General features: G+C 38.1%; 3 protein-coding genes across 6 annotated transcripts; 2 read left to right on the top strand and 1 right to left on the bottom strand.

Annotated features, from left to right (window-relative positions):
- Positions 1 to 1,596: 1,596 nt before the first annotated feature.
- On the top strand, positions 1,597 to 4,795 carry LOC133857885 (actin-related protein 6). Of its 4 annotated transcripts, none has more exons than XR_009898395.1 (9): positions 1,597 to 2,379; positions 2,453 to 2,669; positions 2,757 to 2,820; positions 3,300 to 3,384; positions 3,492 to 3,542; positions 3,643 to 3,705; positions 3,797 to 3,943; positions 4,095 to 4,214; positions 4,319 to 4,795. XR_009898395.1 is itself a non-coding variant. In XM_062293257.1 (9 exons), exons 1-7 carry the CDS (start codon positions 1,676 to 1,678, stop codon positions 3,924 to 3,926), a joined length of 1,314 nt encoding a protein of 437 aa, XP_062149241.1. In that variant the 5' UTR covers positions 1,597 to 1,675; the 3' UTR covers positions 3,927 to 3,943; positions 4,197 to 4,214; positions 4,319 to 4,795. The 4 variants fall into 4 exon arrangements, 3 of the variants coding, with proteins under 3 accessions (XP_062149241.1, XP_062149240.1, XP_062149239.1); XM_062293257.1 differs by having other exon boundaries at positions 4,197 to 4,214; XM_062293256.1 differs by having other exon boundaries at positions 4,197 to 4,795.
- A 2,082-nt stretch (positions 4,796 to 6,877) lies between these two features.
- On the bottom strand, positions 6,878 to 43,219 carry LOC133856903 (uncharacterized). The gene is made up of 20 exons (XM_062291950.1): positions 42,063 to 43,219; positions 40,428 to 40,878; positions 39,626 to 39,713; positions 38,453 to 38,634; positions 35,358 to 35,494; positions 31,824 to 31,890; positions 30,072 to 30,240; positions 29,808 to 29,922; positions 26,056 to 26,131; positions 25,768 to 25,950; positions 24,959 to 25,119; positions 21,706 to 21,811; positions 21,060 to 21,264; positions 20,661 to 20,947; positions 20,317 to 20,438; positions 10,436 to 10,580; positions 10,232 to 10,324; positions 9,153 to 9,226; positions 7,733 to 7,786; positions 6,878 to 7,648 (listed from the first exon to the last, which is right to left on the bottom strand). The coding sequence occupies exons 1-20, from the start codon at positions 43,058 to 43,060 to the stop codon at positions 7,348 to 7,350; spliced, it is 4,014 nt and encodes a 1,337-aa protein (XP_062147934.1). The 5' UTR covers positions 43,061 to 43,219; the 3' UTR covers positions 6,878 to 7,347.
- A 4,063-nt stretch (positions 43,220 to 47,282) lies between these two features.
- Positions 47,283 to 49,983, top strand: LOC133857383 (protein LURP-one-related 12-like). The gene is made up of 2 exons (XM_062292638.1): positions 47,283 to 47,655; positions 49,436 to 49,983. Exons 1-2 carry the CDS (start codon positions 47,425 to 47,427, stop codon positions 49,835 to 49,837), a joined length of 633 nt encoding a protein of 210 aa, XP_062148622.1. The 5' UTR covers positions 47,283 to 47,424; the 3' UTR covers positions 49,838 to 49,983.
- Positions 49,984 to 61,621: the final 11,638 nt, after the last annotated feature.

Raw genomic sequence — 61,621 nt, 5'->3', positions numbered from 1 at the left:
TGGAGAGTGCTGAGGATCCCGAATTTTTCGGGATCCACGATCTCCTCTCCAAATCTCTCGAGATTCTTTCATTCTTATCCTCCAAGCGAGATCTCTTCTTGAATATCCGAAAATTATCTTCAATCCCGAATTTTCAGGGGCTGGGCATGATCTCTGAGTTATAATGTCTACCTTAGTTCGTGGGATTCACATCTAGAATATCTAGGATGCGGTTTGAAAAATAATAATTGAACCCTAATTTAAGTGTGTGTGTGTGATCAACAATTCACCAAAATATAAATGTGGAAAAGTAAATAAGAGAGATATTTTGGTGACGAAGTGAAAACTCTTATCTAAGAGAAAAACCGCTCTGGGGCAGCCAAACCTAAGAAACTCACTATTTAAAAGACAAAGCTAGTTATAAGGCAGTAATATTCACATAACCTGATGCAGTAGTCGTACCTCTAATTTTGACACGTACCTATACATGAACGCTCCCCAACTAGACCTCTTGTCTAAAAGGGTCTTTAATGGACTCTTTTAACTTAGGGCTCCTCCCTAAACTAGATTTCAATGGGTTGATCAAATCACATGAATAAAACTCTAAGAGAGTTAATTGATTTCACAATCTCTGCCTAAACACCATCTCTTAACACAATGAATTCAGTACCGAATTCTTACAAAATGGTAGCCTAGAAGTAAATAGACTTTGGAAAACCTAATTTGACACAAACTCGAATTTCACTAGGCGGCGTCCAGACTAGGACAGAGGACGTCCAGACGTCAAGCAACAACCGACTTCAAATAACACGCTTTTCTTTAGAAGTCTTTAGTAGCGTATTCAGACGACGTAGCCTTAGCATTCGGATGGTTGCATGCTGTCTTCACTGTTCATAGCCTTCAGTTTGTTGTCCGGACACCTGTGCGAACAGGTGCTCTTGGGAGTTGATGTCAGCTGGGTTGTCCGGACATCTGTGCGAACATATGCTCTCTTTGATTGGTGTTTGCTGAGGTGTTTGAACACTTCTTCGAACATTGATGGGTGTTCGGATGCTTCCTTTGGCCATCCGGATGGTCACAATGAAAATCGCCTTTCTTGATATTTGTGACACTGAACTTGTCATATTAAGCATTTTCCATATTGGAGAAAATATTCTAAATTAACTCGGAAAAATTCTTTGAATTACGTCTTTCTTGTTTCAGTAGTACCTTAATATGGTAGTGATTATGTCAACATAATGTAGCCAATAAACTAACATGGTTGATGCCTGATTTTCCGAGACTGGCCTGTCTCAGGCCTTGGCTGGCTAACTCGAATCTCGGTCTCGGGATGTCTGTATTCCCAGGACCCAATCTGATCATACCTCTTTCCTTATATTCTCAGGAATATCTGCTCGATGTCTACCTTTTCGGATTGGACTATCCCGAGAGTCTTGCTATCTTTGCTGCTTAGTACCTGTCTCTTGAGATGGGATGAGACTTTCCCAAAAGTTCTGTTGTTTCTCAATTTTTTAGGTGGGTATTGACCCGAAGGCTAATCTGAACAAAATCATTCTCAACAAAATATAAACTCCTCTCTTTCTTATTTTCTTATTTATTTATTTTTGGTAAGTAACGTAAACCTTTCTCGTTCGACCGAAAAAGAAAGAAAAAAGCAAACCCATTTCATCCCAAAATCCCTCTCCCTCGTCAGGCCATGTGGAACCCTGTGGTGGTCCTGGACAACGGAGGGGGCCTCATCAAGGCCGGCCTGGGCGGCGAGCGTGACCCCACCGCCGTCCTCCCCAACTGCCTCCTCCGCCCCGTCTCCTCCAAGAAATGGCTCGTTCCCCCCTCCACTTCCTCCTCCCACGACGACTCCTTCGACTTCACCTCCGCCGCCGTCCGCCGCCCCCTCGACCGCGGCTACCTCATCAACCCGGACCTCCAGCGAGAAATCTGGGCTCACCTCTTCTCCTCCCTCCTCCACGTCAACCCCTCCCAGTCCTCCCTATTACTGACCGAGCCCCTCTTCGCCCTCCCCTCCGTCCAACGCGCCACCGACGAGCTCGTCTTCGAGGATTTCAACTTCAAAGCCCTCTACGTCGCCGACTCGCCTTCCCTCGCCCATCTCTACGAGGCGAGCCGCCGCCCCCATGTCGGCTCCCGGGCCGCCCAGTGCAGCCTGGTGGTGGACTGCGGGTTCTCCTTCACCCACGCCGCCCCCGTGTTCCAGAACTTCACGCTCAACTACGCCGTCAAGCGCATTGACCTCGGCGGCAAGGCCCTAACCAACTACCTCAAGGAGCTCGTCTCCTATCGCGCCGTCAACGTCATGGACGAGACCTTCCTGATGGACGACGTCAAAGAGAAGCTCTGCTCCGTCTCCCTCGACGTCGCGCGTGACCTCCACATGGCCAGGTTCGTATGTTTTTTTGATTTGCCGTGAAACATTTGCGGTGGCTCGGAGTAGTTGAAATTTCGTTCTGTGTAGGAAGTCTGGGAAGGAAAACTTGTTGAGGTGCACGTATGTGCTTCCAGATGGTGTTACGCACACCAAGGGCTTTGTTAAGGATCCCGACCAAGCACGGAGGTACTTGTCTGTGACGGACGGCGACCCACCTTCAGAATTCGGAACTAAGGGGGACATGGATCACTTGGAGGTTACAGAGAGGCCTGAGGACCGAAAGAGAGTTGATTTAACAAAAAATGTACCAGTGTTTCCCATTTCCTTGGACAAAGTCATTTCCTGTCTCTTTTTTTTCCTAATTTTGTTTTTATTTTTTGATTGTGTGCAGGAGTTTGAATTGACAAATGAACGCTTCCTTGTCCCGGAGATGCTCTTCCGTCCTTTGGATCTGGGTCTGTATCATGTTCCAATCTCTGTAATGGTAGACTATATTTTCAGGTTCTTTATGTGAAAGCAAATTGTAGAAACTTTGTTGGTGGTGAGATTGCTGGATGGTTAGATTTCTGTCTGTTTTACTAATTATAGTCTAGGGTAGTGACTATCTTGATTGTTCAACTTTCTTTTACATGCTTCCTTGAAGGCGTAGAATTGGAAAGAAATTGATTGGGCAAATTTTATTGTAGAAAATTTGTTGGTGGGATGGTTATGAATGATTAGATTTCTGTCTGTTTTAGTGTTTATAGTCTAGGGCAGGGACTATCTTGATTGTTCAACTTTCTTTAAGTTACTGTTACGTGCTTCCGTGAAGGCATAGAATTGGAAAGAAATTGATTGGAAATGTTGTGAGAAACAAAATCTTAATCGCCTTGGAGGTTTGCCTGGTCTTTTTGATGTTGTTTTAAGAGTTGCTGACTTGAACCTGTTTATGCAGGAATGAACCAAGCTGGACTAGCTGAGTGCATTGTTCGGGCTGTCAATTCTTGTCATCCTCATCTTCACCCTGTACTCTATGAAAGGTGTTCTTACAAAGTCTTGGGAGCTCTTAAACATCTCAATATTTCCTCCCCTTTCTTTAATTTCATGTTCAAATACCAATGTCTGTTTGAATTTCGTGTTTGGGCAGCATTATTTTAACTGGTGGAAGCACATTATTTCCTCGATTTGCTGAGAGACTGTAACTTCTAAAACTGTGTCATTTCTTTATAGCCAGAATTAATTATTTAAAGCATCATTCAGATTTTAGTCTTTAATATTATTGATTTACTGAATTTCAGAGAGAGGGAGCTCCGGCCTCTTGTCCCTGATGACTATCAAGTGAAGATAACAACTCAAGAAGAGTAAATTTCCATCCTTAAGAAGTATATAGTATTTTGATTTCAGAGGTTCTACTGTATCCCATTGGCTTAAAACTCTCCATTGCTTGTTCAGTCCCATACTAGGTGTCTGGCGAGGGGGATCGCTTTTGGTATCTAGTCCTGATTTCGAAGCAATGTGTGTCACTAAATCCGAATACGAGGAGCTCGGATCTGCTCGATGTCGGAGGAGATTCTTCCATTGAGTAGTTGATATCTGAAGGTTTGTGGTCTCGGTGACTATATTTTTTATGCATGTGAATTAAAATATGTGCATGTGAATTAAAATATGTGCTGTTTGGTCGATTATGGGGGGTTAGAGATGAAGTCTTGTTCAAAGCTTTTTCAAATTTCAGATTGTTTTCAATTGGCAGAGTTAGAAATTTTGTTGATTTTCCTATGCACTTCTTGGCAAGCAAATGATGCATGACAAAAATTTCAGCCGAGTGTCTGACCATCTTATTGGCATCTCTCAGTACCACTGAACCAAAGAGGTAGAAGTTTCTTTAGTGGCTTATTTGCAAAGAAAGCAATCTGAATGAAGTTGTTCAATTCATTGGCACAAATCCATGATATTTTGGCTTCTTGGATCTGTCAGCTCAAGGATGCCCTGGGGTGATTTGAGCAGCTATCCCTCTGATACAGAGTCAGTTAATGCATGCAAATCCAGGGGAGCCATAAATTGTGTGAAAAAGGTTTAGCTCAAGTAGAAACTGCAGGTTGTAAATGCAGGATAGCAAATTCTTATTTTTGATTAGAGAAATGATACACATATATCTTTTACACATTTCCATACAACCAAGTTTTAAATCCATAATTGAATTTGTGAGACTCAATGTGGGTCTATAAATCCAATGATGAACTTGAAAATAAGATGTGTAAGAGACGTATTTATATCATTTCTCTTGTGATTAAGAAGATCCTGCGGAGATGGTGATATGCTCCTTAATGTTCTTAGAAGTGCTACCTGATATAGGCTTGCTGCTGCAGAAATTCCAAACGATGAATCATGTGTTTCTAAATCAAGGATGTTACGTTAAGAAATGTTCATTCAACTTCAGTTTCTGGTCTCCAACTGTTTGTTGTTTTACATTTGTTCGTTTGCCTAAACAAGTTATGTCTGTTTTTTTGGGCTAAGCTCCCACTGCCAGTGAACAAAGGCAGTTTTGGGTTGGAGGTGAAAACCGAGAGAGACCAATTGATACATAACCTTTTTAGCTTAGAGCATTCTTAGTAGTCTCATCAAAATAGCTTTTTAGTTATTTTGGTGAGCTAATTTGATGAAAATACTAAAAAACCACTCCCACCAGCCTCACTATTTTAACCGAAAAGTTTTAATGGGTGAAATTACTCACCAATTCTGATGAGTAATATTCACTCACCAACCCACTCACCAAATTTTGTTTCACATTTCTCTTTCACATGATCAACACACTTTTTTCTTTTTTTTTCTCTCATTTTCTTCTCCCATCTCTCACACACGATAATGTCCTTATTTTATGGATACGAAGGATTCTTTGTAAAAATATTAAATAGAGAAATAATAAAAAAATTTGAAAAATTATTATTTAAATGGAATAGTGAATATTGACTAGTTAAAATGGTGAGACTGCTAGGAGAATTTTAATAAAGTGGTTCACTAGAATAGAAAAAAGTGTTTTTTAGTTATTTTGGTGAGTAAAATTTGGTGAGGCTACTATGAATGCTCTAATCAAGTATACATTTTTAAAAGCGATAATTGTTTTGTAAAAGTTTGCAGTTGAATGGACAAGAAGATAGAGAAATAGCTTTCTATTGGCAATTGCCATACAAAAATACTTTGGGGGAAACTTTATTTAACTTTCTTTCGCTTTTGTAATTATTTTTTTAAATTTTAAAAACTCTCAATTTAGTGTATTTGTTTTTTAATTTTCACCCATTCGCTAGAATTTTTTGTTAAATTTGTAATATTTTCAATATTTTTTTTTTTAGAGGAAAAAATTCAAAGATTTATATGTGGGTATTTTTAAATTTCGTTAAATTTTTGCAATTTTTCTCTTTTATTTTTTTTATCCTAAAGAAATGGAGGGTATCTTGGGAATTGACACTTATTTGTTAGAATTTAATAGAAAATTCAAACGGGTTGAAATTGAAAAAAATTGAAAGATGAATACATTAAATTGAGTTTTTTTAATTTAGGGAGGTAATTACAAATTTGATAAAAGTTTAGGAGATTAAAAGTGAAATTTCTCCAAAATATTATTACAAAAGTTTTGACTGATCAAACCATTTCTCTTAAACCAGTTAAAGCCATTGCTTCTACTGCCATACATTTTCTGAGGTCGAAACATTTCACTTATCCAGAAAAAGAAAAAAGGACAAGAATACAGTTGTTAGGTGTCCAAATATTAAAATTAGGAAAAACCCCACAAAATCTCCTTTTAACTTCTACATGATTTGAATTAATCCCTCTAAAGTTTAAAAACTTTCAACTTAAATAATCGAACCTTTAATTTTTTGTAATGTCTCCCTCCACCAGGTTTTGGCATTACATCAAACGGCAAAAAGGGTCAAATGACCATTATGCCTCTGAAACTTTTATAAAATTTCAAATTAAAAATTTTAAAAAGTTGAAAAAAAAAAAAAAGTGACCCATGCTGGGCAGGGGTCTCGCATGACCCATGGGTCAACCCACATTTTTTTTTTTTTTTAAAATTAAATGAAAGAAAACAAAAAAAAAATGAGGCATTTTGGTCATTTTCGAGGCATCCATTTAACAAAAAATCCTAATAGATGGAGCACATTGCAAAAAATTAAAAATTTCATTGTTTAAATTGAGAGTTTTTAAACTTAAAAAAGATAATTTTAAAATGTGTAAAACTTCAGGAAGGTTTCGTGAATTTTTTTTCCCAAAAACTTTCGTAAGCCTGGTACAAACGATAGTATAGAGAGAAGGTTATAATACATCTTATGTTCGTTGCGCTCTTGCTAATATTTCTAACTCAACAATTGAAATAATATGCCCCTAATTTATGCTGATAGCATTTGAAACAATATTAAAAGGAAGGGAAAAAAAAAAGGCGTAAAAGAATAAATCCAGAAGATATCATCTTTTCGCAAGAAGGTGGCCACAGATAGGAATTTATGATTTGATGTAGTCTTGTTCAAAATCAAACAATATCATTTAAGTTTTCCGTAAAAAATAATAATAAATAAATAAATAAAATGATACACCTAAAATATTTAATGTCGTCTTGTACAAAATCAAGGAATAACACCGATTTTTTTTTTTTTTCCTGTGAAAAAGTGATATCACTAAGCATTCCTACCGCCCATATACTGAATATGAAGATTCTTTGCTGACAAAATTTTCTACATTACTTTTACAACTCTGTAATCAACCTTCCTGTAACACTTTCTACAAAAAAACAACTTTCCCAGAAGCCAGTCGGTTCAATTTTTAACTTAATACACTGGCTGGCGAATCCCCTCTCAAGTTGCTCAAGATCATCCGCCACCAACTGCCTATTATTGTACCGAGTAATGTTTTCGATAGTGAATCCGGCAGGTAGCACATTCGCTAGTCTTCTCGGTAAACATACTTGTAAGAATGAGAAACTTGGAGGTATAGGATGACGCCAAGTCCTTTCAGTCAGAGAATGGTTGAGAGTCCATGCACAGGTGCACCAATTTTCTCTGGTATTGCCCATAAAATTCACTTACTGCTATAACGTCTTCATTCTCTGGGTCCAAGCCAGGTAAGTTGTGCAGCTTATCCTTTGTCAAAGAACTTGTTTCATCGTCTGAATCTCCTAAATCAGCAGTTATTTCTGCATGGATTTCATGACAAGCGAGGATGAACATGGCGGCCGTGTCTGGTTGCTGTGCCTCACGAAGCGCTACCAATACCTCTTGAAGCGCACCAGCTGCTACATACAAAATCAAAGCCCTGCATTTGGCCATGTTAAGCTCAGAACAAATCCGATGAGAGAATAATATGATAAGGAGAGCTGCAGGAGAAAGATGGTGATACCGCCAAATGTTGTGTTCTGCGTGAAGAACGTGCTCAGCCCACCTTTGTAACATCCTGGATAAACAATACATAGATTCAAGAGAGGATACTAGGGCACTTAACAATCTTCTCAATAAAAACTATCAAAACAAGATTCGAATTCGAATTTTAGAATTTATAGTAGTTCATTTTTCGATGAGAATCTACATTTAAAATCCCCAGGGTCCTGTTTCACTTCTAATGAAATTGATTCTTGGCAAAGCATCTATATTTGAATGCTTGAATGTTATAAGCAAGCTGTTATTCAGCACCCTTTCATAATAAATCACATTTAACATCAGCTATAGGGAAGAGAAAATCTTAGATTTGAGAAGAAAGACTTCAAAACATGGCTTCCCAAGTGAAAAGATGATTGTGCCTATAATAATTATTACAGATCTTCAGTTATGCTTTTCCACAATATTGTTTATTATCATGAATTCCTAAAAAACAAATAGAACCTGATTAGCGTAAAGGGAATTCTTTTAAAAGGAAAAATGATTGGGCTGAGTAGGGGATGAAAATCTTGAACCACACTACTATGTGAAAAAATAAATTGTATTAGTCAGATGTCAGCATGGGTGCCCACACAATAGAAAAGCATACTAGAGATGACTATTAATTGATTGTGTACCCTACTAACACTTATCAAATCATGAAATGTGGTAGTAAAAGGTTGAGATACTGTTCCTGATATTGTGTGATGCTGTGCTTGTTTTGGTTGTGATGGCTGTGGTTTTTTTTTTTTTTTATTGTTAGCTCTGTTGTTGAGCTTTGTGTTCTAGGTTGCTTGCTGGTTTGCAAGCTTCCTGCTTGTAGTTTCCTTCTGGAACTTTGAATCCAGTTTTGACTGGAGTGTAATTTGCTGAGTCTGGTTATAAAGTTTTTAGTTCATCCAAAAAGAAAAAAAAAGGTTGAGATACTTGCGTTACACCACATACCACTAAAAAATGTTACAAAAGAAGAAAAAATCAGGCTTCTTTATTAATACAAAGGCCAGGAATCAATTAAAATAAAAAATAAAAAAGCATACTCCTGCATGTATGATGAAATATCCTATCCATAAACTAGATAGGTGCTAGATTTTGGGTTTTGATGGCCCCCATGAGTGGGAGGGGAATGTTTGAGATAACTACCAGGATTAAAATTAGAGACAAGATCACAATAAGGTCAAGGAACTAGTTTTGAACTCATCTAGTCAAAGGCCATGTCACTAACATGGAAGACAAGCCTGTGATATCAAATGAATGCACATATTGAGCTACCACAAGGAGTAAGTAACAGAGCATGAAAGGAAAAATGATTAATAAGATAAAGAAAAGCAATATGCATGACAAAAAAGCAACCCCGAATTTTTCAATGATAAGATTAAGTTACAAATCAAAAGAAGAAGAAAGAAAACCTTGAATAATCAGACCCCTTCAAATGTGTAGCAGCTAAAGTTGCAGCATCTGTCCAGCATCCAGCATCTTGTAGCTGTATAAGAGATTATATAATTATATGTGAAGCCAAAATCAAGTGTAGAATGTTGTCCACTTCTAATTGTGCTAGTATTTTGGAAATAATAGCATTTTTCTTGCACTCAACAAATTATGAAAAATTCGTCTCTGTTCCCTAGTTGCAAGAATCTTTCCTTGTATCTTTGGACGGTGGCTTTTGTGTCTCCTTTGTCGCTTAGTTTTAGCGATTTTCATATTCGTTTTTCGATTTCTAGTTAGGTGCTTTTTCTTGTATACTTCCGGTGTACTTCGGGGTGCCTTACGCTTTTAATAAGACCAGTTTACTACTTATCAAAAAAAAGAATCTTTCCTTGACCTGCAGGCGTGCTTTATATTCTGCTTCATCTTTTTCATTTTTTGACTCTGTTTAGCTAAGCAAATGTGTGTTTATAAAAGTGTAAGGTATCACCTCATAGCAAGGGACACTACCATAATAGCATTCAAGGAAACCTTCAACTTGTGTTCACTAATTGTCATCTAGGTTGTCTAATTCTATATCCAATAGCATCAGACGTTATGAATATTTAAAAAATTGACACTTACTTTCTGTGTTGACAAACAGGATCAACTCCCACTCATGAAGCACCATGATGTTCATAGATTTCTATGGCTTGTTCTATCATTTAACAATTTAACTGTCTTGTTTCTCTTATATGCCAAATTGCACTTAGTTGGATGAATCTAGGGTACACGGGGATGCAGGGTCTTCTCATCTTAGGTATTTAGCTATTTTATGCTCATGTTCCTTTTTTTCCAGATAAAATGACTCCATTTGTAAGGTCTCTCTCTAATTTAAACAATCCAAGTAAAGTAAAAGGTGTGGAGAAGGGAAAAGGAGGGGGGGGGGGGAATGATTCTTCAAACAAGGCCAACATTCTGCAAAGTTTTATGAATATATCTTTAGAGCCAACGGAACTTTGATTGCTAGTTTTAAACATATGGAGAATGACTAGAGAAAATTCCTGCAAGACAAGATCCTAACCTGAGAACAAGCTTCCTGATACCTTCCAACAGCACAGAGAAGATGAGTGCCCGATAGTGACCTATCAGTCCTGACCATGTTGGCTGCAACAACCTAATTGATAATATGACAGTAAATTAGTAACTAAAATATGTGGAAAATTATACCATTTTATTCCCATCACCACTTGTGATTTGATAGTGAGCAGAAGCATAAAACCCTCACCTTAACAGCAAGTTCAAGAAGAGACCTTGACACAGCAGAAGAAAGAGCAACTGCACGTAGAGCATTTGCATAGAAGTAAGAACTCTCTGGCGGAGTGGAAAGCAATAAACTAACTGCAGCTTCCAAGTTTCCAACTGAGACAAGCCTGATCATCAGGGATAATAGTACAAGTATCAGAAGATGCGAATCTACAACTAAAATGCAGGAGCCTAACAGAGACAAGCTAGAAGTAATATGATGTTAGACGATTCACTATTTGTAGCAAGAATGTAAATGTCATGTGTAATAGGACCTGCATGTAACGGGAACAAAGGCCAAAGCTAGTACCTATTATGAGGGATGCTGATTATCTAAAGCTCTAACTTAATTTGCAGATATCCAATTCAGTTGAAAGACATGGCCCCTTTTATTTCAGATTTCACTAGTTCATTATTTGCTAAAATTCTCGAAGCCAGTGGACACAACACAAAAGAAGCTCATGCAAACAGGAAGCATGGGCTACTAAATTTAGGAAGTCCAGGTCTGTTTGTCAAAATATTCTCCAAGAGTTTTCTGTTTATAGTTTGAAAAACACACTTTTCTCAAATACATTAACAAACAACTCAAAACACAACGCTCGGAGAATATTTTGACAAACAGCTCTGGACTTCCTAAATTTAGTAAGAAAATTTATTTTATGAAAATTTTCACAACTTCTTGCAGGAATATTTTGAGAAAACAAGTGCTTAACTTTGCCTAGGTAGGAACTAACTCATTTTTAAAAAATAATAAATTTTATATTTTAAAGAAAAAAAATAGAATGGCGTGTGGCCACCTCTCTCCTCCATTGAAGGTGGCCACACAGCCACTATTTATTTATTTTTTTAAAAAAAAGAATAAAAAAAAAGAAAAACATTTATAAGGAGTCAGCTCTACATCCCTCTGCTTTTTCTCGAAATAAGCAAGTGTACTCCATAGAAAACATTTTCTCAAATGTGGACCTCACCAAATAACACTTCCCAACCACCGAAAAATGTTTCTCACCTTTATGTCACGTTAAAACACTTATTAAGAGTACCCTTGCCAATGTGCCTACTTACTTTTTGTCTCTGTTCCATCTCCCGAGGAGTGTTGCTGCTCGTTTAGAGAAGCTTTAACGGGATTTTCTTTGGGGTGGATTGGGTGAAGAATCTAAAATTCACTTGGTGAGGTGGTTGAAAGTCTGTTCCTCAATTTCAGATGGAGGGTTGGGTATTCGGAATTTGTTGTTGTTCAACTATGCTTTGTTAGGTAAATGGTTGTAGCGGTATGAGATAGAGAGAGAAGCTTCGTGGAGAGTTGCGGTGGATGCTAAGTTTGGTAGTTTGTGGGGTGGGTGGTGTTCACGCAAGCCGGTAGGTGCTCATGGGGTGGGGCTGTGGAAGAATATCAAGAAAAGGTGGAGGATTTTCTCTGGTCTCTCTAGATTGGAGGTGGGGGATGGGGCTAGGACAAAATTTTGGCATGATCTGTGGTGCGGGGATAGGGTGTTGAAGGAAGCATTTCCTATTCTTTTTGGTATAGCTCGGATGAAGGATGCTTCCGTTGCGGATAATATGGAGGTTTTGGGCAGCTCTATCCAGTGGAATGTGAGCTTTGTTAGATAGGCGCATGACTGGGAAGTGGGTGTCTTTGCATCATTCTTTCATGTGTTGCATTTAGCCAGGGTGAGTAGAGATCATGCTGATAGGCTTAGGTGGGTCCCTTCCAAGAAATGGGTGTTCAAGGTTAAGTCCTATTTCAGCTCCTTGGCCGGCTGTGAGGGTAGTCATTTTCCTTGGAAGAGTGTGTGGAAGACTCAGACTCCTTCGAGGGCGGTGTTCTTCGGGTGGTCGGCAGACCTTGGAAAGATTCTTACAGCGGATAATCTCAGGAAGCGAAAGATCATAATTGTGGATAGATGCTACTTGTGCAAAAGAGACGGGTAAACTGTAGATCATCTTCTTCTTCATTGTGATGTGGCTACTACTTTGTGGAATCATGTCTTTTCTAGGTTTGGTATGTCTTGGGTTATGCCTAGGAGAGTTGTTGATTTATTCGCATGTTGGTGGAAGGCGGGTAGGTCAAGGAGTGCTGTAGTTTGGAAGATGGTGCCTATTTGCATTCTTTGGTGTGTTTGGAAGGAGATAAATTTTAGGTGTTTTGAAGACTTGGAGAATTTCATGGAGAATTTTGTTGCTTCGTTTTTTCATACGTTGTATCTTTGGATGGAGGCTTTTTTGTTTCCCGTGTCTATTAGCTTTTCTGATTTTCTTGTTTGTTTTTCTTTGCCTTCTTAGGCGTTTCCTTGTGTATCCTTCCAGTGTACTTAGATGGGCGCCTTACGCTTTTATAAAATATCATTTACTTATAAAAAAAAAAAAACACTTTTTCAAACTAAAAACAAAAAACACCTATCCAAATATACTAACAGCCCAGAATTCTGCTTTCTTCTTTTTTCATTTTTAATTTTAGAATGTGTATATGTGTTGGCAAAGTGGGGGGACAGCTGATGGTACTCGTAGGCATGCATTGATCTATCCTTGAGATGCATGTCCACATGAAGCATATCCTTGTAGCATAGCGAGTGATGGGTAATTGGCCAGTATATGCATGGTCTTACTAACTACTCAACTTAAGGCAGCCAATAAGAAGCTCAGATAGCTAATGTTGATATGCATGATTCTCTGCGAAACGGAGAAAGATTTAGAGATATGGTTACTTGAAAAAAGTGCATCTCTGCCATAGAGATAGGAGTTCAGCTCTATGCTTAGTAGTGAGGATCTTGATGCAAAGTCGCTTCAGAGAGATTATTGCATCGCTCAGGATAAACTTCAGGGAAGCATTATTGTGAAAGATGGGTCATGAGATGGTTGCTATTTTCATTTGGAATCCTCGTAAGCTATCCCTATGGTTTCAACATTTAGGCTATGTTTGGTACACTGGAATAGTGATTTCTTAGGAATAGGAATGGGTATTTCTATGAATACAAGAAGCTTGAATGAAATGATCATTTTTATTTTTTCATTTGGTGACAACACAGGAATGACCAAATTTTTTAACTGGAACCGAATCATATTTTTCCCAAATTTCCTAAAATACCCTAACTTTAAAAATTATTTCTCAAAAAGTCTAATTTATTTATTTATTTTTGAAGAGGAAACAATTAAATGGGTGGCACAACCACCCTAATTGGCACAAGGGGTGGTTGGCCACCCATCGCGATCACCCCTGTTTGGCACAAGGAGTGGTCAGCCACCTATGGAAACGTTTTCTTTCTTTTTTCTTTAATAAAAAATTAAAAAAAAAATGGTTTTAGTGGAAAAAATAAAAATCAGGGCTATTCTATTATTGGGGAATAGCTATTCCTAGGAATAGATATTTCTCAAAATGCGGAATAGCCATTCCTCCCAGGAATAATAAACAGACCAAACAACAAAATAGCTATTCCATTCTTTGACCCACTCCTATCTACCAAATGTGACCTTAATGTCAAATTGCATCAGTCAGGATAAACTTTAGGGAAGCATCATTAGAATCCTCTTAAGCTATCCATCTGGTTTCAACATTTAATGTCAGATGAGTTGAGAAAGATAGAATACAGACTCCTACGTGAATCATAAACAGTTGGGTAATGGCCAGACTGTTTTGATAGACGAACCCTACAAAGCCATTTTTTGATAATATAGTCATATATCCAAGATGTGAACTTTCTTGGTGGTGTTGATCAAAAGTGGAGGTGGTTTTTAGACAAAAAATATATTTTCCTCTAGACAGTATACCTGAAGTGTTGTATGAAAAAACAGATCAAGAAATCATCACTCAGAATATGTCCATGCGAGGCTACCTCACATGAAATTGAGTGTCCATAATTTGGATAGACAAACCCTACAAAGCCATTTCTTTGCATTGGTTACCACACATTTCATCATGATTAAACCAAAGCATATAGCTGTGGCTTCAAGTTATCTGTTCAAAACCAAGCATATAGCTACCACCCAATGAAATCTTGGAAGATGTCCTTGGTTGGCCAGATAAACTTTTTTTTTTTTAATCAACAAAAGGTAAGCTCCTAGCCATGGTCTGGCCCAAAGATTAATCGAGCGTAATTTTTTAAGTCTAGTCCTGCTTGCTAGACCTGAAATGTGAGCTGAATCCCATCCAAACGAGGACAGGCTCTTATGTGCTGGGCAGACCATCTGGCCCATGATCAGGTTTAACATAGCGTAACAAGTTTAAGCAACTTGTACTAGCATGTTGTGGGCCCAATTGGGAAGATAGGGTTACTGCAATTGGGGATTTAGGGTTACTACATTTGGGGATTTTACTTGTTGACTGCTATTAGGGATTTGGTTGAGTCCTAATAGTGAGGTGGTAGAGTGTTCTAGAATTTTGCATGTCAGCATCTTTTATTTGTTGTTTTGTTTCCTTATTTTCAGCTAGTTTGTTTTTGGGTGGTTTAGGCGTTGGGAGGAAATATTCTGCTGCTAGGGAATGTAATGAGTTGGCATTCGGTTAGAACTAATTCTAGAAGGGTAACTCTATAAATAGAAGGGCCAGAGGGAAGTAAAAGGGAGAGCAGAATATCTATCAGTCCTTACTTGTAACCAGGGGACCGAGCTTCTCTAAACGCTCTTTTATCCAATTCTAGTACTATTCAGCAAAAGCTACAACTTCTTTTCCCTTTTAAATTCATAAATTCCCTAAAAACTACTGTGCACTCTACATTTGGTATCAGAGCCCTTTCCATTCTTCTACCTCCCGGCTTGATTTTTTTTTTCCTTCCTTCTCTCCGTCGGTTTTGCTATGGCCGACGGCACCCGTCTTCACCAGCTCGCAGACTCTGTTAAGGAGTGCCAGGATGCCATTTCTCGCCAACACACCCACAATGTTTCCGTCCAGACCCAGCTCACGGAGGTTACTGATATGCTCCGTACCTTGCTGTCTACCTGTCCACCTGAGCCTCAGAATTTGCTTGCTGGTTCTGCTGATCGTCGTCCGCATCACCCAGACCGGAGGGATGATCGTGAGGATCGCAATGATCGACGCCAGTTTCGGGAGGAAGATGACTTGGACGTTCCGCCTGATGACCATCGTATCCAGGCTCGCCCCTTGCGGCTGGATTTTCCCCGCTTCGATGGTGATAATCCGTCCGGTTGGTCTTACAAAGTCAACCAGTTCTTTGACTATTACCAGACGCCCCTGTATCAGCGTGTTCGCATGGCTTCCTTCCACATGGAGGGTGAAGCTTTGGTCTGGTTCCAGGACACTGATGAAGCTGGCTAGTTTCCGATGTGGGATGCTTTTCTTCAGGCCCTTCTCACTCGTTTTGGCCCGATTTATGACGACCCAATGGAATCCCTTATGAAGCTCCGGCAGTTGGCGACGGTGACAGAGTATACTACTCAGTTTGAAGCATTGTCCAATCGACTCCGGGGTATTTCAGATAAGAATCGTCTGAGTTGTTTTCTCAGTGGCCTAAAAGACGAAATTCGTCTTCCTCTGCGGATGTTGAGTCCTGTCACCCTGGCAACTGCTTTTGGGCTGGCCAAACTCCAGGAGGAATATATCCTCAGTACCCGCCGTTCCCTGCGGGCTCCTTCTCCATCTTACTCTTACAGTAAGCAACTTCCATGGAATGCTCCCGGGGGGTCTGCTGCTGTTCAGTCCGCCCTATTCCCTGGGCCGCGCTCTTCTTCAGGCGTTGCCATTCAGAAATTGTCCCCTGCTCAGATGAAGGAGCGCCGAGACAAAGGCCTGTGTTACAATTGTGACGAAAAGTGGAATCCAGCACACAAATGTAAGTCTCCGAAGCTTTTTCTCATGCATGGTTGTGATGTTTTAACTGATGAGAAATTGGATGAAGTCTTCTGTGATGACTCGGTGGATGGTGGTGACAGCCAACCTGACCCGATTGTCACTGAGGTGCCGGATCCAGAGATCTCCTTGCATGCTATAATGGGTGCTCTTAACCACAAAACCATGAGATTGTTTGGGATGTTGCGCACTCACAAGGTGGTGGTTCTGCTGGATACTGGCAGTACCCATAATTTTTTGGACCTAGCAGTATTGCGGAAGGTTCCTTTGCAGGTTGATTCAGGTGTTCAGTTGCAGGTCTGAGTGGCTAATGGCGCCACTGTGCTGAGTTCGGGTTTCTGCTCGGATGTCTCTCTTAAACTCCAGGGTCATTCATTTTCCTTGGATTTTTATCTCCTTCCCTTGGGCGGTTGTGATGCTGTGTTGGGTATGGATTGGCTCCGCACCTTAGGCCCTATTTTGTGGGATTCCCACGTCCTCACAATGGAATTTGGTCATGGCTCCACTCGCGTGCTTCTTAACGGTATGATGCCCTCTGATGTTTCCCTCGAGGATGGGTCTCATTTCCTTCGTTCTTCTCATTCGGGCAAGAAAGGTTTCTTCCTTCAAATGGGACCCCCTTCTTTGCCAGCTTCAACCCCTGCCTCTTTTGGCTCACCTCCTGCACCTCTCCAGGTCTTGTTGCGATCCTTTGAGTCCATTTTTGCCGAACCTAAAAGGCTTCCTCCTCCACGTTCACATGATCATCAGATCGTCCTCCATGATCCTCAGCCAATCAGTGTTCGGCCGTATCGATACCCGTACTTCCAGAAAACAGAAATTGAAAAGATCGTCAAGGAGCTACTGGATTCCGGGGTCATCCAGCCTAGTCTCAGTCCTTTTTCTTCTCCGGTCTTGCTGGTCCGGAAGGCGGATGGAAGTTGGCGTTTATGCGTTGATTACAGAGCTTTAAATCAAGCTACAGTCAAGGATAAGTTCCCGATTCATGTGATTGACGAGCTCCTTGATGAGCTGTGTGGGGCTCGCATTTTCTCCAAATTGGACCTCAGTTCAGGATATCACCAGATTCATGTTCGTCCGGAAGACGTGCCGAAAACTGCCTTCCGCACTCACGAAGGCCATTACGAATTTCTCGTAATGCCATTTGGCTTGACAAATGCCCCGTCCACATTCCAGGGGCTTATGAACGATATTTTCCGCCCATTTCTTCGTCGATTTATGCTGGTATTTTTCGACGATATTTTGGTTTATAGCAATAACCTATCTGACCATTTGCTTCACTTACAGCAGGTTTTGGAGGTCCTTCAGTCCAATCAGCTTTATGCCAAGCTTTCTAAATGTCAGTTCGGGGTTCCGGAGATTGCCTATCTTGGCCACCTCATTTCTTCTCATGTGGTCAGGGCTGATCCATCCAAATTAGCTACCATGGATAACTGGCCGGTTCCCCATAATATCAAATCCTTACGAGGATTATTGGGTCTTACCGGTTATTACCGGAAATTTGTCCAGGGCTACGGTGCTCTTGCCGCCCCTTTGACGGCCCTGTTGAAGAAAAATGCCTTCGTTTGGACACCTGCCGCCACTGAGGCCTTTACTCAACTCAAGGCTGTGGTAACCAGTCCCCTGGTTTTGCGCCTTCCAAACTTCACCAAAGATTTTGTCATTGAATGTGATGCCAGTGGCTCGGGTTTGGGGGCCGTTCTGATGCAAGAAGGGCATCCTATTGCTTTCTTTAGCCATGCTCTAAAGGGCCGCGCGCTATTGCTATCCACTTATGACAAAGAGCTCCTCTCTTTAGTCTCGGCGGTTCAGAAATGGCGCCCATATCTTTTGGGCCGCCCATTTTTGTAAAAACAGACCAGCAGGCCTTGAAATATCTCTTGGAACAGAAGGTTGCCACTGTTCCTCAACAACGATGGATCTCCAAGCTTATGGGCTATGATTTTATTATCGAATATAAGCGGGGCACTGAGAATCGGGTGGCCGATGCTCTATCACGGCAATTTGATCTCTTGACGGGTTCTCCTGAGCTCATGCTGTCCTTGATTTCATTTCCAACCCCTACTTGGGTTGAGGAGTTGAAGGCCTCTTATGCCCAAGACCAGGTGGCTCATTCAATCCTGCTTAACTTCTAGCAGAACCAACCGGGTCCCAAAGGCTTCTCGGTGCAAAGGGGGCTGTTGCTAAAGAAGGGTCGATTGTGGTTAGTCAAAAAATCTCCCTTCCAGCGCCAGGTCCTGGAGTTCATTCACTCGAACCCCACGGCTGGCCATTCGGGTTTCCATAAAACTCTCCAACGGGCTAAAACGAATTTCATTTGGCAAGGCATGCGTCAGGACATCAAGACATTCGTCCGCGAATGTGCTGTTTGTCAGGTTTCCAAACCCGAAACCATCCATCCCCCTGGTCTCCTGCAACCTCTTCCAATTCCCACTCGGGTTTGGTCGGATATTTCGATGGATTTCATCGATGGTTTACCCTCGTCTCATGGGTTTTCGGTGATAATGGTGGTGGTAGACCGTTTTTCAAAGTATGGGCATTTTATTGCCCTTTCTCATCCTTATACGACCTCGAAGGTGGCTTAGTTATTTCTGGCCAATGTACTGAAACTCCACGGCATGCCCACAACCATTGTGTCGGATCGCGATCCTGTATTCACAAGTTCGTTTTGGCGGGAGCTTTTTCGGCTTCAAGGGATCTCTTTGGCATTTAGCTCAGCTTACCACCCTCAGTCGGATGGTCAAACGGAAGCTTTGAGCAAATGTCTTCAGACATATCGGCGGTGTTACTCGGCTTCCAAGCCTAAGGAGTGGAGTTTGTGGCTGCCCTTGGCTGAATGGTGGTATAACACTAACCACCATTCCTCCACTGGTCTTACAACATTTGAGGCCGTCTATGGATATCCCCCGCCCCCTCTTTTATCCTATGTTCCAGGGACTTCAGCTAACCTTGCTCTTGATGTCCTTCTCAAGGATCGTAGTGCTATGATCAACCTTCTCAAGGAGAATCTTCACAAGGCACGCAACAGGATGAAGGTTCAGGCTGACAAAAACCGAACTGAACGGGTGTTCCTTGTTGGTGATTGGGTGTATTTGCGTTTACAGCCCTACCGCCACAAATCCTTGGCTTCTCGGAAGAATTTGAAGCTTTCTCCTCGCTTCTTTGGGCCCTTTCAGATTCTGCAGAAGATAGGAACTGTCGCCTATAAATTGGACTTGCCAGAAGCTGCCCGCTTACATCCTGTGTTCCATGTTTCCTGCTTAAAGAAGCAGCTTGGACAGCACTCCACTCCTCTACCCACCTTGCCACCGGTGGATGCCCATGGAGAACTCTGCCCAGAGCCTGAAGCAGTTTTGGATTGCCGCACAACCAAGTTTCGTGGCCGCTCTGTCACTGAATTTCTGATCCATTGGTCTGGCACCTTGCCAGAGGATAATACTTGGGAAAAAGCTTGGAAATTGAAGGCCCAATATCCGCACCTTGTGGACAAGGTGCTTTAAAGGGACATGGCTTGTTGTGGGCCCAATTGGGAAGATAGGGTTACTGCAATTGGGGATTTAGGGTTACTACATTTGGGGATTTTACTTGTTGACTGCTATTAGGGATTTGGTTGAGTCCTAGTAGTGAGGTGGCAGAGTGTTCTAGAATTTTGCATGTCAGCATCATTTATTTGTCGTTTTGTTTCCTTATTTTCAGCTAGTTTGTTTTTGGGTGGTTTAGGTGTTGGGAGGAAATATTCTGCTGCTAGGGAATGTAATGAGCTGGCATTCGGTTAGAACTAATTCTAGAAGGGTAACTCTATAAATAGAAGGGCCAGAGGGAAGTAAAAGGGAGAGCAAAATATCTATCAGTCCTTGTAACCAGGAGACCGAGCTTCTCTAAACGCTCTTTTATCCAATTCTAGTACTATTCAGCAAAAGCTACTACTTCTTTTCCCTTTTAAATTCATAAATTCCCTAAAAACTACTGTGCACTCTACATAGCATTACGAAGAACTCATGATTATTCAGCAAATATGTTAACCGGCACAAGTGAAAAAAAAAATAATAAACTTATGGAGCACTCACTCATGTACACGATTCTGAATAGCCTCTTCTCCCTCTAATTTCTCATGCCATGGCAAACGCTCATTAGCAGTTTCCCACAGCTCTTCTTGCTCAAACGCCATCAACCTAAGTTGACCCTGACTCTGACCAGATAGCACAATTTATGATAGAGAATATCAGAACTTAAAATGTAAGAAACAACTTACAAAGTTGTTTGAGATTTAGAAGATGACAAGTTGCAGTAAATATATCAAGTAGAAACCTAACTAAAATCCGTAACGTCCATGTATGCTTTGAAAGAAGACTACAATACTCTAAGAAAGCTGAAAATAGTTATACAATGGTCAATACACAAAATGACTTACAAGTGCATCCTTCTTCCCTGTGCCTGGCATCGATCTCTCCTTTGATGTTATCCTCTTCAGCATAGCCGTGTCATCAAGTTCTGAATTTGATGCTGCTACATGGGCTTTTTGTGCAGACTTGTTTACTAACTTATTTATCAAATATTTGAGAGCATGAGGCAACTGTAGCCAGAAAAGTGCTTCAGAAGATTCACCAAAAATCGCAGCTGCAAAGGCAAACCTTGCAGCACAACCCTCATTTACCACCTTAGCATATAATTTTGCCCTCTCATCATCAAGTATGCAGCCTTGGACAAAGAAGCATTGGTAACAGGTAAGAAAAAGCAAATACTATTATCAAAAGCTCAATTGCATAGTTCTTCATAATTAAAAGCACCACATGTAAAACAAATGATCTACCTTCTTTTCGATAAGGTTCTAATACTTTTAGGAGCATCTCTGGCACCACAGAGTCACCAACAGGTGGTAACTCAATCATGTAACTGCGAAGATCTCCGGTGTATGAAGCAGTTCCAGGAATTAGGTGAGGCCTTTTCTCTATAGTTGTACTGCAAGTATTAAACCATGAGGGCTTTACACCCAATTGCAAAATCATTCGCAGTGCCTGTAGTGAAGAATTAACAATGAAATTCAGTTAGTCACAAGAACTGGGCATCCATTCTCATTTTCTAAATTCTGATTTTATTTGAGACAAAGCATAATTTGCATTCAAGACCACACCATTTTCTCTAATATGTTTCTGCCCTGCAGAATAAATAAATGAGATGAAAACCTTTTCAGCAGCTCTCTCTCTCTCTCTCTCTCTCTCTCTCTATGCATGTCAATTTTATTAAAAAAAAACTATTCATTGATTATGCTTTTTCTTTTGGTTTGCTTCTTAAAATGCTACAACTCTCCTCAAATGTTGTACCTCTGTCACAGACCTGCCAGATATATAAAGCTACATGATCTACCATTGAAAACTCAACCATAATAGGAATGTATATGATATTGGTTTGACACATTGAATCAAGAAGTGGGAACACAGCACACAGTATGATTATACCAGGGCATGTGGTGTAGGAAGTAGAATAGGAGAACATATAGGCATTGGCCGGAATCTCTCTTTAATATTTCTCGACTGGGGTCCATAGACAATTTTTTTGTCATTTCTGCATGAAAAAGAAGAAAAATGAGTTAGCAAAGCACAAAACATTTCCATATTCATGAGAAGTTACCAACCTAAAGCTTTTTCTTCTTCTTTTATTTATTTATTTATTTATTTTATTTGGGGGGGGGGGGGGGGGGGGGGATCTTTTCCAGTTAGAATGACATTAGATATATCAAAATTATTGAAAAGTAAAAGTAATCGAAATTTAAAAAACGAGAGAGGGTGCAACCCGGATACACATGAAGTATATAAGAGAAACACCTAATCAGAAAAAGAAAAGAGATTAAAAAAAAATAAAATCATGATAACTAGAAATATGAAGACAATCATAGGCAGCTGTCCATTGGTGAAGGGTTTTGAAGAAGAGGGTCTTTAGATCCACCACATATCTCTCACAATCCTCAAAGCTACGCTCATTTCTTTATCTCTAGATACACAACATCAAGCAAGACGAGATCATCTTCCACACGGCTACCTTCTAAGAAGAACCTCAATACCCTCTCCAACATGCAAAGAGATCCCCTAACCTCTGAGCCATAACCCACTTTAACCCATAAAGGTCAAAGATAGAACTCTAAAAGGCATAAGGAGTCTCGCAATGGAGTAGGAGGTGATCTACAGATTCCTCCGTCTTCTTCCACATGCAACACCAATTTACCACTATAAGATTTTGTTTTTTTAAATTGTCCATGGTAAGGATCTTTCCTAAAGCGGCCAACCAATTAAAGAACACCTCTCGAGAGAACCTTATTTCGTCAAATACTCATTCAAGGGAAAAAAAGATCACTATCATGGGTGGTAAAGGCATTATAAAATGATCAGACATCAAACAATCCTCTCTAGGAAGGGCCCAACACAACTTGTCTTCTCCACCCCATCTTAGTTTGATGGAGTACAAAACATCGAAGAATGTGGTAACGAAATCCACCTTTCAATCTTGTGCCGCTCTATTAAATTGATATTCCATTGATGAGTCACTTGCAAGCTGTAAATGATCTGCCACAAAAGCATCTTTGAAGCTCAACCCAACCCTTGTGCCGCTCTATTAAATTGATATTCCATTGATGAATCACTAGCAATCTTGTTCCGCTTTATTAATCTTGTTCCGCTTTATTAAATTGATATTCCTCGAATCTAGTGTATCTAGAGAACTCCCCCAACCCTTTCTGGTGAACTTCCAAAGCTCAACCCCCATATAATCGATTAACCTCACAAGAACTCCATCCACCCCACAAGCTGACATATTTACAATCAACTACTACTCTCCACAAAGCTTCTCTCTCAATAGCATAATGCTATAACCACTTTCCCAAGAGAGATCCGTTAAACAAACTTAACTTTCTCACCCCTAGCCCCCTTCCGAACTCGGATAACAGGCCTTGGACCAACTTATCAAGTAAATTTGAACTCTTACCCAATACGACCCTACAAGAAATCCTTTTTTAACTTCTCAATGCAATTGGCAACGCCAACAGGGATGGAGAAAAGAGACAAGAAGTAGGTAAGCAAATTCAACAAGGTGCTCTTTATCAAAGTAATCCTACTACCCTTGGACGAATACAACCTCTCCCAACTGGCTAAGTGGCGTTATATCTTCTCAATAATGTCATCCCATATAGAGCTGGCCTTAAAAGAAGCTCTCAATGGAAGACCTAGATACTTCAAAGGCAAAAAAGAAATCCTACAACCCAAAATGCGAGCCAAACCTTCTAAATTACTGACAGTACCAATAAAGACCAACTCTGATTTAGCCAGATTGAGCTTTAAACTTGAGACGGCTTCAAAACATAAGAACAAGCAACACAAATAACGGAGGTGACCAGGGTTTGCCCTACAAAAAATCAAAGTGTCATCTGCGAATAGGAGATGGAAGTTGTTAAGCCCACCAACGTTCCTAGACCCCATGGAGAATCTTGAAAGGAAACCCCCATTCACTGTAGCTGAGATCATTTTGTTTAAGGCCTCTATAAAAATCACAAACAGCGAAGGAGACAAAGGGTCTCCCTGTTTCAAGCAACGAGAGTTGCTAAAGAAGCCCATCGGAGAGTTGTTCACCAAAACGAAGAAACACACTGAAGAGATAGACTTAAAGAATGTTCTCACGAATTCTTTTTCTATAGAAACTGAAAAGCAAGAACAAAAAGGATGAAAATCCTTTAAGGAAATGATCATTGTACAAAATGGTGGAAATGAAATCTAAAAGAATAATTTTAAAAAATTATTATTTTTTTGTCAAGCCGGGCGGTGGGGGGAGTGGGTAATGTCCACAGAAATCCTTCAACTATCATACTTATTTTTGATAAATAATTCATATCAATGAAAAGAGCAGATAGGCGCAACCTTAGTACACAAGATGTATACATTGAGAATCCCCATCAAATACTAAAAGAACAAAAAGCCACAAATTCATAAAAGTTAGATACATGAGAGATTATACACCTCAATCCAAGTAAAAAGCGATTTGACCAAGATGTTCTTAAGCTCTTCCATCGACTTCTTCCCATCTACTACTTATTTGGAACAATGCTTGTTCAAAATGGTGAATAAGTTGAATATAGAAAATTATTTTTTATAAGTATATAGAAAATTATTTATTAAATAGAAGCAATTTTGCTCTTGAAAATAAGCACTGTCTCAGATGCTTTGTTTTGCTTTCCTGACATATAATAGATAAAAGCAGTTTCAGCTCTTTACTCAACTGTTTTAGAACCTGTACCATATCATAGGGTGCAGAAATTACATAAGGACCCCGATTTGACACCAAAACACATGCAGAGAAGAACTGTAGCAATGTGAGATTCTTCATAATAGGTCTAAGTGTCTTAAAATTTTCTAAGTGTCTTCATAATAGGTCTTAAAATTGTCATGCCATTCTTCCTTATCGCAAGCAGAATAAGCATGTTAATGTCACTCTCATCAGCATCATCAGTGCTCTGATTATTAGCCACTCAAAACCTTCCACACCTTCTACTCTAAGTAACCAGAACCATAACAGAGCACCATTTAACCTCAGCCAGATCTCATCAAGAACATCTTGGTCACAATTACTCTTGCCATATCAAATATATAATCTTGACATTCTTAAGCATATAAAGACAATAAGGACATAGAAAAGAATCCAAAACTCAAAAACAGTTCTGGCACATACATATTAACCTCAACAAGGCGAAAGCTACTATCAGCTCCAGCAATGCACAATACCAAAGGGTCATTTTTATCGGTTCGCGAAGGCAACCAGTCAAGCTCCAGTACAAGGGTCCCCGGAAATTGAGGTTGTAAAAGAGAATTGGCTAATGGGTCCTGTGAATCCTGCATGCGAGAAACATGAAGAGAATCAGCATCAAACAGAAGAAGGATCCTCAAAAAACATTTATTTAAACAAAACAACATTTATGTCATTCAACAGAATATGTAGCATGTACATGCTGGGTTTTGAAAATCACCCAGGTAAGAACTCAACAGGAGTCTGAAGCAAGTACATACAAAATGCACTACTAGTGACCAAATTTTAGAAAACACATACTACATGGACAAAAAAAGTTGTCTGCACATCAGAGAAGTTGTGGTTCATTTGTAACCTAAATTACACAGAAAATAGGCCAAAGAAGTCCACTAACATGCACAATGAATCTTTCCTTTTCAAGTGGCTTATAAGAATTATGCATGGTATTAGCTCCATTTGGCAATCTCATCAAGATTGCAAGCACCAACTACAATACATAGAAAACTGGCATTGTGGCTGAGTAGTACTTCTCCACTTTCACAGGGTGGAGGTCTGAGATTGGACCTGTTATCTGTGCGAGTTTAAGTTTTGTGGAGTTGGGGAACTTTCTATTGTTTGGCTGTTTCGCCAGAAAAAAAAAAAATGCATTACATCCACCAATATTACAGTATAACAACATCAAAGCACAAATTGAACAAGGAAACAAAGTTAACAATCTCATTTTTCATACTCACAAGATCAAATACAGAAAATGTGTTATCATAAAATAGTACAGCAATACGCCCTCGGCTACGGTCTCCAGCAACAACAGGTGAGAATTTTATCCGCCGGATTCCATCTCTATGAGTGTTAAATGAGGAAGAATATCCAGTTGTTACATCCCACCACCGTATGTTCCCTGACCTGTCCCCCATAACCTGAAAAATGAATTAAGCAGCTGCCACTTAGTAGATATGTTGAAATGATCAATTTCCTCAGACTACCAATGAGATCAAACAATTCCAAAAAGATATGATACATACCACATGAGGCAAGCGGTAGGCCATGGCTGTAATCAATCCATCAGATGATACAAAGGAGGAAGAAGGCCATTTTGGTCTAGAGACAAGTCACACAACCTCTATGAGATATAAAAACAGACCAAATCATAAATTTAAGTATATGTACACAACATAAGTAGTCAATTCAAACCAATGTTTAATATGTCATTTCATTGATCAAAACTTTGTTGAACGATATTTTTTGATAAGTAAGAATAGTTTTATTAGAAAAAGCGTTAGGCGCTCCTAAGTACACAGGGAGTATATACAGGAACAACCAAAGCCAACCCACAAAAAACACCCAACAAAACCCTAAAGCCCAAAAGGAGCACCTGAGAACAGCCCACAAAAGAACCCAACAAAACCCACAAGGAGGTAAGCCATAAAACCCGAAAACCCTAAAACCTCAAAACCCACGAAGGCACAACTATAAGAGAATTTTATTTTATTTTTATTTTTTTAAAAAGAATCAAATTATAAGGAAACTATGCACGAGTAGAATAAGAACTATTGAAAAGAATTGATACCAACATCCCGCCAAAGGAAACATAACAATACAACAATCGTTTTTATGACTATCATATTCAATCTCCATATTCATCTTTGGACAACAGAAAATCCTTATGCAGCAAGGATGCTGCCAAATGCAGGTTCAAGCGCAACCACTTCAAATCCTGACTTACAATGTAATAACAAGGACTCAGACATGGGCACAGACGTCCCATTCGAAGAACACATACATATTAGGAGAAAACCACGAATGTAAGATGAATTAGAAAGTGATTCCGCACAAGTAAAAATATTGAAAATAAAAATGGGCAAGAATTTCAAAAGAGCGACAAAATCTTTCATTATGAGATATGCTGCCCCAATGTGTGATAGTTGCCTCCAGAAAACAAGGATTTGATTTTTTTTGGATAAGTAATAAAACTTTATAAATGAAAGCGTAAGGCGCCTCTAAGTACACAAGAAGTATACACAGGAACAACTAAAGCTAACCCGCAAAAACCCAACAAAACCCACAAAACCTAAGCCCCAGAAGTTGAAAAAACACCCAAAAACAAACTACAAAAGGATCCAACTAAGAACAAGACAACCCACCACCCGCCAAGTCACACTAGTCTACGTCATGTGTGCCTTGCCTTTCCTACAGTTTCAACGAAAAATCAACCATTATTGAATTAGCGATAATGTAAAATTTTATATTTATAGATCAAACTCGAGGGATCTATCGCGTCACCATAATTGATGGAGCTATGCAGATTCAGTAGTTCCCTCTTTCCTTTAGACTTTTGGCGCGCAATCATCTTATCCTGCTAGAATTCTTCTTTCATGGCATCCCGAATTGCCATGGCCTCCTCCACAAAAGCCCCATCCAACGCCCAATCCAAGGGCAATCCATCCCAATAATCATCTTCCTCCTCCCAAACCACAATTTTCTTGTTATGATTAAAACCGACATGCCAATTCTGGGATTGGGAGAACCCATTTATGCAACCGCTCGGAGGGGAGGAAGGTCCTGCCACCTCGGCATTGTTGACCTCCCGAGGCGAAGCGGGAGGGACTAAAACTATTGGGGGAAGGTTGAGAAACCCCTTCCTAAAAAGGCCTTGCTTCATTGGAGGTTGTCTTCTTTCTCGCAGAAGGCTCTGCAACGTTCTTCGCTGGCGGCTCTGCAACTGTAACCTTCTTAACAGCACCGCCAACAATCATCTTCGCGGCTTCCAAGGAATCAGAAAAAAAAAAAAAAAAAAAAAAAAGCACAGCATTCCACTTCACAGATTGCCCTTCCCTTAGTTCCTTCACCCTCCTATAGTAACACTAAAAAGGCTTAGAAACCACCACGGGGAGGGGAGAACGCAGCTTCTCTCCCAACACAGCCGCTCCAACGAGAGACGAAGGGGCAAAACAGGGTTGAGGAATATGAAGTGTGACCTCAATGGAGTGAACTTAAAGACGGGAGCCGTAGAAGGAGCCAGAGCGGCCGAAAAAATAAGTTCCGGTGCCAACGAAGGGGGAAACCCAAATTCTTTAGAGGCTGGAAGCCGGCTTGGAGACACTAGAATCACCTGCAAGTTGCTAGACCCACCCCCGAAAGAAGACAGGAACGGAGCTGTCCCAGTAACTGACGATGGCGAGGCCTCCGGCCAAAGAGGACAACCAAAAGAAACCAACGGCGCTGGACTCGCGTCCTATGTGGCTACCAACGCATCAACCTCCAAACCCCTAGGAGGAGGCCGAACCAAAAACATCCCAGAAGACAACTCTGGCGTCGTCTCCCCCAAGGATCTCGACAAACGAGAAGCTTTAAGTTTCGGTATGAGATGGGCCATGCGGAAGCCTGAATGTTTTCGACCTAGCCCTGACCCGACATATTGGTCCAAAAGCTTCCTTATAGCCTGGCCCAAGGCCAAATTAAACTCGGTACCCAGCTTACTCCACATTCGCATTTTCGAATTTTCAAATTTCAAATTTCAAATTTCAAATTCGAACGAGAGAGAAGCTTCTTACCCTGCGGACAAAGATGTCGGTCTTTGTCCAACAGATCAAGCGGAGGGGACTCCATCGAGAAGCAATCCACCGCCGATCTCAGTTCAATCTCTGCATGCCACACTGTCGGAAGAAGGTCAAGAGCACATTGCTCCGCCAACGAAGCCCTCCACCCGGAAAGACGACCCCCCACGATGGGCACCTTCTTCACAGCAGAGACTGAACTAACCTCAGCACCTCCACAAAGGAGGGCCCCTTCCAAAAAGGAGGCAAACCCGGCCTTACCTCTTCTTCCTTCCCATCTTTCTTGACCAACGCAAGCGAGGACCCAAACCTGCAACCCACTTTGGTAGAGAGGTAAACTGCGGCCTTTCTCAGCTCGCTGAAGAATTTGTGCCAACCCCACCCTCCACGCCCCTTAGGGGTCCAAATAAATCCTTTCCGGCCACCCATCCCGAATGCTGTTACCTCTAAGAAAAGGCCAGCTTGGTTACCACCTCTCCGAGCAATCAAGACTTTCGACCCTTCCCTGAAGGATTTGATGAAATCTTGATCTTCCGGAAGACCCAAGAGAATCTCCAATGTCGATGCAAGCCACTTAGAGCACTAAGAACTGATGATAATCTCGCCGGAAAAACTATTTCTCTTCTCCCCCACCCTCAGCATCGACGCCGCATCCAGAACTGAGAAGACAAAAATCTTCGACTCCACAATAAAACTTTTCTCCATCTCAAAACACACCCAACTCTCAAGCGGCTGACTCAAAGAAAGATCACATTGTCGCCGGAGGAGAGAAACCCATAAAGAGAAGCCACCGGTTGAAGCCCCCTACTCGCAAAACAAGCGAGACCCAAGAACTGGAAATACGGAACTTAAACCCCAACAGCAAAACGAGAAGGAAGTGAAGAGAATGGATCTCCTACCTTGAAGCGCTCTCACGCGCCAAAGCTAGGGCTGGGAGGGAGTGAGAGAGAGAGTGTCTAGAGAGAGAGAGTTTCAATGACCTAACAAGGATTTGGTTTTTGAAAGTTGCAGAACTACAGTCAACAGAATGTTAACCTATAGCACAACCGTTTCTCTATGAACCATCTGGCAATCCAAAAATCATCATCTATTCATACTTATCAGAATAAAAATAGAGAAAAGAAACCTAAAAATCATACATATTAAAATAACTAACATGTAGACCGAATGCGATGATACAGACTCCAAGTGCACCTATTTGCACTTAAGAAGTATTATACCTGAAATCTCGAATCCTTCGCCCATGAACCTCAAAAACTCCAAGTGCACCATTTACAAGAGCAAATGCAAAACTTTCGGATGTGTCATCTTGAGATCCATCGGAGCTCATTGCCTCTGCATATTAAATTTACCTTCATTTACATACAATTAATTATCCAAGAAAAACAAAAGCAATTCTATAGACCAGATACTGTCTAAATCTTTGCAACTAAAAAAGAAAACACTGTAAAAAATATGTAAGCATATCAAGTAAAGATGCTCACTAGAATCCGAAGATGATGTCATTGACGGCATAGATGCCCCATCTGATGCCACAGCTGTACGATCTCCAGACAATAATGATGATTGTGTAGAAGGCCCATTTTGAACAGGCCGCGGAACTGATGGAAGAGTCCATTCCAATACCGTAAATGGAAGAGCTAATGATCTAAGCTACATGGAGATATGAAGTATAATAAATATGTATGTGTTTAATACATGTACATATTTTATCTAAACTGAAAATATTTAATTAGTTTTAGATTATAAACTTTTTTTTAAAAAAAGAAAAAGAAAAAGAAATTTGAAAGCACAGTAAATATCATAAGGAAATAAATTATAAATAATAATAACATAATAAATAATTATAAAGAAACACCTAGCTAGCACCTTTTCAATTTATTAGATGAACGTGTACAAGATATGTGATGACAGAAAGTATGATACATATGTAAGCATTAAAACTTCCTTGACATAATCAGCAGAAAAATATAAATGGGGTCCAGAAGATAAATTTTGTATTCCACAAGGTAATCTCAATGATAGAGGATAAATAAATAAACAAATACTCTGATATTAGATTCAGAAACATCCAAGCAATTCAGAAGGAAATTTCAGGGCCAGGCATAATAGGTAAAAAGAAAAAGAAAAGAAAATTAACAAACTGGAAAATAGATGAGTGCTTAGGATGACATGTTCCAAACTTGGTTCTAAATTTTTTATCATAAAATTTTAATTAGGTCGCTTGAAACCTAATAAGACCATATTATAACATAAATTTTATGAAATCTAATGAACTCATCCTGAGAATTGTGAGAGCCACTCCACCTCCATCTAAAATTGAGAACCGCAAGATAAACAAGCAATTACTTAATCCTTTTGCTATCTAGCCACACTCACAGGTACATGTATCACAGACCTCTATTGACACAACACCTTCCAGATGTTTCATACACCAAAACCCATGTATCTCTCTATATTATACAGGCTTCTTTTTTTTTTTTCTTTTTTTTTTTTCCCCGATAAGTACTCTATATTATAAAGGTTTAAAAAGTACAAAAGGCGCACACTTAAAAAATTACATTAAATCCATTAATGTCAAAATGGTGAAAAGGGTCTAATTGTTAGTTAAAAACCAAAGAAAAGAAAAGCAAAGCAGAAAAACTTTTAACACCCTTTTTTTTATAAGTAATCCACACATATCACTGAAAGCATAAGGCGCTCCTAAGTATACATTAAGTGGTTTTTTTTAATAAGTAGAAACACTTTTAACACCCTTGGCTAAGGAATCCTGCAAGGACTTTCCACGTCCACCTCTCCCCACCCATGTTGACCCAAGTATGAAATATATAAAGCATAATATTGTGACTGAGATATACATCCTTCATGAGTATAAAAAACAAGAAAATATTAATTTTTCAATCTTAACAAATCTTGATTCTCATGCTATTGTGACTCCAACTGTTATTTTGTGAAGCTTATCTCTTAGGAAGAAGGAAGTCTTAGATGTAATAGGTGCCAAATACCACAACCAAATGATATTAGTGCGCCCTCATACAATAGGTCCATGTCATTCATACATCAAATCTTCCAAAGCAAATTACCAAATAGGTATATTTTCACAAACAAAAGTAGTTCCGGAATTGTATAAGGTCATTGACAAGGACCCATAGTCCCACAGTCCATAGATGACAATTTCAATTATTTGAAAATATTTCAAGTAGGAATGGGGAAAGAAAAGGTAGCTGACAGTTTACCATAATGGGAGTTTTCGTCATTGCCCAAACCTCTACAGGTGCATCACGAAACAAAATTAGAAGATACCTGCAAGTTTGTTAACATGATTGGAGAGAATGTTATACCTCAAACTCTAGATGAAGTTGCAAAAACCAAAAATCAAGCACAGGATCATTCAAGAAAGAAAAGAGAGAACACTTTATGCAATAAAATTCCAAAGAAATTTCAGCTCTATGAAAACAGGCTGTACAAATTAAAGAATATCAATAAAAATTTCTCTATGGGAACTTTTTCAATGAAGCTATAGTAAGTACTGATAATTATATATACCCCATACAGCTATCTTAAAGTAACATAGATTTTTGTTGAAAACATTTTCCATGAAAATTCCTTTTTCTCAATATTCTCCAAGATCTTCATTGAGCAACTTACCCCATACTACACACATTTTTTGAAAACATTTTTTAGTGTATCATAAACAGTCCTTCCCAAATAAACATGGCCTAACAATTGCTGCTCTGAAAGAAAATAACCACACTTGCCAAAAAAGTTCTCCAACATTTCTCAACATTCCTTTTCCTTTGTCACCATTTCTCTTTGTTATTGTGATGGAGGCTTTAAGCAGAATGCTTTCTGCCACTGTTAATGGGGGCCTTCTCTCAGGATTTTCCGTGGGGTCTAGGCACTCTGGTGTCGTTGACATCTCACATCTATTTTTTGCGGATGACACTGGTTTTTTGTGGGGCTAAGCCTGAACATCTTCACTTTCTGTGTGCTTTAATTTTATGTTTTGAAGTTGTCTCCGGTTTGAAGATTAATCTGGATAAGTCGGAATTGGCTCCAGTGAGTAATGTGGAGAACGTGGATGGGCTGGCGGGTATTCTGGGTTGCAGTGTTTCTTCTTTGCCTTTAAAGTATCATGGTATTTCATTGGGGGCCTCCTATAAGGCCAAGTATATTTGGGATCGGGTTATTGAAAAGAGAGGGCGTTGGTTGGCTAGTTGGAAAATGATGTAATTGTCTAAGGGTGGTAGGGTTACCCTTATTAAGAACACACTTTACTATTTGCCAACGTATTTCTTGTCCCTCTTTTCCTCTCCCTGTGGGTGTTGTTAATTGCATAGAAAAGCTTTATCGAGATTTCTTATGGGGTGGAATAGTAGAAGAGTTTAAAATCCACTTGGTAAGCTAGTCCAAGGTTTGTTCTCCAATTACTGAGGGAGGATTAGGAGTTCGGAACTTACTAATGTTTAATCGTGCCCTCTTAGAAAAATGGCTTTGGAGTTATGTGCATGAGAGAGGCGTGGTAGAGAGTTGTGGTAGACTTTAAATCTGGCAGCTTGTGGTGTGGGTAGTGCTCTAATAATCCACTTGGGTCGTATGGGATGAGATTATGGAAGAATATCAGGAGGGGTTGGGGGTCGTTTTCAGATGTGGTTTTAGCTCTCATTGTGCCTAGCTTTCATGATTTCATTGTTCTTTTTTCTCCTTCTAGCTAGGTGTTTCTCTTATATACTTCTTGTGGACCCGGGTTATGTCTTTTGTTTTTAATGATATTTCGATTATTAAAAAAAAAAATTCATTTCTCAACATTCCAATTTTGTTCTTTTTCTGTTTCTTTATGCCCTTCATGGGGCAATCCGTTCCAGATTTGTTGGTAGAAAAGTCCAACAACATTTACATTTAGATCCATGCCCAAGCATCACTAATTACATTCCTAGCTACCTAATCAAACTATAATTTGAAAACAATTACAGTTTTCATCAACCAAGATAAGCTGGCATGTAATTGTTGGCAAACTGTGTAAGAAGCATAAGCCTTTTACCCTCCAACCTAATCCCTTAAAACTGCTACAGCAACAACTCTCAATCCTCCCCCACCCCAGGCTTAGTGATGCAGACTGGAAATTCAATAGAAAAGGGATTGCTCTGCTTTAGTATTTAGTTAGGAGTTTATCGTTTCAGTTATTTATCATTTTAGTGGCTTAGTCTTAGCTAATTTTATGTGTTGCTTTTGGCAGGATTCTAGTTGTTGAATGACTCTTTTTTATAAAATGATGTTATTGTTCTTTTTTCAATAATGAGAGAATGATTTCTTTTCTTCTGATATCTTTGTGAAATGTGAGGTGTGACTCCTCTAAACCAATAGTGGTGAGACTCCGCTATCATCTTTGCCAAAAGTTTGAGAAACTCAGGCCTAATGGTGAGGCTTAATTTTATTTTCTTTTCTTGTATTGTTCTGCATCAAAGTGAGACTCCCTTTCTATTCCTATTGGTGAGAGACTAGTATCATTTTTTGTGTAAGATTGGTGTGGCTCTGATATTTGCAGAGTTGTTTCTTTAATTGTTCTCTTTATTTACTTGTCCTACATCAAAGTGGTATTGAGCTAGGTTCTTTTATTGGGAGTTATTATTACGTGTGTTGTAACTATGAGTACGAGAACTGGACGATCCTACGTAGGTGGAAGATTATCTCAATCCCAGAGAGATAATCTCTTACTAGAAGTTGTCAACTAAATTTCCACTCATACGCAATGCCTGAATCCAGATTTATATGAGATCTATCAAGCTAAGTACTCGTTGGAGTCGATTTCTTTTAAAGAGGGGGGGAATTGATGGGGGCCTGAAAGTTCAGAAGAAAAGGGATTGCTCTGTTTTAGTATTTAGTTAGGAGTCTATCATTTCAGATGTTTAGTCTTAGCTAATGTTATGTGTTACTTTTAGTAGGAGTCTAGTTGTCTAGTTTAAAATTTCATTTACTTATAAAAAAAAAAGGAGTCTAGTTGTCAATTACTTTTTTATAAAAGGATTTTATTGTTCTTTTTTCAATAATGAGAGAGTGATTTTTTTCTTCTGATATCCTTGTGGAATGTGAGGTGTGACTCCTCTAGACCAATAGTGGTGAGACTCCACTATCATCTTTGCCAAAGGTTCGTGAGTATCGGGCCTTACAGTGAAGCTTAATTTTATTCTTTTCTTATATTGTTTTGCATCAAAGTGAGACTCCATTTCTATTCCTATTGGTGAGACAGCAGTATCATTCTGTGTAAAATTGGTGCGACTCTGATCTTTGCTAAATTGTTTCTCTTTATTTACTTGTCTTGATGCTATGGGATTGATTAGAACCCCTTTTGAAATTTTAATAGCCTTCTCCTTTACCTTCAGAATCAGTAAAGAGCTTCCATTGTGTTGACAGAACCTATGTGAAAATAAGCCAACCATTATGTTAACTCATTCATGAGCAACCTAAAGACCTTTTTCGACAAAGTTAATATGGGTTACCAAGATTTCTATTTTCCCATAAACATAAGTATCCCATTGCAATACATCAACTACGGCTCCAATTTTTATCAAGTTATACACATTGAAGAACTTTAGAACCCAAAATGTCAAAAACCAGATTAATCAAAACACCTATAAGCTACCAATGACAAGCTTTGAATATATTTGACTACTTTTTTATGCACAGAGAGACCAATGAGAGCACACAACATACAATGTACGTTAAATGATAGGCATGAAAATAAAGATGAGAATCAATGGTTGAAAGTCAACCTTCCAGATGAAGAAGCCCTTAAAGCTCTTATAGGCGCACGTTCTGGTTTTTGTAAAACCCGAAACGTTTTGTTAAGACCACTTCTAAGACAGGTCACTACAAGCCTATTGATGTAGCCTCCAGATTTTTCATTTACCTGGATCAACAGAAGTGCCAGTACAAATAAGCATCAAGTGTAATAATGGAAACGGAAATGGAAATGTTTTAAGAAAAAAACACTAATTCAATATAACTACTAGAGAATGAGAGGAATCGTCAACCAAGATCCCTGACAATAACACAGAACTGATGCATGCAAATTAAAAATATAAATATAATAAGCAAGTAAAGGAAAGCATAAAGAGAAAGATGGGAATTTTTTTTTGGACAGCGGGGGGGTTGGTGAAAGGAACGACGTATTTGAACAAAAAATAACATCCTAAATCAAACAACATCTGGCTTTTATAATAGTTCTCGTGGGTTGCGACAGGGGGATCCACTTTCACCTATATTGTTTGTGGTGGTTATGGAGGCATTGAGCCAGATGTTGATTGTGAAAATAGATCAGGGTCTCTTGACAGGGTTTCAATGGGGTCTAGGGACAACGGCGGTTTAGTAGTGAATCATTTATTGTTTGCCGATAACATGCTAATTTTTTGTGGTGCACAATCAGAACAAATTCGACATCTGCAATGTATCTTCTTATGCTTTGAGGCAGCTTCAGGGTTGAGAATCAACTTAGGATAATCAGAAATTGTTCCTATAGGCAAGGTGGACGATGTCGAAGATCTGGCTCTACTCCTTGGATGTTGGGTTGCTTCATTGAAAATGACATAGTTGGGTTTGTCGTTGGGTGCTTCTTATAAGGTTGCTTCTATTTGGAATGGAGTTATTGAGAACATTGAACGGCGGTTGGCTGAACGGAAGAAAATGTATTTGTTTGAAGGTAGTTGGTTGACTCTGCTTAAAAGTACTATTTCCAACCTACCTATGTATTACTTGTCGTTGTTTCCTATTCCAGTGAGCGTGACTAATAAACTAGATAGACTTCAAAGATTTTTTTATTGGGTGGCATTGGGGATGAAGTAAAATTCCATTTAGTGAATTCGAAAAGGATTTGTACTCCAATAAAATTAGGTGGGTTGGAAGTTCACAACTTCATTCAGTTTAATCAAGCTCTTTTGGGAAAATGGTTGTGGAGGTATGCTATGGAGAGAGGCTTTATGGAGATTGGTGATTGAAGCAAAATATGAGAGTTTGAAGGGTGGTTGGTATTCAAAAGAGGTTTTTGAGACTTTTGAAGTGGGAGTATGGAAACATATTAGAAGGTGGTGGGAGAAGCTTAACTTTTTTCGTTTTGAGGTGGGGGTTGGGTCTAAAGTCAGTTTCTGGCATGACCTTTGGTGTGGGGATAGTTCATTGAAGCTATGCTATCCAATGTTGTTTAGTATTGCTCGACATAAAGATGCGAGAGTGGCATATCATTTGCTTGCTCAAGATGGAGTTACGCAATGAAATGTCATCTTTATGCAATCAGTCCAGGATTGGGAGGTGGAGATAGTACTCTCTTTTTTCGAGCGGCTGTATTCTATTCAGGTTCGACATGGAAAGGAGGATATGTTAGTTTGAAGCCCTTCCAAGATGAGTAAAATTGAAGTGAAGTCATTTTTTTTTTATATAAATGTAGTCTTATTGAAAGCGTAAGGCGCAGCTAAGTACATTGGAAGTATACAAAATGAAACACCTAACTAGGAATAGAAAAACGAACAAGGAAATCAGCAAAACTAATCAACAGTGGGGACAAAAAAGCCACAATCCAAAAATACAACGTATGAAAAAATGAAGCTAAAATATCCTCCATGGAACTCTCTAAATCCTCAAAACACCTAAGATTTCTTTTCTTCCAAACACACAAAAAAAAAAAAAAAAATGCAGATTGGCACCATCTTCCAAATCGTAGCACTCGAGGCCTTCCAGACTTCCACCAACAAGCAAACTAGTCAATAACTCTTCTAGGCATAACCCAAGACATACCAAAACGAGTACAAATGTTATTCCACAAAGCGGAAGCCATATCATAGTAAAGAAGAAGGTGGTCGACAGATTCTCCATCTCTCTTGCACAAGCAACATCTATCCACAACAATGATATGCCTCTTCTTGAGATTGTCCACAGTAAAGATCTTGCCTAGGGCTGCTGACCACGCAAAAAAAGCAGCCCTCAAAGGAGCTTGAGTCCGCCACACACTCTTCCAAGGGAAGAGTCTACCTTCAGAGCAAGCCAATGAGCTAAAGAAGGACTTGACCTTGAACAATCCTTTCTTGGAAGAGACCTACCAGAACCTATCTGCACGATCTCTACTCACTATGGCTGAGTGCAATACCAGAAAGAAGGAAGCAAAGACACCCACTTCCCAACCATGCACCTCTCTAACAAAGCTCATGTTCCATTGACGTTAAGTCATTTTATGAAGTGATAACTAGACAAGATCCTTGGAAGAGTATCTAGCGTGTCAAGGCTTCATCGAAGGTGGCATTCTTTGTATGGACAGCAGCATTAGGAAAAATCTTGACGCATGATAATTTGCGAAAGAAGAATGTCATGGTGGTTGAGTGGGGTTGTAGTGTAAGAAGAATGGAGAGTCTATTGAATATCTGTTACTTCACTGCGAAGTTGCACGCGATCTATGGAGTTACATTCTTACTTTGTTTGGGGTAGAGTGTGTTATGCTGAGACGGATGCTGGATTTGTTGACTAGTTGGAGCGATTCGCTTGGGTGTAGTCTAGCTAAGGAAGTTTGGAGGTTAGTTCCATAGTATTTAATGTGGTGTCTTTGGCGTGAGATGAATGCTCAGCATTTTAAAGACATAGAGACATCGGTGTTGCAGCTACGGAAGCTTTTGCTTAACACGTTACATATATGGATAACGGCATATCATAGCTTGAGTGTTTTTACTTATGTAGATTTTTTGAATTTATCTTCCATTCCTACCTATTAGTGGTTCTCTTGTATACTCCCAGTGTACTAGGGTTGCACCCCTCTATACTTTATTAATGAAATGACATTACTCATAAAAAATAAAAATAAAAACATCTTAAATCAAACGTAATATACCTGAGAGTAAGAAAATGAGACCAATCTAGAATTCCCAAGCCACCTTAGTCCTCTAACTGTTCCATTATGCACAGAAAAACTTGCAGTAACAGCATTAGCTGAAACATCAACGACATCAATTATCCCACTTTGAGTTCCCAGAGCAACCAGTGGAACAGCTACAGAAGGATAGTTTCCTCCACCTTCAATAAAGACATCCTACTAATCAGCCTAGAAAGCAATATATGTCTATATATGCATGTGTGTGGATCTATACATACATACATACACGCATTTGAACGCGTGCACACACATATATGTGTATTAAATTACCACTTATCCCAAAAGTTTAAGCTGATAAGAAATATTGATCTAATAATTTAATTAATATTTTAACACTTCCCACTCACATATAGGCTCAAATTTTCCCTTAATAAGTGAGGCCAACATGTAGAATATTTAATTAAAATGGAAGGTAAATGATAGAGACAAGGTTCAAACTTATGGCCTTTGCTCTGATACTATGTTAAATCAACACTTATCCCAAAAGCTTAAGTTGGTAGAAAATTGTGAATTTACTCATTTAATTAATATTCTCACTCCGCCCTCACTATGGACTCAAACTTCTCATCAACAAGTGAGACTCAACATGTGGAATATTTAGCTGAAATAGAGGGTAAATTGCGGAATTAAAGTTCAAACTTAGGATCTTTGCTCTGATACCATGTTAAATCACCAAGTACCCTAAAAGCTTAAGCTGATAAAATGATGAATTTAATCACTTAATTAATATTCTAACATGTTAAATCACAAATTATCCCAAAAGCTTAAACTGATAAGAATCGATGAATTGAATCATTTAATTAATATTCTAATACTCCCCATTTTGTATGGACTCAAGCTCCGCCTCAATAAATAAATGTGAAATATTTAATGAACTGAGGGGTAAACTCATGACCTCTAATTTAATACCATGTTAAATTACCACTTATCCTACAAACTTAAACAGATAGGAAATGACTGATCTAATCATTTAATTAATATTCAAACAATATGGATATGTGTTTGTGTGTGTGTGTGTGTGTAGATATGGATATAGGATATATTTTCTTCCAGATGATGCTAACTCCTAATAGATTTAGGAAAAGTAGAAATGTTACAGATATAGTAAATTAGTGACATTAGGAAACTAACGGGCCAAAGTAGCTGTTAAAGAAGGCGATGGTACAGCCAGCATGGTCACTGTTGAAGAAAGAAGTTGAAGCTGTCCAACTAAGCTAATCTGCATGAATGATATGGCTAGTAAGTATGGATGTATGACGTAAAGAAAATATTCAGAACAAAAATAATGATATTCAGCAGTGTATGTCATTGTTCAATGGATAAACAGCTAACACCAGAAAAGAAAAATATAAGGTGCTACGTCCACTCTTGCATTCTTGACATAGATAGGAAGAAACTCCAAACACCATAGGCAAATTATACCACAACAAAGTAACATGTGCATATCAACATATCATCAATCAGGCACCCCATAACCTCCATTCTAGTACTTCTAATTATCTGACTACAGATTACCAAAACCAATGAATTACTGTTCATTAAATTCTGTCAGACTTGGTACAAATTATGTGTCCAGTTCAAAGAAGTTCCAGAACACTGTTCTCCTGTATTGCATGGTCTTTGGCCCTGCAACTCTTCAACTTTCTCTTCATTCTCTCCAAGAGAAACATATTTTGATAAAAAGTGCTTAAGTGCTCCATGTGCGTGTGTGTGTGTGTGCGTGCAAGCAAAAGAGAGAGCCTATACTGACTAATTTGGGATTTTTTTCCCCTTTGTTCATGTCATAATGTTACTGCTTTCAATTCATTAAAAAAAAATAATGTTACTGCTTTCAGCCAACAAGAGCATCCAGGAAAAAAAAAAAAAGCCAATAAGTGAGAGCATTGAAAATTATGAAAAAAAAGATCGTAGAGGAAAATACTTATAAACAAACCTTAAATGACATATCTGCCAGGCTGGAGGTAGAGCTTGATGGGCGGCTTCTGCCACCACCCATATTCTCTGGCTGCTTACCGACATTAGCATCGATCCCTGGAACTGGCACTTCCCTGACATCAGCAACCAAGGCCAAGTTTGTATCATCCTTCTGAATGCTTTCAGCTCCTTCAGCAGTCAAGAGCCAGTTCCATATTTTTCCATCATCAGAAATGGAGATTAAATGTGTCTTAGAAACAAGAAGAGGTTCATCACAAAAATCAAAAGGAGTTTCAAAATCCACATCCGGGGAAGGAGAATTAGGTACATCAGAAAAGAGCTTGCCAACATTTTGGAAGGTAGAATCTGATTGGCAGATGGTGGCAGCAAGAATTGAAGGAGAAGGGACAGATGTGCCAATTGAGGGAATCAACTCTTCCATTGAGCACATTATGTGCACCTGCTCTCCTCTGTGACAATATAAAAGTAAGTATATTCCCTTGGGACCAGAAAAACATTTCTGGTCTAATCAGCCTTAAAAGTTAAAATTATGTTAGAGAATATAGAACTTAAGTTCAAACACCAGCAGAAAGGAAGCATTAGCACTTAATTTAAGTTGCAAAAGCTTCTAGTTGCAGAGATAAGCATACACCTATTAACGTAAAGATATTACAGTGGAAAATGTTGCCAACAGTTATGGTAACCATAAATATAATCATCTAGTCTCTGGATACGTTCAGAACTCTAGTAGCCTAAAGGATAAGAGCCCACTCTGCACGTCCAAGATGCCCTTAACCAGCTTAACAAGAAATCTCCAACTTACTCTTAAGGAAAATCACAATGTCTGGTCTAGCTTCTGTAAGTACCTCGAAAATATTTTCAACAAAACCACATACACTTCCAACTTAAATTCAATTAAGAAAGACGTGCCTTAGGAAACCTGAAGTCCGGACAAAGAAATTAACCAATCGAAATTGCGACATTTTTAGGATTACTCAGCTATCTAGAAGCCTTAAAGTTTATTCCTTAAGGGAACTTGGACTCTTTTAAAGGAATGCAAGTTCACGTATGGAAGAAAGACAGGAATATATAGTACACAGCTCTTCTAGCGCAAGATTCATCTTATGCAACAATTCCTTCAGTTATTTTAGAGGTAAAAAATCATAGATGCTAAACCAACTTCCCCAGGTTGCTAAATAAGAGGTGAAGCAGCATTTGAACTAAATGCCCCCTCACTGCTCCACTACCAGACCCTAAACAAGAAGGGAAGTCACGGGCAGCTGAATGAACTAAACAGGGATGAGACGTAATTGAGGTTTTAAGCTTATACGATAATCTTCTTTCAATCATTGCTGAAAAAAATACACTTAGTAGTAAAAGTTCCGGAAGAAACAATGAATAGTTAATACGGTTGCAAATTAAACTAACCCAGCCATCTCCGGAATTGTCAGAAGTAATGCTTCTTAAATTATACTGCACTTCAATGTAAAACTCAATAGTTTTTCATGCATAGCTAAATTCCTTGACTTTCAAACAATGTATAATGGCCCGAAATTGGTATGTCAAAATTTCAAGCATGGCACATCAGAAAACGGAAGGCTACAACAGAATAGAATCATAGTTTCAGAGAAAAAAAGGTCCAAATAACGCTTACTCTTTGCGTCGCCAAGTGCTGAGTTTCCCATCGAGGTGAACGCAATAAAGCAACTCCTTATTCGGATCTGGCAACACGTCGAGAAACTTGCCGCAGCCACGAGGCAGCGCGGTGCTGAAGAGCACCGTCTCGTACTGCAAATCAAACACCACTAATTCCCTCGGGAACGTCACGTACACAATGTGCCTCCACAGCGGCGAGAACGCGACCCTCACCATGTAAAGCGGGAAAAGCGCTGAGGCGGGGGACGAGGAATTGGAGCCCGTGGAGGAGGCGGCGGCGGCATCTCTCTCCAGTCTCTGCAATTCGGCGTAGTCGGTGGGGATCTGAAGCTCCTTGAGGACGATATCGTCCTCGGTCTCGCCCAGCACCTTGACGGACAAGAGGAAGCCCTTGAGGCCGAGTACGCAGAAGTGGCGGGAGTCGAAGGGGTCGCGGCGGAGGCAGGAGAGCAACTCGGGCGCGGCGTCGTATTGGAAGACGCAGCGGGCGGAGGAGGTGCTGTAGAGGGAGAGAGTGGAGGGCCCGTTGATGGCTGCGAGGAGGCAGGAGTCTGGCCGGGCCTGGACCCAGCAGAGGTCCTGGACGCCGGGTTTCGATGCGGAGTCGGTCTCAAACCAGAGAAGGGGGGATCGGGCGCGAAAGTCTAAGAGGGAGATGCGTCCCTGGCGGTCGGCGGCGGCAAGGAGGAGATGGGACGAGGAGGGCTCGGTGGAGAGGAGGTCGCGGCGGGGGGGGAGAGGAGTCCAGCGGACGGAGGTGACGAATGGCGAGAGAGAATTGGAGTTAGAGGGGCTGGGAGAGGGGAGGGGAAGAGTGGAGATGAGCTGGAGAGAGCGGGAGTCGACGACCGAAATTGAGCTGCCGGAGGCGAAAGCCAGGAGGCCCGAGGAGCTCAGGTCCGCCGATCCGAAGTTGTTGCGGTTCGGTGGCCCCGGGAGCGTGCAGTCCCACGAGTCTTGGCCTGCTGCTGCCCGTGCTGCTCTCGGGCTCGACATTGCCGCTTTTTCTGTCGTCGTTGAAATTCCGAGTGTACAGAGATCTGTCTGATGGGTATTGAGTGGGCCGGTGGGGAGTAGTTTTTTTTTTTTGTCAACTTTTCCCTCTGACTGAGGGAACGGCCGGTTTGATCACTGGGTTGGGTTTTCAACGGTTGGTTTTTTGGTTGGAGAAGGGACTCGCTCAGACACAAGAGCGCTCGCTTACGAGTCGTACGTTCCGACTTCCAAGTTATGGGTCGGACTGTTTTTTTTCTTTTTTAAAAAAAATGTTCCATATATTTAAATTTTTATAAAAATTAAGTCTTACTAAAGTGATGTAAAACTTATTCATTAGAAATAATTAAAACAATTAATTAAAAAAATGCTACGAATACTAATTAATAAGTTTCACATCATCTTAGTAAAATTTTCTTTATAAAAATTTAAGTACATGTAACATTTCTTTTTTTTTTTGAGGTTGCTGATTTTAAGTCATCTGTGATCTGTCAGTACAACGTGTAGCTTACGGAAATTAATTTCTTTTAAGGTTAAATGCTTTTTTGCCCCGTGTACTTTAACAATTTTATTTTTTTACTCGTTATGGTTTATTTTGTATAGTAGATTGTACCTCAATTATGGCTAAAAATAGAGATGGTATATCCGTTCAACTTCTGTCCAAAAACTGATGAAAGTCCATGTCACATGCCTTAAAAAGCTGACACTTGTTTATATGCATAATTAAAAAAAAAAATTAAAAAAATTAAAAAATTAGAAAAAAAAAAAAAGAAAAAAAAAAGAAGAAAAGAAGTAAAGAAAGAGGAGCCACCCTCATTATCGATCTAGGGTAGTTCGAGCCATTCAGCCACCCCCACAAGACCCAGAAGAAAAATGAAAAATGAAAAATGAAAAATGAAAAACTCAAGTTAGGGTTCGGCCACTCCTAGACCGATCATAGGGTGGTTGAGCCACCCCTCTTTCTTTCTTTCTTTTTTGTTTACAATTTTTTTTTTTGTATTTTTTTTTTAGTTTTTAGTTTTTAAATTTTAATTATACGTAGGGACATGTGTCGATTTTTTAAAGTATGTGACGTGGACTTCCGTCATTTTTTGGATAGAAGTTGGGCGGAGGTACCATCTCTGTTTTTAACCATGATCGAAGTACCATCTACGATACGAAATTAATCATAAGGGATAAAAAATAAAGATGTTAAACTACAAGGGGGTATGACGTATTTAACCATTTCTTCTATTGAAAAATTACATTTTATTCCTCCAAGTTGTATAATTTTGTTCTTTTTCTTTTTTTCATTCAATGATTAAAAATTAGCAATGTGCTCTCACTAAGTTTATGAAATTGTCAATGTAGTTATTCCATTTACAAAGTCCTTCTTCTTTGACAAAAGAAGACTCATGTGTGTCGCACGTGAGTTTTTAGAGACAAATGTCACCAAATTACCCTCAACTTAACGCTTGATTTTCTCAAAATATCCCCATTTAAAAAAGACAAAATTGATTGGAATGGTCAAGCTAGTGAGCCACCCTCATTCCAGATAATTGGGTGTGTCCGAACTACTACAAACCCTTTGAAGGTAGTTTCTGCCGCCTTTATTTGACTTCTTTAGATATTGATATTACAAAAATTGACAAGTTGTGATTATAATTGTAAAATCGTTGATAAAATCATTGTATATATTTGAAGTTTTCAACAAATGACCTCTTTAATGTATATGCATGTCACCATAACATGCCATGCACAAAAAGGCTACAGCTAGCACGAGCACGTTCAGAGCATTCTCAATGGTTTAACCATTTTCACCTTTAGATTAGATTGGCTAAGTAAATTCTTAAAAGACACATCCATCGAATTAGCCATCCAAGATGCAAAATGGATTTTTGATCGATTCGTGCATAGTACGATGCCACATGTGGCGTGATACTGTTCACAAACGCATCTTTGTCTAATGGTTTCTCTCTCGCTCTCTTTCTTCAACACTTTTTCATTTTTGTCTCTCAAGTCTCCAACGAAGCTTCACCTTCCTTTTGAGAAAGAAATAGTGGGTCCTTCAATGCTTCTTCTACTGTGTCACTGAGAGAGAGAGAGATGTGGGTTGAAATGTGGAGGATGGGTCACCGTCGGTGGGCGACTTTGTGGCAGCTTGAATGGTGGATCTCGGCCCAGTATTGGCGAAAGAAGAGATGAATGCTAAAATTGATGGTTTTGGGGTGTTTTCTTCTTCGGTGTTCGAAAATTGGGTTTCGGTGTTTTGCTTCTCTTGAGCGTTGGCCGAATGGCCAAAATTAGGGAAAATGGAGGGGTTCAAGCAAATTGCCGAAAATGGTTGGAGCTTTTGGGGAAATTTTCGGATCTATAATTAATGTGCAAATTGTTGGGTTTTGCTTGAGTTCGTACTTTTTTATCAGCCGCTGCAGATGAGGGATTCATTTGATGTTTTTGGTGGAGATCGATTTTCGATCAAAATGAATAAAAAAATTTTAAATAAAATTATTTTAATAAAATAAAGAAGGAATTTAGATAAGCTGTTGGATGGAGATATTGAAAAGTTGTAAGCTAAAGTATATAAAACGAGTTTTTATTAACTATTTTGCATAAAAATACAGACAATCCATTGTGAGTGCTCTCATATGTCAAATGCATTAATCTGGTATGAAAATAAAAATAAAAATCATATTACGATTTACGTGGTATATTTTTTTTATTTAAATCAATGATTAGATTTATAAGATGTATTTGGAGGATCATATGAGTGTTACCAACTTAATAGTTTATTTGGAAAAAAAATAAAATTGAAGAGGTATTTTAAGAATTTTAATTGGATTTAACGAAAAATTCTAATGGAGGTTGAAATTGAAAAAAAATTGAAAGAGCCCTAAATTAACACTTTTTAAAGTTTGAGTATTTAATTACAAAAGTAATAAAATAGTTAGACGTTAAAAGTGAAGTTTTCCATAGTATTTTTTCTTTAAAAAAAATTACAAGATATGATCACTATTTTATTTTTATGGGAGAAATACATTTATAACCCCTGATCTTTCACAACTTTTACAAAAAAATATTCAAACTTTAAAAAGTGTCAATTTATAGTATCCATCTTTTAATTTTTTTCAATTTCAATCCCCCGTTATAATTTTTCGTTAAATCCTATCAAAAATTTCAAAATACCTCCATTTTTTTAGGAATTTTTTTTTTTAAAAAAAAAATGCTAGGATTTAGGTGTTGGTAAGAATTTAACGGAATTTGAGAAAATACCCATGCCTGAATCTTTGAAAAAAATTATAATTTTTTTTTAAAAAAATAAAATAAAACAGAGATATTTTGAGAAATTTGATAGGATTTAACAGAAAATTCAAACGGAGAGTTGAAATTAAAAAGAATTAAAAATAAATATCTTAAATTAGCACTTCCTTAAAATTTAAGTACATTTTTATAAAAATAATAAAAGATAAGAGATTATAAGTGAAGTTCCTTATTTTTAATTTTTTTATTCGAAGAAGTTATCATTATCCTTACTCTCAACTTTGAGGGATGCTATACTTACATACTTACATCCAAAATTCCACACCCCATTTTTTACACCTTGATGTGGCATTACACATGAGATTTTTTTTTTTTCCTCTTTTTTGTTTTTTTTTTTGTTTTTGGAAGCCAAGCCACCAGCACCCCAACCACTCTGGCAAGGGAAAGAGAGATCTAGCACTCTCAACCCCAACCCATACCCAGACTACCAGCGACAGAGAGAGATCCGGCCAGCGTGCATGGGTTTCCAGTCGGATCTCTCATTCTCTCACCCTGACCCAACCTCGACTACCTGTGACAGAGAGAGATCTGGGCGGTGTGCGTGGGTTGCCGACCGGATCTCTCTTTCTCTCACCCGACCCAACCCGATCACTTGTGACAGAGAGAGATCCGGTCGGTGTGCTCATTTTTCCGGCTTGATCTCTCTCTCTTTTTTTTTTGGGTTTTCGGTCGGATCCATGAAACCTACGCCGGAAATCCATCTTTCCCGAGTCCGGCACTCTCCCCTGTCGTCCTGAGCTTTAGATCCCGTTGTCACTGGCTAGAGAGAAGAAGAGAGAGAGAGAGAGAGAGAGAGAGAGAGAGAGTTTTGTTTTAATGAAGAAAATGAAAAAAAGAAAAAAAAATCTGACGTGGAAATGCCACGTCAGAGTGTAAAAAATGAATGTTAGACTTTGGATGTAAGATTAGCATTTTCCCTCATCTTTTGCAAGTTGCAGTTGTCGGAAAGGTCCTAGGCGCAACCACCACACAGAAAATGGGCCACAACTTGTTTAATAATTGGCCAATTCTGCCTATTTCTACCAATTCTTATGCCGGTTTTCCACTCTAATATCAGTCTTTAGGTAATGAACATGAGCAAGGTTGTTGCTGTGGATGAGAAATTCTGCTTCCCTGAAGAGACCCATCTCACAGTCCGCAAGACCTCCGTGTTTTTTCCCGGTGACGGCTTCATCGTCTACGATCCCAACGGAGAGGTTCTCTTCCGGTTCGATTCCTATGGTCCCGATTCAAAACCCAAAGATGAACTCGTTCTCATGGACGCGTCTGGAAAATGCCTCCTCACCCTTCTTCGAAAGGTTAGTGCTCTTTTTTTCCTCCTTTTCTCAACTACTTTGAAAGTAAGATACGGGACCTTCCAATTGAGCATCTTGACAAGGATACTTTATCTAAATTTAGGAGAATTTGGGAATAGGTTTTGACTGGATTTATGATTGGACAATTTAATTTTTATTTGGTTAAATAAGTTTATAAGTGGTATCTTATAGTCATTTGTCCAAATTCTTTTAAAGAATTTTAATCTGAGTTTCTTCGATTCAAATGGTGATTAAAGAATTTTATTTTAAGATAGGATATCGAATTATACGCCGTTTTGAGACATGAGTATTGAAACAGCAAACGTCTCAAATTAAGGTATTCAAGTTTTCAAATGTCTTACTTAAATGTACTCTGTTAGGATTTACTGTTAAATCCTAACGGAGTACCCTTAAATGAGACGCTTGAAAACTTAAATAATCCAGTGAGATGTTTGTTAATTCAGTACTCTTATCTCAAAACGGCGTATAATTCGATACTCTTTCGTGAAGTTATTCTATTTTTTTTTCTCTCTTAATAAAAAAATATATATATAATCCTAAAACATTAACAAGTACCTCTAAAAACGAATCACTCAAAAACCGCGTTCTTCTTAGTTCTTACAGTCGCATCATTACATACACCTTTTTTTTTTTTTTAAAAAAAAAAACAAAAAATACTTCTAATTTTTTTTTTTTTTTTAAAAGGAATCTAATGTTTTTGCCATTACTAAAGAATAAAAATATTAATGCCAGTAAATACTTTTTGAACCATATTGAACAACGCCAGCGTAACACAAGCTTGATAGCATGACTACTTCGTCCTTTCTATAAAATATAAAGGGAAATGGACACATATTTCTTAAATTTTTATTTTATTGCCAATGTCTTTTTAAATTATCAATTATGCCAATTAGTTTTCTAATAAATTACTAAAACAATGTTAATATCTCCCTGAAAGGCCAATAAAAGATAAAAATGACCTTAAAAATTTTTATAAGACAAAAATATCTTTATAAATTTTTTTTAAAAAAAAAATTTTTAAAAACATTAAATTTAAAAAATTTAAAAAATCAAACAAAATTAATTGTATTAAAAATTAAAATTAAAAACAATAAAAAATAAAAATAAAATGATCGCCTTGGTTTTTCAATTTTTTTTTTGTTTTTTAATTTTATTTTAATTTTTTTTTTCAGTTTTTACAAAAAAACAAAACAAAAAAAAAAAATAATTAAAAACAAAAAATAATTGTCTCGGTTCTTTATTTTTATTTTGTTATTTTTTTAGTTTTTAGTTTTATTGTTTTAATTTTAAGATTTTTTTTTAAAAAAATTTTATGAAGAGTATTTTTGTTATTGGGTGGACATTTAGCTTAGTAGAGAGATTGGCACAATTAGTAATTTGGAGAGACTTTGACAATGAAGTAATAGTTTGAGAGGGATATGTGTACTTTTTTCAAATATAAATTATATAGAAAAGTTAGAGGCACTAAATCTTTTACTAAAATATGGGTACCAAGTTGATGTAGAATTTATTCATTGAAAAGAAATACAATGAATTGAGACGGTATTTTGTAAATAAGTAATTCTCTTGAATATTAACTATTTCTTTATTTTTCGATCGCCTGGAAGGAATAAAAGAAATACTGCAGCATTTTTTTTTCTTAATTATTTTGATCATCTCCAATGAATAAGCGCATATTATGTTGGTAGATGATAAAATATTTGATACCTCTAATATTTCTTTAAATTATATATTTAAATCAATCTTTGCATATATGGAATAGAAACCAAGTCTTCACCAACGGTGGGAAGGATACATGGGGGAGAAAGCAGAGCATCCGGACCCAATTTTCAGTGTATGCAGATCGTCCATCATCCGACGGTCAAGCCTGGTGGTAGAGGTTTACGGTGATCCTGATGAGGAGTACCAAATAGAAGGCTCTTTTCCCCAGCGATGCTGTGCAATATACAAAACCTATATGGCGAAGTCATCAAGGGATCCTGTGGCTGAGATCAAAAGAAAGTTGGACCCTTCGACCAATGTAATGCTTGGGAAGGATGTCTTTCTGCTGGTTCTAAAGCCTGGGTTTGATAGTGCTTTGGCAATGGGATTGGTGCTTATTCTTGATCAAATGTACGGCGATGATGCTGATGATCGGGAAGCAGACGAGACGGGACATACCTAGAGGATTCCTCCTCATGAGTATTTTGTGTTTTCCATGTCCGATATTTTGTTGTTGTTTCTAGAGACATGAAAGATGGTGCTGGTATAATCTTACTTAATTGTGGGAATCTTATTAAATTAAAATGATTTGAGGACGTTATAGAGTCATGGATGTATCCTGCACACACATCCTACATCCATCTCATTAGATAGATGTTCCGGTGTTTATTAGTTCTTAATTTTTTTTTTTAACAAGAGTTGATGGGCACGACCATATCAATCTAATTGGTTGGAGGTGGGATGAAAATATAGTATGTAGTATTGCTTCTTTATATAAATACCAAATACTACATTCTCATTACACCTCAATCTCATTGGGCTGATATGGTAGTACTACCCATTAGGACTAGACATGGGGCGGGTGCAAAAAATCCTACCCATAGCCTGACTACTATTCACTGTAGCCGCATGGTCGCAGGGGGGGCGGGGCAGTTTCTACGAGGGTACGTTTTGCGGATCGGACTTAACTATATCAAAATATTTACAAATTCGATAAAATACCTTGGCCTTGGGGTAGCATTTGTCGCAGTTGGAGACTTGGAGCAGCAAATGAACTTGACGTGGCCACGGCCGTGCTTGACTGCTTGTGGCGTCCATTGTTCTTGTGCTTTAAAGCCTGTAGAAATAAAACTAAAGAGAGAGAGAGAGAGAGAGAGAGATTAGGCGAATCAGGAAGAAGAATAAAACGATGAATATTGGAGGGAGATCAATTTGACCATGGTTGCGAGGGCAGAGAGACGAAGGAGATCTAAGTCGTACAAGTCGCCGGCTCTGGAGATTGATGGGGTGGGCTAGATCGACACAGAACCAGGGTAGGGAGGGGTGAAGAAAATTGTTGATGCAGTTTTCGGGTAATGATGTGTCGATCGTTGAATGGTACTCTTTGCTTTCAGGGTCCGAAGATGTCGGATGTGTCAATGAACTTTGACCTGCAAAACAGGAAAAGACACGCCAGGAGTTGGCCGGCGACGCCTCCTCCGACGATCAAGTCAGATGTCGCTTTTCTGGTAAGCCAAAAGAGAGAGAGAAAATATCATTAATGCCTCTGCCAGGTTAGGTGTTACCCATTTATGAAGATTATTTATACCGTCTTCCTTTCATGGATTCGCACGTGTGAGTTTTGTATCGCCGGTGGAGCAAGTATGCCTAGGATGTGACATGTGCAACAATCATTTATGAATTGGTCTGAGCAGCGGCGCGAGGTGTTGTCGTTCTTTCTGTAATCGGCCTTGATTGGACTGGCTGATATCATCCTTAATAAATTGAGCATGGCTCGCCATAAATGAACTCCTCTTCCTCTCCGAACATCTTGATCGGATACTCTAATGCTCGACCATGGCTTCATTATATCCTTGGCACAAATGAACTCGGTAAAGGGATTCCCGGGCCTATTAAACCCCATTAGTCAATGGGCCTACGCTAATCCTTTTCCTCTATTGGACCGGTCTATCATCAAAGGCCCGGTCCGATGATTTCAAAGTATAATTTCCTAAAAAAAATGAAGAAAGAAGTGAGGAGTGAGGAGAAAATGAAGAGCGACACATCGCAGAGAGATTAGGTTTTTTTTTTTAGTTCTTCTAGGTTTAGTGCAGTAGGGCTAAGCGACTTAAGGGAAGAAACTAGAAAAAAAGAAAAATAATTGAGGGGCAGGGGGGGCTAGGGGTTTTTTGTGCTTTTAGGGTTATTGCGGTGCGGTGCAGGGCAGGGCGGGGCGGTTATCTGGGTTTAAAAAAAATTATAAACCCGCAACTCACCCCGCCCCGGATAAATTTACCCAAATTTGACCCGTACCTGCAATTTTTAACAAAAAAATCGGCTTTGCTAGGATGGGACGATGCAAACAGGAGAGATAAAAATGTAATATGCAACATTAATCTTATACCGAAGGGTTAGTTAGTTGGATGCAAAACCTATTTAGATGCTATTTTATTGACATCTAAAACTTATCAGTCAATACTTACTTTAAAAAAAAATATATATATATATATATTATCAGCCAACGAACAACTAGATAAAAACAAACAAAAAGGTAAATAAATAAATAAAATCATAAAGGTAGACCTGAATTGCTCATATAATTGCTGAGAAATGATTTCGACTTAATAAAATCACTTTGTAGCACTTATTATATATATATTTTCACTGCCTCCAGATGTTAGCATCTCCAACATAATAATGTGTAAATGGTTTGTAATAGCTAACTTTGACTATTATGAACTATTTTTTATGCTTAAAACAGAGTAACTATTTTAACATTTTTTTTTATTGAATAAATATATGGAATAAACAGTTGAGGGAAAAGGTCACTATTTATTGTTTTTAAATTTTAATTTGGTTTCTCTTACTTCTCACCCATCAAGAAAAAACTGTTGTTTTTTGGTTTAATTTTATACGATACTTAACTAATCACACATACGGCCTTATGTTTATTGGTTTAATGAAGTTTTTTGTTATCCTTCATTGATTACGCCTATGCTTAATGATGCAAAAAGAATAACAGAATGATTTCAATGCCAAGCGAATAATTTCAATGAATTTTTACTATACGGTGTAACGAAAATTCACTACAAAAAAAGAAAAAAAACATTTAATGCCGTTTCTTTTAGTGCTGTTTTGCTCAAATAGCACTACAACGTAGTTTTAATGCCGCTTTTTATGCAAACGGCATAAATTTATGTCGTTTATTTACAAGCGGCACAAATTATAAAGTGGGTACCGTTTAATATAAAAGCCGCATAAATTCCTTACAGTAGATTGAACCTAATGTTGATGACTCCATCAACCAAAAATCCAATAGCATAGGCCATAGCCATAAACATTTGCCATCAACTTGATTTTGTGCCCCTAGCCTTCTCCCAGTACTTGCCGGTCGGCAAACTATGAAGCAATGGAACAGAATCCTCTCCATTTCAAATTTTTTCCATTTTTTTTCCATTTAGTTATAAAGTAGAGATATAATTGTCTTTTCACATTTTATAAAAATATAAAAAAATAACTATACTCCTACTTGTTTATATCGAAACGGAGAGAATCATTTCCAAATTCAATCCGCATGCAGCTGCATATTATCCACAGAAGAAAGATAGAGGAGAGAAAAACAATATCAAATCCAAGTGAAAAAGGCATCTGAGAGATTTGTTGATGAGGTTCTGGCGTCAGTGACTTAGAATATTACTAGAACATTGTTTGCTAAAAGGGGGACAGTACCATCTCAAACTTTTCCCAAACCACAGGCTGTTCTTGTAACCTAGCCTGCTTCTGCTCCCACCAGAGTCTCTTCTGCCTTTCTATATATCATTTTCGGCTGCATAAACAGAATATACAAACAAAAAACATGTTCAATTTAGTCACATTCATCAAATTTGACACTTACTACTGCAAGGAGCTAGTCTTTAGAGCATTTACATTGGGATAGTCAAAATAGGCACCCCGTAAAAAAATAGCAAAACAAGTCTCTCCATCCGACTAGTTATTTTAGCTAAAAAATTGGTTACTTGCTACGGTGCTCAGTAAATACTCAGCATTGTAGCTCAACAATGCATATATATATATATATATATATATATATATATATATATATATATATATATATATATATAATGGAAAAAATACAGATGATTCTCTCTTATATAACGAAAAAAAGCTCACGCATCTTTATTGGGTGAACATTGCTCATAAAAAATTAATTAGTTTATACGTATGGAACCATTTTTTTTTTTTTTTTAATAAAAAATGGGAACTTCCCGGCCTTTTTCCCTTTTGGCCATGCAACTCCATGGACAACTCTTTTTATATATTTACTTTTGTTGTGAACTTCATGAATTACTAAAATTCACTATATTTCATCTTTTTGTTGGAAAATCTTACAAATAAAAAAAATACAAATTTTTCAAAATATGACTGTTAAGAAATGACACTTTCAAAAATATGATTGTTTGAGAAATAATATTTAAATAGAATAATGAAAGTGAAAAGCTTAAATGTTGAGTTGAATGTAGGTGCTTTGAAAAAATAGATGGCTAAAATAAAAAAATGTGATTTTTTTTTTTAACTAAATATTTGTTGAGCCAGATGTGAATGCTCTTAAAAGTATGGATGAAAATGCGGATGCGGATGTGATTATTGGCAATTTCCGCATCTGCATCCGCATCAGCATAATGCAGTAATCATGTTTAGGTATCCACATCCACATCCGCACGATTATTATTGTTATTAAATAAGGTTATTATTCGCTATCCACATATGCAATAATAGCCATTTTGGATTACTATCCAAATCTATATGCAAGCATAAATAATGATGTTATTACTATATGCAAGCTTAAATAAATTAAGATTTCATTTGTTACACAATTCATGATTATCAACCATAGAATGTCATTATTTCATAGAGAAATCGAGATTTGGATTAATCAAAGAAAAGAAAAGAAAAAAGTAAATATAGTGAGGTATGACTTTGAGATGATAAGTATTTATGGATATAAGCTAAAAATTGTGAATAGGATACAAGTAAAAGCAGGGTTAAGTTGGATTAAAATGTAGGTCTAAATGATATATCCTTCGAGGATTATGATGCCTATGTTAATCGAGGAATATGTAATGGTAAGGATAGGTTGAGTGGTATACATTGGAGACATTAAAGTAAGCCCACACAAGAGCTTTGATGTTGTAAAGACCATAGTTGAGGACATTTTTAGTGGTCATTTGTAATGCTAGGAGTTGATGAAATAAATGATAAGTGGAACTTATATAGAATGATTAATTCACATAAAGAAGAGAAGGTTCCTTTCCATAGTCGTACAAATAATACGATCAAATACTATTGAGGTTGCTTAAGGAATAAATTTTATGGCTGAAGCTTTTTTGGAGATAGGTTTCCGCATTAACTAAAAGTTTGATGCATTAAGGATGAGCTAAAGTATATGGTATAAAAGAATAGGTTTGATCCGCCCTAAGTCTTTAGTCTAGCTAATGAGTCTTGAACTAAGAAGGGAAGACTTAGTAAATTGATTTGAACTGAAGCTAGATATATAGAAACACAAGTGATGCTTGTAAGGTCGTAGTTGACAAAGTGATGTATGAGTAGGCTTGTAAAGGATGATATAGAGTTTGAATGAATGAAATACGAGTTAGCCTAGGGTAAAGACTACTTACGACTTTGAGGCTAAGAATATAATGTCAGCGGCTCTAGATCGACAGAAAAGTTATGCTGATACACGTTGTAGAGATTTAGAATTTGCTAAAGGTGACACTAAGGATAGGAGTTGCCGGATTTGGAAAGAAAGGAAAATTGAGCCCTCGCTACATCGGACCTTTTGAGATTTTAGAAAGAGTAGGCTTTGTAGCCTACCGGTTAGCATTGCCTCCAAGACTTGCTGGAATACATGATGTTTTTCATGTCTCCATGCTAAGGAAATACATCCTTGACCCATCACATGTAATCAAGTACGAGCCTTTACGAATACAGGAAAATCTGACCTATGAAGAAATTTCAGTAAAGCTGTTAGATCGTAAAGTCCAAGAACTGCAAATCAAAAGCATTCCAGTAGTAAGAGTCTTGTAGAGGATTCATGAAATAGGAGCATCATGGGAACCGAAGGACAAAATTCGTAAGAGATACCCATCCTTTTTTAGTGAAGGAAACTAGAGTATTAGGTACAACTGTCTAATTTATAAATACTTTATACATAATACTCTTGTTTTTATAGGGATACATTGTATGATTAGTTTAGACAAATTTCGTCGACGAAATTTTTATAAGGAGGGAAGGATATAACACACTAGGAAAAAAAATTGGAGTATTGGGTATTATTAGAAGAGATTAAAGGATTTTTGGTATAATACTAGGTACTTTATAAGATTTTTTGGTGTAAGATATTTGTATAAAATTTTTATAAATGAAACTTGAAAAAAAAAAAAAAAATGGCAGGAAGCCTCTAGAAATAATCAGACTTCTCCTTCCTTAAAAGAACTAAGCAGCCTCAACGTGTCTGAGATAAAATCTCCAGCCTAAACATGTCTCCCTCCACCTGCCACATTTCAGCTTCCCTTCATCTCCTCCTCCATGATGAATGCCAAAAAATGCATATTTGGACTCCTTAATTTATATTAGTTAAACCTTTAGCTTTGTTATTTTCTAATTTTTTTTGTTAGTTTTGGTATTTTAGTGTTTTACAGGACATTGAGATAAAATGATGATATTTTGGTGGAATTGCAAATAAATTGGACAAGTGGGGCCAATTCGTAGATGAAGTGAGAAAAGGCAAAAGTAAAAAATATGGAGAGAAATGCATATATATATATATATATGGAAAAGACAAAAGATTTTTGCAATAGAGAGATGCGATTGCTCTCGGTTACAAGAAGTCAATAAATGCTAGCTCCTTTAAGCTTTTCTTGATAAAAAGACAAGCACATAATTTCTTCCCAAGAAGGACAGCAGCTATAAGCAGCACTAAAGGGACAGCACAATATGGACATGTAACTCCCAAGACAATGCATCAATTTTTGCACCCAAAGCTGGACAAAACAACACATGGACAGTAGCTCATGCACGTCCAGCAATTCCCAAAGACCAGCACCGAATTGTCCAAGGCAAGGACAACACATCCAGCAACATCTCCCAACAAAGGCAGCAGCAGTTCGTGCCTGGCAGGAGCTCTATCTCATTTTCTCCACATTTCCTTCTCTCCAACAATACTTCTTCTTTATCCTTGAAGACCTGTAGCATAAATCACGTGGAAAGGAGATTGTATTCTTTACACCCAACAGACACACACACGGACCAGCAGATTTTTCCTCTTCTTGGTTTCCTGTTAGACTAAACATATACAAGCTCTTGAAAGATGTGTGTGCTGGATGAACTAAAGTGTGGAGAATCACGTGAAAGGGTAGCAGAAAAAGAGACAACCTGCAGGGCAGAAGCGTCATTTTCCTAGCAACACCAAAATAAAAGGGGTAGTTCTTTTTTTTTTTTTTTTTTTTGTAAGAGGAGACTAGGAGAAAGAGGGGGGAATGGGGCGCAGCCCATGTGCACACAGCCAGCCCCTGTTCATTTTCTTCTTGCAATGTTTTCATTTTGGCATTTCTCTTCCTTTGTAAGTGTTTAATTTTTATGCTTTTAATTTAAGGTTTTAGGTTTTAATTTTTTTATCATGTGTAGCTAAAATTTCATCTAGGGTTGAGGATGAAACCTCACCATTGAAGAGATACTATGTATTCTTGCTTGTTCATGTTATTTGATTTTATGGGCTTTTGATTTCTCATTGTTTTACTTCTATTAGATTTTTGAGATGATTTTTGGATATCTCTTGTGATTTCCGGATACAAGTGATGATTTGAAGTAGTTTCATTAAATTGATAACTTGGTCTTTCATTTATCAAAACATTGGATATTCATTGTGTTTCGTTCTACCGATATATTTAATGATTTGGTTTAAACCGGATATCTTTTGTGATTTGTACAAAGAATAGATTCATTGAATGATTTAAATGATTTTTGAAGTAAAGTAGAACAAACATAAGATTTGTATTTTGAAAACTTCAAATGGTGTAAATAAGCATGAGAATATGTAGCTATGATTTGGTGGGTGTGGATTCCAAAACCTTAGAACCTTTTATTTTCATTAATTTTGTTTATGTTTTATTTTATCAAAAACCCCTAAATTTGGAACTAAGTTAAAATATGATTAGTTTGAATAGAGATTAATTTTCGCAACTCAATTCCTTATGGGATCGACCTCGCACTTGCAAAACGCTATATTGCAAATGATTTGTGCACTTGCGAGTATTATAATTTGCACAACACTACACGTTACTGAACTCCATTGCCACTTTGCCAAAGCTCACACCACATTACAGTCCCTCACATAACACGTTGAAGACATGCAGCTACGTAATCTACCTCTATCTTCCTATATAAAACCCAAATGAAACATCATCTCCTCCTCACCTCCTTTGAAGCAACGACCGTGTAAAATCAAAAGACCAGCATGCACTCTTCATTCTGAGGCTGTTTTATTTTGTTTTGATTGCTTTGCACGTTCATTTTTCTTTAATAAAAACGCACCCCTTTTTCTTTTCCTCTTCCCCATTTTTTTTTTCCCTTCTTCCCTGTTTTTTCTTTTTCTTCTTTTGTTTGCCCCAACAGATAGAGAGATGAGGGAGAGACCAAGAGAGAAAGAAAGAGAGAGAGCAAGAGAGGGAGAGACCCAGCCGGTGGGCTAGCCACCGTTTGGGGCGGACAACTACACCGAAGCCGGTGGGTCAGGGCCCGACACCGGTGAAGCTAAGAAGTGGATTTTTCTGGCATTTTCTCGATACCCAAACAAGAAAAAATTCTTTTTTAGGTAAGTAGAATTCTCAAATTTTTGATTTTCAATTGATGGGTTTGGTTTTTGGTGGAGGAACCGAATGGGGCTTTGAATTTTTTTTTGAAGATTTCTCTTGGCAAACCAAATGGTTTTGGAAAATATTTTTGAGTATTGATTTCATAGTTTGATTGGGTTGAAAGTTGGTGAAATCATAGTTCTCAAAGTATGTGCACCATATGAATAAAGTTAGTGAAATCATAGTTCTCAAAAAGTATATGTTTTACTTGTGCATCATATAAATAAAGTTTTACCCCACGGCACCATGTCATAGACGATCCAGATCTCATAGTTTCATAGGGTAGCATGGCAAATACATCAAAGGACGGTTACGCGAAGGTGTATGCTACTTGTCTAGTGGACTTCACCTAGGGAAGTTCCCAACCTGGTGCAGCTATTCCCTGTGACGACAGGATGAGCCCATAGTTGTCCTTTTGGATGAGCCAAACGTGCACCGTTCATGGTTAAATAGCTGAATTGGGCTAAGGGATGTTAAAAACTTACATGCTATGTGAATGATAATTGCATTCTTCCTTATTTGATCTAAAAATCTCTATATTTGAAAGGTTTGAGTTCTAACTAGTTTTTATATTGTCATTTGTTTTTGTTGTGTTACTTACTGAAATTGTCGAACTCACCTCTTTCCCCTACAAACTTTTCAGATGACACTGTAGACCGAAGTCTTTTCTTTATTGATGGCATAGAGCCCTCCCTTAAGAGCAATAGATCGATAAAGACCGACCTAACTTTTGTATTGTACATGCAGTATGTTTATTTGAAATTCCTAGCATTATGTAGTAACAACTAAAGAACTACTAATATATATATATAGTCTTGAGCTATTTCTGGAAAATGTGTGCATGCTTTTAATTGTATCGTTGTTTTTATAGCTCTAGTTCGCGTACCCCTTATATCCTAAAATGGGGGCATGGTAGCCTGACCGTCCTGATCTTCCTCCTCCATTCCTGCACAATCATCTATGTGATTGTGGGCATTACCACAATCTCATATGCAATTAAGTGAGTTAACCATTTCAATAATATAATAGTCACTAATTTCTTTAGGAGCATAAAATAATAAAATATATAATATAACCTTATGTCTATATATATATATAAACAATTCATGGTCCATAGTCTCTGAGATGTGTGATTTGATCAAAATTCTAATTTTACAGATTCAGAATGAGGTGAATATATATATAAAGCAATCAAATAATGATATGATGTAATGACAGTTTTGTATGCAGAATCTTATTTATTTTCTTTCACTCCACTTGTTTAGAGCTGACACTGGGTTAACGGATATTTTTGGAGCCGACACTCCTATCATATAAAGCTTATTTATTTGCTGCTGGAAACCTATGGTCCTAACCGATTGAAAGCCTAAGGTCCTAGTCTTGTTTATTATTAAATCCTTCACGGGTGCCTAAGGTCTCACTGGTAGCCATCTCACCCTCTGCTACTCACCAATTTTGTTATTAACATATTCATTAGTCACAATATTATACACAATATGCAATGTTCCATTCACACACATACATTTAAACAAATCTGCAATCATTATATCACGAAAATCGGTATCATATCTCTGTAAGTAATTTATACTTACTTTTCTCAGCTTTCAGAGAATATCCACATAAGTGATTACTGCAACACAATGTACATGTGATAGTGAATTAGTATAAATTGCTAAAAATAGATTATTTCATCACTTTCGCCACTTTGGACTTCATGGATAGTTCTTATTATATTCTTTGTAAAATTTTGACAAAATAACGACATTTAATGTAACTAATGCATTAAAAATATTTTAAAACTTTGGACAGCGTATCGACGCATTTATAAATACTCAAATGATTTTGATCATTATAATTGTATTTTTGGTAAACCATTATACCACTTTTGAATATAAATCTAAAAATACTCTTTTAAGCATGTATTAAACTTAAAACAACATTATAACCTTAAAGTTATAAAAATTAAGGAAACATGCTTTTGAGAACTCATCAAAACGCTCCTAAAAGAAGCTGAAATGCTATGCTCAAAATACTCAAATACTACTAGCTGAGAGAGTGAGTCTTGAAAGTTTTGTTTTCTGTTATAAGGAGAGGAGTGAATGCGATGTGAATAGGCTGCCTTTTATAAATGTTTGAGGGGCTGGGATAATTTTGCTTCTGTTAGATCAAGGGCTGGGCAGAAAAATCCTTCACATGGCCGTTGGTTTTACTTAGAAGGAATAAAAGTAATGATGGCTTTATTTAATATCTCTTATCTCTAAGCTATTGTATTTAGCTTCTAACTAAAATTAAAACTAGTCTTTTAACTTTTATAACCAAGGCTCCTTATAAGGCTTTGTTTTGTTCTTCATTAATGACTAAGGATTGAAATTAGACGAGTTGGCTTTAAGTGAAAAGGAAAAATCAAGGTAAGTAATGGTTACCATTCATAATATCTAAAAAAGATCAATCCAGCAGCTGCTGGACGTGAGTACTGCTTCCTGTAGTATTTTCGTCCAGCCCAGGGGCTGTACATTCCGCGGGCATTTTCACATCCTTAGTGAAGTTCAAAAATCATGAAATTTATAGGGTAAATAGAGGATTCAGTGTAGAGTTTTATACATTTTGAATTAACTAAATCGGAGTTCGTTTGGCTCTATTTTCGTCATTCCAAAGTTTAAGGTCCATTAAACTCTTTTCATCAAATTGGAGCCTTAAATGTGCTCCAATTATCTCCAAATTTCTACTATGCATTCTCCACACTTTTAATTCGTAGTGATACTAATTTTTTTTTTTTTTTATTTTTTTTTTTTTATTTTTTTATTTTTAATAAAAATCTCTTCAAAATTGAATCCTAATTTTTAGTCACGTGATTGAGTGGTAAAAGAAACAATATTCTTTATTATTTCTCATAAAACATTGCAATTTCCATAATACTTTTAAGGCTATTTTATGACTTTAAATAACTATTTTCTTGGGCATTAAAGGTGGTCCCAGGGCTGATAATCTCGACCATTCTAGGGCCTGTTATTTTCTAGTTGGTTTCTTTGCTCTGCCAAAAATCGGATTAGCTTGTCGTTCTTTATGAGCTCCTTAATTAAGAACCTCAGGATTATGCACCCCTCGGTGTGATGACCTGTTTTTTCATGGAAGTCACAATGGTTGCCCTCATTCTTTTGAGGAGGGTTACCTGGTATCTTCAGTGGTTGGCGGGAACTCTGGATCTCTCTTGATTTCCGTGAGGACTTCTGATATCTTGGCATTCAGAGGTGTAAAGTTGTAATCTTCGAATTTCTTTACCGGCCTTTGATCTTCTCTGTCAGCTTTCTTGATTTCTTTTATTTTTTCTTTCCGAGGACTTATCTCAGGATGGCCTTGAA

This window comes from Alnus glutinosa, chromosome 14 (genome assembly GCF_958979055.1).
Source record: "Alnus glutinosa chromosome 14, dhAlnGlut1.1, whole genome shotgun sequence".
NCBI lineage: Eukaryota > Viridiplantae > Streptophyta > Magnoliopsida > Fagales > Betulaceae > Alnus > Alnus glutinosa.
The sequence above is the reverse complement of the archived record's forward strand: the minus strand, read 5'-3'. Positions and strand labels throughout refer to the sequence as shown.

Excerpts from the sequence above, each read along its gene's own strand:
- LOC133856903 (XM_062291950.1), bottom strand. The coding sequence starts at position 43,060 with ATGTCGAGCCCGAGAGCAGCACGGGCAGCAGCAGGCCAAGACTCGTGG. Across the intron at positions 31,891-35,357 it reads AGGGCTTCTTCATCTGGAAG|GTATCTTCTAATTTTGTTTC; the intron begins GTTGACTTTCAA and ends ACAAACTTGCAG. Across the intron at positions 25,951-26,055 it reads CCTACCGCTTGCCTCATGTG|GTTATGGGGGACAGGTCAGG; the intron begins GTATGTATCATA and ends TTCATTTTTCAG.
- LOC133857383 (XM_062292638.1), top strand. The coding sequence starts at position 47,425 with ATGAACATGAGCAAGGTTGTTGCTGTGGATGAGAAATTCTGCTTCCCT. Across the intron at positions 47,656-49,435 it reads TCCTCACCCTTCTTCGAAAG|AAACCAAGTCTTCACCAACG; the intron begins GTTAGTGCTCTT and ends TATATGGAATAG.
- LOC133857885 (XM_062293257.1), top strand. The coding sequence starts at position 1,676 with ATGTGGAACCCTGTGGTGGTCCTGGACAACGGAGGGGGCCTCATCAAG. Across the intron at positions 3,543-3,642 it reads CCTCGATTTGCTGAGAGACT|AGAGAGGGAGCTCCGGCCTC; the intron begins GTAACTTCTAAA and ends ACTGAATTTCAG. Across the intron at positions 3,706-3,796 it reads AAGATAACAACTCAAGAAGA|TCCCATACTAGGTGTCTGGC; the intron begins GTAAATTTCCAT and ends TTGCTTGTTCAG.